The sequence below is a fragment of the Heterodontus francisci genome, unplaced genomic scaffold (assembly GCF_036365525.1).
Source record: "Heterodontus francisci isolate sHetFra1 unplaced genomic scaffold, sHetFra1.hap1 HAP1_SCAFFOLD_359, whole genome shotgun sequence".
Classification (NCBI taxonomy): domain Eukaryota; kingdom Metazoa; phylum Chordata; class Chondrichthyes; order Heterodontiformes; family Heterodontidae; genus Heterodontus; species Heterodontus francisci.
The window spans coordinates 1,460,660-1,532,748 of record NW_027141611.1 but is presented as its reverse complement, the minus strand read 5'-3'; positions in this window follow the sequence as shown (position 1 = coordinate 1,532,748).

The window sequence follows — 72,089 nt, the reverse complement described above, 5'->3', positions numbered from 1 at the left end:
CTGATCCTCTGTCCATTCTAATTATCTATGTCCTGTTTCAGTCAATTACTATCATCCTGATCCTCTGTCCATTCTAATTATCTATGTCCTGTTTCAGTCAATTACTATCATCCTGATCCTCTGTCTATTCTAATTATCTGTGTCCTGTTTCAGTCAATTACTATCATCCTGACTCTCTGTCTATTCTAATTTTCTATGTCCTGTTTCAGTCAATTACTATCATCCTGACTCTCTATCTATTCTAATTATCTATGTCCTGTTTCAGTCAATTACTATCATCCTGATCCTCTGTCTATTCTAATTATCTATGTCCTGTTTCAGTCAATTACTATCATCCTGATCCTCTGTCCATTCTAATTCTCCATGTCCTGTTTCAGTCAATTACTATCATCCTGATCCTCTGTCTATTCTAATTATCTATGTCCTGTTTCAGTCAATTACTATCATCCTGATCCTCTGTCCATTCTAATTATCTATGTCCTGTTTCAGTCAATTACTATCATCCTGATCCTCTGTCTATTGTAATTATCTATGTCCTGTTTCAGTCAATTACTATCATCCTGATCCTCTGTCCATTCTAATGATCTATGTCCTGATTCAGTCAATTACTATCATCCTGATCCTCTGTCTATTCTAATTATCTGTGTCCTGTTTCAGTCAATTACCATCATCCTGATCCTCTGTCCATTCTAATAATCTATGTCCTGTTTCAGTCAATTACTATCATCCTGATCCTCTGTCTATTCTAATTATCTGTGTCCTTTTTCAGTCAATTACTATCATCCTGATCCTCTGTCCATTCTAATTATCTATGTCCTGTTTCAGTCAATTACTATCATCCTCATCCTCTGTCCATTCTAATTATCTGTGTCCTTTTTCAGTCAATTACTATCATCCTGATCCTCTGTCCATTCTAATTATCTATGTCCTGTTTCAGTCAATTACAATCATCCTGATCCTCTGTCTATTCTAATTATCTGCGTCCTGTTTCAGTCAATTACTATCATCCTGATCCGCTGTCCATTCTAATAATCTATGTCCTGTTTCAGTCAATTACTATCATCCTGATCCTCTGTCCATTCTAATTATCTATGTCCTGTTTCAGTCAATTACTATCATCCTGATCCTCTGTCCATTTTAATTATCTATGTCCTGTTTCAGTCAATTACAATCATCCTGATCCTCTGTCTATTCTAATTATCTGTGTCCTGTTTCAGTCAATTACTATCATCCTGATCCTCTGTCCATTCTAATTATCTGTGTCCTTTTTCAGTCAATTACTATCATCCTGATCCTCTGTCCATTCTAATTATCTGTGTCCTGTTTCAGTCACTTACTATCATCCTGATCCTCTGTCTGTTCTAATTATCTATGTCCTGTTTCAGTTAATTACTATCATCCTGATCCTCTGTCCATTCTAATGATCTATGTCCTGTTTCAGTCAATTACTATCATCCTGATCCTCTGTCTATTCTAATTATCTGTGTCCTGTTTCAGTCAATTACTATCATCCTGATCCTCTGTCCATTCTAATAATCTATGTCCTGTTTCAGTCAATTACTATCATCCTGATCCTCTGTCTATTCTAATTATCTGTGTCCTTTTTCAGTCAATTACTATCATCCTGATCCTCTGTCCATTCTAATTATCTATGTCCTGTTTCAGTCAATTACTATCATCCTCATCCTCTGTCCATTCTAATTATCTGTGTCCTTTTTCAGTCAATTACTATCATCCTGATCCTCTGTCCATTCTAATTATCTATGTCCTGTTTCAGTCAATTACAATCATCCTGATCCTCTGTCTATTCTAATTATCTGTGTCCTGTTTCAGTCAATTACTATCATCCTGATCCTCTGTCCATTCTAATAATCTATGTCCTCTTTCAGTCAATTACTATCATCCTGATCCTCTGTCCATTCTAATTATCTATGTCCTGTTTCAGTCAATTACTATCATCCTGATCCTCTGTCCATTTTAATTATCTATGTCCTGTTTCAGTCAATTACAATCATCCTGATCCTCTGTCCATTCTAATTATCTGTGCCCTGTTTCAGTCAATTACTATCATCCTGATCCTCTGTCCATTCTAATTATCTGTGTCCTTTAACAGTCAATTACTATCATCCTGATCCTCTGTCCATTCTAATTATCTGTGTCCTGTTTCAGTCAATTACTATCATCCTGATCCTCTGTCTATTCTAATTATCTATGTCCTGTTTCAGTCAATTACTATCATCCTGATCCTCTGTCCATTCTAATTATCTGTGTCCTGTTTCAGTCAATTAATATCATCCTGATCCTCTGTCCATTCTAATTATCTATGTCCTGTTTCAGTCAATTACTGTCATCCTGATCCTCCGTCCATTCTAATTATCTATGTCCTGTTTCAGTCAATTACTATCATCCTGATCCTCTGTCTATTCTAATTATCTATGTCCTGTTTCAGTCAATTACTATCATCCTGATCCTCTGTCCATTCTAATTATCTGTGTCCTGTTTCAGTCAATTACTATCATCCTGATCCTCTGTCCATTCTAATTATCTATGTCCTGTTTCAGTCAATTACTGTCATCCTGATCCTCTGTCTACTTTAATTATCTATGTCCTGTTTCAGTCAATTACTATCATCCTGATCCTCTGTCCATTCTAATTATCTATGTCCTGTTTCAGTCAATTACTATCATCCTGATCCTCTGTCCATTCTAATTATCTATGTCCTGTTTCAGTCAATTACTATCATCCTGATCCTCTGTCTATTCTAATTATCTGTGTCCTGTTTCAGTCAATTACTATCATCCTGATCCTCTGTCCATTCTAATTATCGATGTCCTGTTTCAGTCAATTACTATCATCCTGATCCTCTGTCCATTCTAATTATCTATGTCCTGTTTCAGTCAATTACTATCATCCTGATCCTCTGTCCATTCTAATTATCTATGTCCTGTTTCAGTCAATTACTATCATCCTGATCCTCTGTCTATTCTAATTATCTATGTCCTGTTTCAGTCAATTACTATCATCCTGATCCTCTGAACATTCTAATTATCTATGTCCTGTTTCAGTCAATTCCTATCATCCTGATCCTCTGTCTATTCTAATTATCTATGTCCTGTTTCAGTCAATAACTATCATACTGAACCTCTGTCCATTCTAATTATCTATGTCCTGTTTCAGTCAATTACTTTCATCCTGATCCTCTGTCCATTCTAATTATCTATGTCGTGTTTCATTCAATTACTGTCATCCTGATCCCCTGTCTATTCTAATTATCTATGTACTGTTTCAGTCAATTACTATCATCCTGATCCTCTGTCCATTCTAATTATCTATGTCGTGTTTCATTCAATTACTGTCATCCTGATCCTCTGTCTATTCTAATTATCTATGTCCTGTTTCAGTCAATTACTATCATCCTGATCCTCTGTCTATTCTAATTATCTATGTCCTGTTTCAGTCAATTACTATCATCCTGATCCTCTGTCCATTCTAATTATCTATGTCGTGTTTCATTCAATTACTATCATCCTGATCCTCTGTACATTCTAATTATCTATGTCCTGTTTCAGTCAATTACAATCATCCTGATCCTCTGTCTATTCTAATTATCTGTGTCCTGTTTCAGTCAATTACTATCATCCTGATCCTCTGTCCATTCTAATAATCTATGTCCTGTTTCAGTCAATTACTATCATCCTGATCCTCTGTCCATTCTAATTATCTATGTCCTGTTTCAGTCAATTACTATCATCCTGATCCTCTGTCCATTTTAATTATCTATGTCCTGTTTCAGTCAATTACAATCATCCTGATCCTCTGTCTATTCTAATTATCTGTGCCTTGTTTCAGTCAATTACTATCATCCTGATCCTCTGTCCTTTCTAATTATCTGTGTCCTTTAACAGTCAATTACTATCATCCTGATCCTCTGTCCATTCAAATTATCTGTGTCCTGTTTCAGTCAATTACTATCATCCTGATCCTCTGTCTATTCTAATTATCTATGTCCTGTTTCAGTCAATTACTATCATCCTGATCCTCTGTCCATTCTAATTATCTGTGTCCTGTTTCAGTCAATTACTATCATCCTGATCCTCTGTCTATTCTAATTCTCTATGTCCTGTTTCAGTCAATTACTGTCATCCTGATCCTCTGTCCATTCTAATTATCTATGTCCTGTTTCAGTCAATTACTATCATCCTGATCCTCTGTCTATTCTAATTATCTATGTCCTGTTTCAGTCAATTACTATCATCCTGATCCTCTGTCCATTCTAATTATCTATGTCCTGTTTCAGTCAATTACTATCATCCTGATCCTCTGTCTATTCTAATTATCTGTGTCCTGTTTCAGTCAATTACTATCATCCTGATCCTCTGTCCATTCTAATTATCGATGTCCTGTTTCAGTCAATTACTATCATCCTGATCCTCTGTCCATTCTAATTATCTATGTCCTGTTTCAGTCAATTGCTATCATCCTGATCCTCTGTCCATTCTAATTATCTATGTCCTGTTTCAGTCAATTACTATCATCCTGATCCTCTGTCTGTTCTAATTATCTATGTCCTGTTTCAGTCAATTACTATCATCCTGATCCTCTGAACATTCTAATTATCTATGTCCTGTTTCAGTCAATTCCTATCATCCTGATCCTCTGTCTATTCTAATTATCTATGTCCTGTTTCAGTCAATAACTATCATCCTGATCCTCTGTCCATTCTAATTATCGATGTCCTGTTTCAGTCAATTACTATCATCCTGATCCTCTGTCCATTCTAATTATCTATGTCCTGTTTCAGTCAATTGCTATCATCCTGATCCTCTGTCCATTCTAATTATCTATGTCCTGTTTCAGTCAATTACTATCATCCTGATCCTCTGTCTGTTCTAATTATCTATGTCCTGTTTCAGTCAATTACTATCATCCTGATCCTCTGTCCATTCTAATTATCTATGTCCTGTTTCAGTCAATTACTATCATCCTGATCCTCTGTCCATTCTAATTATCGATGTCCTGTTTCAGTCAATTACTATCATCCTGATCCTCTGTCCATTCTAATTATCTATGTCCTGTTTCAGTCAATTGCTATCATCCTGAACCTCTGTCCATTCTAATTATCTGTGTCCTGTTTCAGTCAATTACTATCATCCTGATCCTCTGTCCATTCTAATTATCGATGTCCTGTTTCAGTCAATTACTATCATCCTGATCCTCTGTCCATTCTAATTATCTATGTCCTGTTTCAGTCAATTGCTATCATCCTGATCCTCTGTCCATTCTAATTATCTATGTCCTGTTTCAGTCAATTACTATCATCCTGATCCTCTGTCTGTTCTAATTATCTATGTCCTGTTTCAGTCAATTACTATCATCCTGATCCTCTGAACATTCTAATTATCTATGTCCTGTTTCAGTCAATTCCTATCATCCTGATCCTCTGTCTATTCTAATTATCTATGTCCTGTTTCAGTCAATAACTATCATACTGAACCTCTGTCCATTCTAATTATCTATGTCCTGTTTCAGTCAATTACTATCATCCTGATCCTCTGTCCATTCTAATTATCTATGTCGTGTTTCATTCAATTACTGTCATCCTGATCCCCTGTCTATTCTAATTATCTATGTACTGTTTCAGTCAATTACTATCATCCTGATCCTCTGTCCATTCTAATTATCTATGTCGTGTTTCATTCAATTACTGTCATCCTGATCCTCTGTCTATTCTAATTATCTATGTCCTGTTTCAGTCAATTACTATCATCCTGATCCTCTGTCTATTCTAATTATCTATGTCCTGTTTCAGTAAATTACTATCATCCTGAACCTCTGTCCATTCTAATTATCTATGTCCTGTTTCAGTCAATTACTGTCATCCTAATCCTCTGTCTATTCTAATTATCTATGTCCTGTTTCAGTCAATTACTATCATCCTGATCCTCTGTCTATTCTAATTATCTATGTCCTGTTTCAGTCAATTACTATCATCCTGATCCTCTGTCCATTCAAATTATCTATGTCCTGTTTCATTCAATTACTGTCATCCTGATCCTCTGTCTATTCTAATTATCTATGTCCTGCTTCAGTCAGATACTGTCATCCTGATCCTCTGTCTATTATAATTATCTATGTCCTGCTTCAGGCAGTTACTGTCATCCTGATCCTGTGTCCATTCTAATTATCTATGTCCTGTTTCAGTCAATTGCTATCATCCTGATCCTCTGTCTACTTTAATTATCTATGTCCTGTTTCAGTCAATTACTATCATCCTGATCCTCTGTCCATTCTAATTATCTATCTCCTGTTTCAGTCAATTACTGTCATCCTGATCCTCTGTCTACTTTAATTATCTATGTCCTGTTTCAGTCAATTACTATCATCCTGATCCTCTGTCTACTTTAATTATCTATGTCCTGTTTCAGTCAATTGCTATCATCCTGATCCTCTGTCCATTCTAATTATCTATGTCCTATTTCAGTCAATTACTCTCATCCTGATCCTCTTTCCATTCTAATTATCTATGTCCTGTTTCAGTCAATTACTATCATCCTGATCCTCTGTCCATTCTAATTATCTATGTCCTGTTTCAGTCAATTACTCTCATCCTGATCCTCTTTCCATTCTAATTATCTATGTCCTGTTTCAGTCAATTACTATCATCCTGATCGCTGTCCGTTCTAAATATATCTGTCCTGTTTCAGTCAATTACTATCATCCTGATCCTCTCTCTATTCTAATTATCTATGTCCTGTTTCAGTCAATTTCTACCATCCTGTTCCTCTGTACATTCTAATTATCTATGTCCTGTTTCTGTCAATTACTAGCATCCTGATCCTCTGTCCATTCTAATTATCTATGTCCTGTTTCAGTCAATTACTATCATCCTGATCCTCTGTCCATTCTAATTATCTATGTCCTGTTTCAGTCAATTACTATCATCCTGATCCTCTGTCCATTCTAATTATCTATGTCCTGTTTCAGTCAATTACAATCATCCTGATCCTCTGTCTATTCTAATTATCTATGTCCTGTTTCAGTCAATTACTATCATCCTGATCCTCTGTCCATTCTAATTATCTATGTCCTGTTTCAGTCAATTACTATCATCCTGATCCTCTGTCCATTCTAATTATCTATGTCCTGTTTCAGTCAATTACTATCATCCTGATCCTCTGTCTATTCTAATTATCTGTGTCCTGTTTCAGTCAATTAAACTATCATCCTGATCCTCTGTCCATTCTAATTATCGATGTCCTGTTTCAGTCAATTACTATCATCCTGATCCTCTGTCCATTCTAATTATCTATGTCCTGTTTCAGTCAATTACTATCATCCTGATCCTCTGTCCATTCTAATTATCTATGTCCTGTTTCAGTCAATTACTATCATCCTGATCCTCTGTCTATTCTAATTATCTATGTCCTGTTTCAGTCAATTACTATCATCCTGATCCTCTGAACATTCTAATTATCTATGTCCTGTTTCAGTCAATTCCTATCATCCTGATCCTCTGTCTATTCTAATTATCTATGTCCTGTTTCAGTCAATAACTATCATACTGAACCTCTGTCCATTCTAATTATCTATGTCCTGTTTCAGTCAATTACTATCATCCTGATCCTCTGTCCATTCTAATTATCTATGTCGTGTTTCATTCAATTACTGTCATCCTGATCCCCTGTCTATTCTAATTATCTATGTACTGTTTCAGTCAATTACTATCATCCTGATCCTCTGTCCATTCTAATTATCTATGTCGTGTTTCATTCAATTACTGTCATCCTGATCCTCTGTCTATTCTAATTATCTATGTCCTGTTTCATTCAATTACTATCATCCTGATCCTCTGTCTATTCTAATTATCTATGTCCTGTTTCAGTAAATTACTATCATCCTGAACCTCTGTCCATTCTAATTATCTATGTCCTGTTTCAGTCAATTACTGTCATCCTAATCCTCTGTCTATTCTAATTATCTATGTCCTGTTTCAGTCAATTACTATCATCCTGATCCTCTGTCCATTCTAATTATCTGTGTCCTGTTTCAGTCAATTACTCTCATCCTGATCCTCTTTCCATTCTAATTATCTATGTCCTGTTTCAGTCAATTACTATCATCCTGATCGCTGTCCGTTCTAAATATATCTGTCCTGTTTCAGTCAATTACTATCATCCTGATCCTCTCTCTATTCTAATTATCTATGTCCTGTTTCAGTCAATTTCTACCATCCTGTTCCTCTGTACATTCTAATTATCTATGTCCTGTTTCTGTCAATTACTAGCATCCTGATCCTCTGTCCATTCTAATTATCTATGTCCTGTTTCAGTCAATTACTATCATCCTGATCCTCTGTCCATTCTAATTATCTATGTCATGTTTCAGTCAATTACTATCATCCTGATCCTCTGTCCATTCTAATTATCTATGTCCTGTTTCAGTCAATTGCTATCATCCTGATCCTCTGTCCATTCTAATTATCTATGTCCTGTTTCAGTCAATTACTATCATCCTGATCCTCTGTCCATTCTAATTATCTATGTCCTGTTTCAGTCAATTACTATCATCCTGATCCTCTGTCTATTCTAATTATCTATGTCCTGTTTCAGTCAATTACTATCATCCTGATCCTCTGTCCATATTAATTATCTATGTCCTGCTTCAGTCAATTACTATCATCCTGATCCTCTGTCTATTCTCATATTCTATGTCCTGTTTCAGTCAATTACTATCATCCTGATCCTCTGTCCATATTAATTATCTATGTCCTGCTTCAGTCAATTACTATCATCCTGATCCTCTGTCTATTCTCATAATCTATGTCCTGTTTCAGTCAATTACTATCATCCTGATCCTCTGTCTATTCTAATTATCAATGTACTGTTTCAGTCAATTACTATCATCCTGATCCTCTGTCTATTCTAATTATCAATGTCCTGTTTCAGTCAATTACTATCATCCTGATCCTCTGTCCATATTAATTATCTATGTCCTGCTTCAGTCAATTACTATCATCCTGATCCTCTGTCTATTCTCATAATCTATGTCCTGTTTCAGTCAATTACTATCATCCTGATCCTCTGTCCATATTAATTATCTATGTCCTGCTTCAGTCAATTACTATCATCCTGATCCTCTGTCTATTCTCATAATCTATGTCCTGTTTCAGTCAATTACTATCATCCTGATCCTCTGTCTATTCTAATTATCAATGTCCTGTTTCAGTCAATTACTATCATCCTTTTCCTCTGTCCATTCTAATTATCTATGTCCTGTTTCAGTCAATTACTATCATCCTGATCCTCTGTCTATTCTAATTATCTATGTCCTGTTTCAGTCAATCACTATCATCCTGATCCTCTGTCCATTCTAATTATCTATGTCCTGTTTCAGTCAATTACTATCATCCTGATCCACTGTCTATTCTAATTATCTATGTCCTGTTTCAGTCAATTACTATCATCCTGATCCTCTGTCTATTCTAATTATATATGTCCTGTTTCAGTCAATTACTATCATCCTGATCCTCTGTTCATTCTAATTAACTATGTCCTGTTTCAGTCAATTACTATCATCCGGATCCTCTGTCCATTCTAATTATCTATGTCCTGTTTCAGTCAATTACTATCATCCTGATCCTCTGACCATCCTAACCTATCTATGTCCTGTTTCAGTCAATTGCTATCATCCTGACTGTATGTCCATTCTGCTAAACTATCCATGTCCTGTTTCAGTCAATTGCTATCATCCTGCCTGCCTGTCCATTCTGCTAACCTCTCCATGTCCTGTATCAGTCAATTACTATGATCCTGACAGTCTCTCCATTCTTCTGTGTCTATTCTGCTAACCTATCTGTGTCCTGTTTCAGTCAATTACAATAATCTGTGATGTTGGGACTTCAGGAATAGGCCGAGATGGATCATCAACTCGGCGCTTCTGGCTGAAGATTTTTGCAAATGCTTCAGCTTGTTTTTTTGCACTGATGTGCTGGGCTCCCCCATTATTGAGAAAGGGGATATTTGTGGAGCTATCTCCTCCAGTTAGTTGTTTAATTGTCCATCACCATTCACGGCTGGATGTGGCAAGACTGCAGATCTTAGATCAGATCCGTTGGTTTTGGAATCGCTAATCTCTGTCTATCACATGCTGCCTATGCAGTTTGGCACGTAGATACTCCTGCGTTGTGGCTTCACCTGGTCGACACCTCATTTTGAGGTATGCCTGGTGCTACTCCTGGCATGCCCTCCTACACTCTTCATTGAATCCCATGTGCTTTAATTTTGCACGCTAACTTCTTACGTGGGATCTTATCAAAATCCTTCGGAAATCCCAATACATCACATCCACTCGTTATATCTTTTCTATTCTGTGAGTTACATCCTCAAAAAATCCCAGTGGATTTGCCAAGAATTGTTTCCCTTTCAGAAATTCATGTTGACTGTGTCCGATCCTGTCATTGTTTTGCGTGTGCTCTGTTATTACATCTTTTATAATGTTCTCTCACATTTTCCCCACTACTTATGTCAGGCTTACCGGTCAATAATTCCCTGTTGTGTCTCTACCACCGTTTTTAAAAAGTGGTGTTACATTAGCTAACCTGCAATCCATTGGAACTCTTCCAGAGTCTATAGAAATTTGAAGACTGGCCAGCAATGCATCTACTATTTCTAGAGTCACTTCCTTAAGTACTTTGGGATGTAGATTATCAGGCCCTGGGGATTTATCAGCCTTCAATACCATCAATTTACCCAACACCATTTCCCTACTAATACTGATTTCATACCGTCCCTCCTTCTCACTAGACCCTATGTTCCCCAACATTACTGGGAGGTAATTTGTGTCCTCCTTTGTGAAGACAGAACCAAAGTATGTATTTAATTGGTCTACGATTTCTTTGTTCCCCATTACTTCCAATCAGAATTCGATGAAGTGTCATTTAACAGGCTTGTCAATAAAGATAAAGCCCATGGAATAAAAGGGACAAAGTTGTCTACATGAACAGAAGCAGAGAGAGGGGGTGAAAGCTTGTTTTTAGACTGGAGGAAGTTTCCCCAGGGGTCGTTACTGGGACTGCTACTTTTCATGATATATATTAAACACTTGGACTTGAGTGTAAATGGAACAATTTCAAACTTTACACTTGGCACAAAATTTGGAAGTGTACTGCGCAATGAGGATGATAGTAACAGACATCAAGTGGATGTAGACAGGTTGGTGGAATGGACGGACACGTGGCAGATAAACTTTAACAGAAGCGCAAATTGATACATTTTCATTGGACGGAGAGGAGAGGCAATGGAAAATAAAGGGTGTAATTTTAATGGGGATGCAGCAACAGAGTGGATGCATGTGAATAGTTCAATGGCAGGACATATAGATGAGCTTGTTAAAAATGACATGCTGTGTGATTGTTTCAAAGACAAACTATCCCTCCTTATCCTTCACAAACTTACTGCAGTCTGTGACAATGTTTGTAACACCATCTTCCTCCCACACCTCTCCACTGTCGTCCAGCTGGAAGGAAATGCTGTTACCTTTTTATTATTTCATGGGATGTGGGCATCGCTGGCTAAACCAACATTCATTGCCCATCACTAATTGCCTTTGAAAAGGTGGTATTAAGCTGCCTCCTTGATCCGCTGCAGTCCATCTGGTGCCGGTACACCCACAGTACTATTTAGGAAGGGAGTTCCAGGATTTTGACCCAGTGACAGTAAAGGAACAGCGATATCGTTCCAATTCAGGATGGTAAGTGACTTGGAGGGGAACTTGCAGGTGGTGGTGTTCCCATGCATCGCTGCCATTGTCCTTCTAAGTTGTAGAGGTTGTGGGTTTGGAAGGTGCTGTCTAAGAAGCCTTGGTGCGTTGCTACAGTGCATCTTGTAGATGGTACACACTGCTGCCCCTGTGCTGGTGGTGAGGGAGTGCATGACACCCCAATCACAACAATCAAGCGGGCTGTTTTGTCCTGGATGGTGTTGACCTCCTGGAGTGTTGTGGGTGCTGCACTCATCCAGGCAAGTGGACAGTATTTCATAACACTCCTGACTTGTGCCTTGCAAATGGTGTACAGGCTTTGGGGAATCAGGAGGTGAGTTACTCTCCGCAGCATTCCGAGCCTTTGACCTGCTCTTGTAGCTGCAATTCAGCTTCCGTTCAAGGGTAACCCCGAGGATGCTGATTGTGGGAGATTCAGCGATGGTAATGCCGTTGAATGTCAAGGGGAGATGGTTAGATTCTCTCTTATTGGAAATAATTGTGTCCTGGCACTTGTGTGCCATGAATGCTACTTGCCACTTTTCAGTTCAAGCCTGAATGTTGTCCAGGTCTTGCTGCATATGTCTGTCTTCAGTATCTGAGCAGTTGTGAATAGTGATCATCATTGTACAGTCATCAGTGAACTTTCCCACTTCTGACCTTATGATTGAAGAAGGTCATTGATGAAGCAGCTGAAGATGTTTGGGCCTAGGACACTACCCTGAGGAACTCCTGCAGTCATGTCCTGGAACTGAGATGATTGACCTCCAACAACCACAACCATCTTCCTTTATGCTAGGTTAGGAATGACTCCAACCAGTTGATTTCTCCCATTGACTTCTGCTTAGCTAGGTTCCATTCATAGCTAAAAGAACAGAAAATGTTGTGAATACTCAGCTTGTCTGGCAGCATCTGTGGAGAGAGAAGCAGAGTTAATGTTTCATGTTGATGACCTTTCATCAAAACCGACAACGGTCAGAAATTTCAAGGGTTTTGAACAAGTGAAAGGTGGGGAAGAGCAACAAAAAGGAGGGTCTGAATAGGACCGAGGGCAGAGAGATTAAATGACAAAGAACAAGGCATTTGTTCAGAGAGAGTGTTAATGGCTGAATAATGAACTGCTCTGTCTGAAAGCAAAAGCATGAAAAACAAGTTTAAGATCATGTGACGGTGTGACATTGTTGAACTCAGTGTTGATCCAGACGCTCTAAAGTGTCTAATTGGAAGATGAGGTTCTGTTCCTCAAGCTTGAATTGAGCTTCACTGGAACACTGCAGCAGGTGGAGGTCAGAAATGTCAGAGTGGCAGTAGGGCAGTGAATTAAAATGGCAAGTGACCAGAAGCCCGGGGTTCGGCAGACTGAGTGGACAGGCCCCACAAAGCGGTCACTCAATCTTTATTTGGTCTTCCCAATGTTTTATTTTTGTTCCTCGTTCATGGGATGTGTTCATCACTGACTAGAACAGCATTTTTAGGCCATCCTTAATGGAGAGGAGACCGCTTATGAGCAGCGAATACAGTATACTAAATTGAAAGAAGTACTAATAAATTGCTGCTTCACCTGAAAGGAATGTTTAGGGCCTTGGATAGCGAGGAGTGAGGAGGTAAAAGGGCAGATATGACACCTTCTGTGATTGCATGGGAAGGTGCCGTGGGAAGGGGACAAGGTGTTGGGGGTGAGGGAGGAGTGGACCAGGGTGTCACGGAGGGAACAATCCCTTCAGAATGCTGACAGCGGAGGATGGGGGGAAGGAGCTCTTGGCAGTGGTATCACACTGGAGGTGGCAAAAATGGTGGAAAGTGATACTTTGGATGTGGAGGCTGATGGGGTGGAAAGTGAAGACAAGATGAACCCTTTCACAGGTCTGGGAGGGAGGGGAAGGGGTGAGGGTAAAGGTGCGGAAAATGGGTCAGACCCAGTGAAGGCCCTGTCTACCAAAGTGGGGGGGGGGGATCCTCAGTGGAGAAAAAGGAAGACATATCAGAAGTGTTGTCGTGGAAGGTTGCATCATCAGAACAGATGCGATGGAGAAACGGGGAGAATGGAATGGAGTCCTGACAGGAGGCAGGGTGTGCAGAAGTGTAGTCGAGGTCGCTGTGAGACTCACTGGGCTTATAATGGATATTATTGGGCAGCCTATCCCAAGAGATGGAGACAGAAAAGTCGAGGAAGGGAAGTGTTGGAGATGGACAACAAGAAGGTGAAAGAAGGGTGAAAATTGGAAGCAATGTTAATAAAGTTTTCCAGTTCGAGATGGGAGCAGGAAACAGCACCGATACAGTTATCAATGCACCAGAAGAAAGAGCTCAGGGAGGGTACCTGAGTCGGACTGGAACAAGGAATGTTCAAGATATGCGATAATAAGACGGGCATAGTTAAGACACATGCGGGTACCCATAGCAACACCATTTACTTGAAGTTCAGCTATGAAGAGACACTGCGCAGGCTACGGTTGTTTTCCTCAGAGCAGAGAATGCTGAGGGGGAACCTGATTGAGTTGTACAAAATATGAGCGGCATAGATTGGGTAGATGGGAAGAAACCTTTCCCTTAACAGAGGTGTCAATAACCAGGGGGCATAGATTTAAGGTAAGGAGCAGGTGTTTTAGAGGAGATTTGAGGAAAGATGTTGTCACCCAGAGGGTGGTTGGAATCTGGAACCCACTGCCTGAAGGGATGGAAGAGGCAGGAATGCTCACACCATTGAAGAAGTATTTAGATGATCACTTGAAACGCCATAACCTACAAGGCTACGGGCCAAGTGCTGGAAAATGGGATTAGAATAGTTAGGTGCTTGATGGCCAGCATGGACATGATGGGCCGAAGGACCTTTTCTGTGCTGTGTAACTCTATGTCTCTATGAAGTGAGTGGAGTTGAAGGAGAAGTTGTTCAATGTGAGAACAGGTTCAGCCAGGCGGAGGAGGGTGGTGGTGGATGGGAACTGGTTAGGCCTCTGTTCAAGGAAGAAGCGGAGAGCCCTCAAACCGTGCTGGTCGGGGATGGTGGTATAGAGAGATTGGACGTCCATAGTGAAGAGGAGGTTGTTAGGGCCAGGAAACTGGAAATTATCGTAGTCCGTCCGAAGAATAACGTAAGTAGGAGGGAAGAGACTTGTCAAGGGGAGAAAAAATCGAGCCAAGATAGGAAGAAATAAGTTAAGTGGGACAGGAACAGTCTAAAAAGATGGGTCCACTAGGATAGTCATGTATGTGGATTTTAGGAAGGAGGTAGAAGTGGACTGTCTGGGGTTCTGTGACTGAGGGTGGAAGCTGCAGAGGGACAAAGTCTGGAGAAGATGAGGTCAGTGACAGTGTCCAGCAGACAACGTCTTGATGTTCTGTGGTGGGGTCATGATCCAGGGGGAGGTTGGAAGAAGTGTTTGAGAGTTGGCGCTGAGCCTCTGCAAGGTAGAGGTTGGGACGCCAGACAACAACAGCAACACCCTTATCTGCAGGTGTCATCGCCATGTCAGGGTTAGACCTGAGAGAATGGGGTGTGGCAAGTTCAGAGGGAGACAAATTGGAGTCAGGAAAGGGAGCAAAGAAATTGAGATGGCCGATATTTCACCGACAGTTCGCAATGAAAAGATCAAGGGTGGGTAAGAGGCCAGAGGAAAGGGTCCAGGTAGAGGCGAAATATTGCAAGTGGCTGAGTGGGTCCACTGGTCGGGGGAAAAATCCCTGGCCGAAGAAGTGGGCAGGAGGCGATGGAATTGCAAAGAGCTCAACATCATGCTGAGCGTGACATGTATTGAGGTGGGAGTGTAAGGGGATAAAACTGAGTCCTTTGCTAAGTACAGTTCGTTCAGTGAGAGAGGAGAAGGTGCCACTGTTTAAAAATAAGGAATCACCCATTTAATACAGAGATGAGGAGAAGTTGTTTCCTCTCAGAGGCTCGTGAGTCTTTGGAATTCTCTTTCTCAAAAGACAGTGTAACCGGAGTCTTTGAATATTTTTTAACTTAGCGGTAGATAGATTTTTGATAAGCAAGGGGGTGAAATGTTATGGAAGGTAGGTGGAAATGTGGAGTAATCAGTTCAGCCATGAAATCATTGAATGGCAGAGCAGGCTCGAAGGGCCGAGTGGCCTACTCCTGCTCCTACTTCGTATGTTCATATATAAATATATGTTGTTGTTTTTGATGTCTTCGGAACAGCTCTGTATACTTCTCCACAGCCTGAAAAACAATCTATTTTCTGTGCCTTAGTCAATTGGATGTTTACACAACCTCTGCAACTTTGATCAATTGGGTTCAGTTTTCCTAAGAAGTCTATTAAATGGCACTTGATCAAATGCCTTTTCTAAGTTTATATACATAACACCAGCTGTGCCACCCTCATCAATCCCCCCTATTACTATATCAAATTACTCCTTCAAATTTGTTCTGTACAATTTACCTTTAACATGTTCATGGTAGCTGACATTTATAAACCCTTGTATTGAAAATCAGCAGGTAACTTTGTACACACTGATGGTTGTAATTTCCCCACCAGGGACACTCGTCTGACAGGTCAGTAAATACAGGGTTTATTCCATCTCTCCTTTTTTAAATGGGGTGAAACATTTCCAACTCTCCAGTCCTCTGCCACGTCTCCCATATCCAAGGATTGGAAGATTCTGGCGAGTGCATCTGCTATTTCCATCATTCATTACCTCAGCAACCCTCATACATCCCATCCAGACCGGGTAAATGTCATTCATTATAAAGTGTTGGATTGAAAGGCTTTAACTGAACATGTTTGTTCAGTGATTGTAATTAATGTCAGTCTCTATGGACCCTAATTGTGTCACTGGAGGGTTTCCCTCTTCTATTAATAAGGGGCTCTTTTCAATTTGTTATCCCGTAGTGTCAGCGGGAACATCAGCCCCGGCACTAACAGTGATCAGCGGTTCCAGAGAGAGGGAGAGGATAGATCAGAATCTGAGAGCAATAGATTGGAATGTTACAACAATGGGTCAGAATCTGAGAACAATCGACTGGGATGTTACAACAATGGACAGGAGTTTATCCTATTGGTTTGATTATCTTACTGCGGATTATTATTGGATGACATTGGAGGATCGGATCCGTTTTGCACTGATAATAATTCAACACATTTATTATCCCATCCTCGCTATTGTTGGTGTCCCTGGTAAGTCCCTTTATCCAGCTATTAATTCTATAAACCATGATTAAATGTTTTACTGTTCTAACAACAACTACCTCTGAAATACCGTTCTCCGTGTGAGCCCATTTGCTACATAAAATCTTGTCTGTGCCCTTGCCAAATCTACTATTCCAATGCTCTTCTGGTTACCTTCCCTATTGCAAACCGCCATAAGCCACAGTCTACCCAAAACTCTGTTCTCCATATCCTCACTCACACTAAATCACATTCACGCAACATCCATGTGCTCAGTGACATACATTGGTTTTTGTCAGATAGAGAATGTGGAAGAAATAAATGGGGTGTGTAAGAAAGGGACCACAACAACCATGGGTGAGTTTAATCTGCATATAGATTGGACAAATCAGATTGGCAAAGGTAGCCTGGAAAACTTTGAGTGTATTTAGGACAGGTCCTTACGGCAGCACGTTCTAGAGTCAACCGGAGTGCAGGCGATTCCAGAACTGGCAATGAGCAATGAGACAGGATTGATCAAGAACCTCCTGGTAAAGCAGCCTCGAGGCAACAATGACAGGATTTCAATGTTCAGATTGAAGGGAAAACTTTGGGCCTATTCTAGTTTGTTAAACCTAAATAAAGGTAATTATAAGGATATGAAGGTATAGCTAGCAAGAGTGAACTGGGAAACCAGGTTAAAAGTTAAGACAATAGAGATTCAGTGTCCTCTCAGGACAGTTCAGGCAAGGTTTACAAGACTAACACCTGGAATGGGCGGGTTGTCGTATGAGGAGTGGTTGGAGAGGCTAGGCTTGTATCTGCTGGAGTTTAGAGGAATAAGAGGCAACTTGATTGACACATAAAAGATCCTGATGGCATTTAACAGACTCGATGCGGGAAGAATTTTTCCTCTTACGTAGAAACATAGAAAATAGGAGCAGGAGTAGGCCATTCGGCCCTTCAAGCATGCTCCGCCATTCATTATGATCATTGATGATCATCCAACTCAGCAGTCTGTTCCAACTTTTGCTCCATACCCTTTGATCCCTTTAGACCCAAGAGCTATATCTAACTCCTTCTTGAAAACATACAATGTTTTGGCCTCAACTGCTTTCGGTGGTAGCGAATTCCACAGGCTCACCACTCTCTGGGTGATGAAATTGCTCCACATCTCAGTCCTGAAAGGTTTACCCCGTATCCTTAGACAATGGCCCCTAGTTCTGGACTCCCCCACCATCGGAAATATCCTTCCTGCATCTACCCTGTCAAGTCCTGTTAGAATTTTATAGGTTTCTATGAGATCCCCCTCACTCTTCTGAACTCCAGCGATTATAATCCTAACCGACTCAATCTATCCTCACACGTCAGTCCTGCCATCCCAGGAATCAGCCTGGTAAACTTTCACTGCACTCCCTCTGTAGTAAGAACATCCTTCCTCAGATAAGGAGACCAAAACTGCACACAATATTCCAGGTGTGGCCTCACCAAGGCCCTGTATAATTGCAGCAAGACATCCCTGCTTCTGGAATCGAATCCTCTCGCTATGAAGGCCAACATACCATTTGCCTTTTTTACCGCCTGTTGCACCTGCATACTTACCTTCAGCGACTGGTGTACGAGAACACCCAGGTCTCGCTGCATATTCCCCTCTCTCAGTTTATAGCCGTTCAGATAATAATCTGCCTTCCATTTATTGCTACGAAAGTGGATAACCTCACATTTATCCACATTATACTGCATCTGCCATGCAATAGCCCACTCACTCAACTTATCCAAATCTCACTGAAGCCTCTCTGCATCCTCCTCACAACTCACCTCCCACCCAGTTTTGTGTCATCTGCAAATTTGGAGACATTACATTTAGTTCCCTCGTCTAAATCATTAATGCATATTGTGAATAGCTGCTGTCCTAGCACCAATCCCTGCGGTACCCCACTGGTCATGCCTGCCATTCAGAAAAAAGACCCATTTATCCCTACGCTTTGTTTCCTGTCCACCAACCAATTTTCTGTCCCTCGCAATACATTACCCCCAGTACCATGCGTTTTAATTTTACACGCTAATCTCTTATGTGGGACTTTGTCAAAAGCCTTCTGAAAGTCCAAATAAACCACATCCAGCGGCTCCCCCTCATCAACTCTACTCGTTACATCCTCGAAGATTTCTAGTAGATTTATCAAGCATGATTTCCCTTTCGTAAATCCATGCTGACTCTACCCAATTCTCCAAGTGCTCCGCTATAAAATCTTTGATAATGCACTCTAGAATTTTCCCCACTACCGACGTCAGGCTGACTGGTCGATAATTCCCTGCTTTCTCTCTACCTCCCTTTTTAAATAGTGGGGTTACATTAGCTACCCTCCAATCTGTGGGAACTGTTCCAGGGTCTGTAGAAACTTGGACGATGACCACCATCGCATCCACTATTTCCAGGGCCACTTCCTTAAGTACTCTGGGATGTAGACCATCAGGCCCTTGGGATTTATCAACCTTCAATCCCATCAATTTCCCCAGCATCATTTCTCGGCTAATATGGATGTCCTTCAGTACCGCTCTCTCACTGAGCCAACATTTCTGGTATGATATTTGTGTCCTCCTTTGTGAAGACAGAAACACAGTATGCGCTTAGTTGGTCAGCCATTTCTTTATTCCCCATAATAAATTCCCATGTTTCTGACTGTAAAGGACCTACATTTGTCTTCACCAATCTTTTTCTCTTCACATACCTATAGAAACTTTTACCGTCAGTTTTTATGTTCCCTACAAGCTTGCTCTCGTACTCTGTTTTCCCCTTCTTAATCAATCCCTTGGTCCTCCTTTGCTGAATTCCAAACTTCTCCCAATCCTCAGGTCTGTTGTTTTTCATGGCAAATTTATATGCCTCTTCCTTGTATCTAATCTCTAGTCTCTAATTTCCCTTTTAAGCCATGGTTGGGCTACATTTCCCATTTTACTTTGGCGTCAGACAGGTATAAACAAATGTTGCAGTTCATCCATGCGCTATTTAAATGTTTGCCATTGCCTATCCACCGTCATCCCTTTAAGTAACATTTCCCAATGCGTCATGGCCAACTCACGCCTCATACCTTCGTAGTTTCCTTTACTAAGTTTCTGGACCCTGGTCTCAGAATCAACTCCGCCACTCTCCATCTTGATGAAGAATTCTATCATGTTAGAGTGGCTCATCCCCAAGGGGTCTCGCACCACGAGATTGCTAATTATTCCACTCTCATTACAAAATACCCAGTCTAGGATGACCTGTTCTCTAGTTGGTTCCTCAACGTATTGGTCCAGAAAACCATCCCGTATACACTCCAAGAATTCCTGCTCTACAGTATTGTGACTCATTTGATTTGCCCAATCTATATGCAGATTAAGGTCACCCATAATTACATAATTACCCATAATTTATCGCATGCATCTCTAATTTCCTATTTAGTGCCATTTCCAACATCACCACTACAGTTTTGGGGTCTATATACAACCTCCACTAATGTTTTATGCCCCTTAGTGTTTCTCAGCTCTACCCATGCAGATAACACATCGTCAGAGCTAATATCTTTCCTCACTATTGCGTTAATTTACACTTTAACCGGCAATGCAACTCCACCGCCTTTTGCTTTTTATCTGTCCTTCCTAAATATTGACTATCCCTGGATGTTCATTTCCTATCCCTGGTCACTATGTCTCTATAATCCCGACTATATCATACCCGTTTACGTCTATTTGCATGATTAATTAATCCACTTTATTTTGAATGCTCCGTATATTAAGGCACTAAGATTTAAGGCTTACATTTTTAACATTACTTTTCCTCTTCCCAATATTTTCCACTGTGTACCTGTTTGATTCTGGCCCTTGATTTCTCTGCCTATCACTATTCTTATTCCCCTTAATGTCGTTTGCTCTTTTCTTTGATCTCCTTCCTCTGGCTCCTTGCAAAGGTTCTCATCCCCCAGCCATTTTAGTTTAAACTCTCCTCAAGCACTCCCGCAAATACTCCCCCGAGGACATCAGTCCTGGTCCTACACAGGTGTAGCCTACACAGTTTGTACTGGTCCCACCTCCCCCAGAACCGGTCCCAATGTCCCAGGAATCTAAACCCCTCCCCCTCACTCCATTTCTTCATCCACGTATTCATCCGATATATCCTGCCATTTCTACTCTGACTTGCACGTGGCACTAGCAGTAATCCTGAGATCACTATCTTTGAGGTCCTACATTTCAACTTACTTCCAAGCTCCCTATATTCTGCTTTTAGGATCTCGTCCTTTTTATTACCTATGTCGTTTATACCAATGTGTACCACGACCACTGGCTGTTCACCCTCCCCCTTCAGAATGTCCTGGAACCAGTCTGAGACATCCTTGACCCGAGCACCAGAGAGGTAACATACCATCCTGGAGTCTCTTTTGCGGCCACGGAAACGCCTATCTATTCCTGTTACTATTGAATCCCCTGAAACTATTGCCTTCCCAGATGTTTTACTCCTCCCCTGTGCAGCGGAGCCAACCATGGTGCAACGAAATGGGCTGTTGCTGCTTTCCCCTTAGAGGCCATTCCCCCCAACAGTATCCAAAACAGTATACCTGTTTCGCAGGGGAATCGCCACAGGGGATTCCTGCACTACCTGCCTAGTCCTCTTGCTCTGCCTGGTGATCACCCACTCCCCTCCTGCCTGTGGAGTCTGAGCCTACGATGTGACCTCCTCTCTATACATGCTATCTACGATACTCTCCACCTCGTGGATGCCCCACGGTATTCCTAGCTGACGCTCCAGCTCCGAAACCAAGGCTTCCAGGAGCTGCAGTTGGACACACTTCCGACACACATGCTGGTCCCAGGCATTGGAATTGTTCCCGGCTTCCGACATGGAGCACGAGGAGCACACTACGGCTTTGAGCTCTCCTGCCATGACTTAACCCTTTCAATTAAAATAAATCTTCTGGAAGATCTTAAAGTCCAATAATATCAATTACTCTAGATCCCTTTTTCTCTGGTCCTCGGTACTACAGAACTCCCTTTAAAAAAATAACTACTTACTTTCATTGAAATAAACTTTAAACTTTTGAACTTTTTTTTGCCTTAGATACTTACCCAGCTGTTTAGAGGCATTCCCTAACAGCAGTAAATCAACTTTCAGCTCTCTTGTGATGTCACTGTTGTTGTTTTCTTTTATTTTCAAAACTCCGGCAGCTGAAAGAGCTCCTCTCCACTCCCAGAAGGTAAGAGACTGGAACTTGATCCTTGGGCTCGGGTTATAGGCTCCGCTCTCGGCGTTCTCCCTACAGGTCCACTCCACTCCCGGAAGATAAGATTTTCTCTTGTGGGAGAATCTAGAACTCCGGGTCACTATTTAAAAATAAGGTGCCGCCCATTTTAGACAGGGTTGTGAGTCTTTAGAACACTTTTCCTCAGAAGGTGGTGGAAGCAGAGTCTTTGAATATTTTTAAAGCAGAGGTAGATAGATTCTTGATAAGCAAGGGGTGGAAGATTATTGTGGTAGGCGAGAATGTGGATTTGGGGTTACAATCAGATCAGCCATGATCTTATTGAATGGTGGAGCTGGCTCGAGGGGCCGAGTGGCCTACTCCACCTCCTACTACGTATGTTCGGATAACAAGTCCCCAGGACCAGATGGCCTGCATCCGAGGTCTTTAAAGTCAGTGGCTGCAGTGACAGTAGAGGCATTGGTTATAATCTTCCAAAATTACTTAGTTTGTGAAAGAGTTCCAGCGGATTGGAAAATAAAAATTGTAACTCATTTCTCCAAGAAAGGAGGAAGACAGGAAACTCTAGGTGAGTTAGCCTAAAATCTGGCATAGGGAAATTCCGATAATCCATTAATAAGGAGCTTGTAGCAGCATACCTCGAAAATCATCATGGGATCAGACAGAATCAACATGGTTTTTTAAAAGGGAAATAATATGTAACTAATTTATTAGAGATCTTTGAGGAAGTGGCAAGCAAGGTGGAAAAAGGGGCACCTGTAGATGTGGTGTACTTGGATTTCCAAAAGGCATTATACAGGGGGTAACATATTTGTATGGATAAAGGACGGGTTATCTAACAGGAAACAGTGACTGGGATAAATTGATCTTTTTGTGTTTACAAGCAGTAACTAGTGGAGTGCCACAGGGACCAGTACTGGGACCTCAGCTATTTACAATGCATATCAATGACTTGGATGAAGTGACAGAATGGGAAGGAAAGTACTTTGTCAAGAGGAGGTAAAGGGTTTACAAAGGGATGTAATTAGGTTAAGTGAGGTCGGAAAACTTTGGCAGATGGAGCAGAATGTGGGAAGATGTGAACTTGTCCAATTTGGCAGGAAGAATAGAAAAGCAGTATACTATTTAAATACAGATTGAAGAACTCGGTGGTACAGAGAGATCTGGGTATCCTGGTACATGAATCAGAACGAGTTAGTATGCAGGGACAACAAGTAATTAGGAAGGAAAATGGAATGTCAGTGTTTATTGAAAAGGGAATCGAGCATCAAAGTGGAGAAGATTTACTGCAGCTGTGCAGGGCCTTGGTAAGGCCAAATCTGGAGTATTGTGTACAGTTTGGTCTCCTTATTTGACAAAAATGATATAATTGCATAAGAAGCAGGTCAACGAAAGTGAACTTGACTCATTTTCTGAATGAAGGGCTTATTTTATGAAGAAGGTTTGAACAGGTTGGAGTTTAGAAGAATGAGAGGTGTCTTATTGAAACCTATTAGATCCTGAGCGGATTTGATAGAGTGGATACTGGAGGATGTTTCCTCTTGTGGGGGAGACTGGAACAAGGGGATAAAGTTAAAAATAGGAGATAAGACATATTCTTATCGAATGGTGGATTAGGCTCAATGGGCCGAATAGCCTACTCCTGAGTTCTATGTTCCTGTATCCAGTAAAACCTCAATTTTAATATTCTCACTCGTGTGATCACATCACTTCATGGCCTCACCCCTCTGATTATCCCAATCCCCTGTCCATTTCCAATATTCCTGAAACTTGTTCATCTTCAAGTCTTTTTCCAATTCCCTTTTTAAAGTGAGTTTATTTCACCTCTCGATGTGATTATTCCAACTCACTCCTGGCTGATCTCCCACATTCTACTCTCTGTAAACTTGAGGTTCATCCAAAACTCTGCTGCCCGTGCCCTAATTCCCTGTTCACCTATCACTGACCTACTTTTACTCCTGATTCAGCAATGCCTTTATTTTAAATTTCTCCACCTTGTTTGTCCTCCATGACATCGCCCCCAGCCTATATCTGTAATATCTTCCAGCCCCACAACCCTTAAAGATATCTGCACTCCTCTGCTTCAGCCCTCTTGTGTGTCCCTGATTTTAATTACTTCACCATTGGAAGCTGCACCTTCGGCTGCCTAGGCCCCAAGCTCTGGAATAATCTCCCTACAGATCTCTGCCGCTCCGCCTCTCCAATCACTTTCCTTCCTTAAGACACTCCTTAAAACCTACCTCTTTAACCAAGCTGTTGGTCATCTGACCCAATATCTTTATAAATGGTTCCGAGTCATACATTGTTTCATAATGCTCCTGTGAAGCATTTTCGGATGTCTTATGACAAAGGCACTATATAAAATGAGTTGCTGTTGTTCATGTTTGCTAGACTTTTTTCTTTTTTGCATTCGCATATCCGTGCTGCTAGCCTGTTATTATCCCATGTTTTTACGTGCAATGAATACTTTTCTCCTGCTTGTGACCGCCAGAAATTTCCCCACCAGCGAGGTTAGACTGATTGGTCAGTAATTACAGTGTTTACTCCATCTGTCCCTTTTTAAACAGGGAGTAACAATTACAACCCTCCAATCCCTTCTCATAACTCCCATAGCCAAGGAGGATTGAAAGGTTCTGGCCAGTGCATCTGCTATTTCCACCTTTCCGTCCCTCAGCAACCCTCACACGTCCAATCCAGACCAGGTAAATGTTCTCCTTCATTGTGGTGCAAAAAGTGTTGGATTGAAAGTGGTTAACTGAACCTATTTGTTCAGTGACTGTAATTAATGCCTGTCTCCATCGATGATACTTGTGTCACTGGAGGGTTTCCCCCTTCTATCAATAGAGGGACTTCTTTCAATGTGTCACCCCACAATATCAGCGGGAGTATCATCCGGGGCACTAACAGTGATCAGTGGCTACAGAGAGAGGGAGGGAATAGATCAGAATCTGAGAACAATAGATTGCAATGTTACAACAATGGATCATAATCTGAACAATAGATTGGAATGTAACAACAATGGATCATAATCTGAACAATAGATTGGAATGTTACAACAATGGGTCAGAATCTGAGAACAATAGATTGGAATGTTACAACAATGGATCATAATCTGAACAATAGATTGGAATGTAACAACAATGGATCATAATCTGAGAACAATAGATTGGAATGTTACAACAATGGGTCAGAATCTGAGAACAATAGATTGGAATGTTACAACAATGGATCATAATCTGAGAACAATAGATTGGAATGTTACAACAATGGGTCAGAATCTGAGAACAATAGATTGGAATGTTACAACAATGGGTCAGAATCTGAGAACAATAGATTGGAATGTTACAACAATGGGTCAGAATCTGAGAACAATAGATTGGAATGTTACAACAATGGGTCAGAATCTGAGAACAATAGATTGGAATGTTACAACAATGGGTCAGAATCTGAGAACAATAGATTGGAATGTTACAACAATGGATCATAATCTGAGAACAATAGATTGGAATGTTACAACAATGGGTCAGAATCTGAGAACAATAGATTGGAATGTTACAACAATGGGTCAGAATCTGAGAACAATAGATTGGAATGTTACAACAATGGGTCAGAATCTGAGAACAATAGATTGGAATGTTACAACAATGGGTCAGAATCTGAGAACAATAGATTGGAATGTTACAACAATGGGTCAGAATCTGAGAACAATAGATTGGAATGTTACAACAATGGGTCAGAATCTGAGAACAATACATTGGAATGTTACAACAATGAACAAAGAACAGTGTTAGCGGGAATGAATCACTCGACACTCAGGTCTGCTCCAATGTCAAACAGTTTATTTAGTTACGCCAGTGGGGAGCAGGTTACTGGGCTGTCCAGATGCCTCTCTACTGAACAAAGGAAAATCATCCATACTTATACATTTTCAAACAGTTACTCAGCCCATCCCGGCCGGACATGGTCCAATCACAACGATTATCGATTATATACATTGATTATTAGAGCCAATAGAAGCGGTTACTAGGCATAGAGGGGCTGCATGAACGGGCCATACACAGATAGGGGATTACTCATGATGTTTTCCATACCCCCTTATCTTCACCTCATTACCGGCCCACACACAGATAGGGGATTACTCATGATGTTTTCCATACCCCCTTATCTTCACCTCATTACCGGCCCAGACACAGATCGGGGATTACTCATGATGTTTTCACCTCGTTACAGGCTAGCTACTTTGTCAGCATTCCACAAAGGTTTCTGCTTTTCATTTTAATTAGCCTTTTGTTTGAGATTGGATTACTCAGCTCCTGTGGATTGTGGTCAGGTTAACTGAGCCCCATGGTGCTTTGAAACTTCCTTACTGTTCACTAATATTATATGTTACTGGTTACTCAAATAATATTTAAACATTATGATATTTCTGGCAGGTGCCTCTGCGCTTGGGAATACCCTACAACGAACAGGAACAGACAATTCGGCCCTCCAAGCCTGCGCCGATCTTGATGCCTGCCTAAACTAACACCTTCTACACTTCCGGGGCCCATATCCCTCTATTCCCTTCCTATTCATATATTTGTCAAGATGTCTCTTAAACGTCGCTATCGTATCTGCTTCCACCACCTCCCCTGGCAGCAAGTTCCAGGCACTCACCACCCTCTGTGTAAAAAACGTGCCTCGCACATCCCCTCTAAACTTTGCCCCTCGCACCTTAAACCTATGTCGCCTAGTAACTGACTCTTCCACCCTGGGAAAAAGCTTCTGACTATCCACTCTGTCCATGCCGCTCATAACTTTGTAAACCTCTATCATGTCGCCCCTCCACCTCCGTCGTTCCAGTGAAAACAATCCGAGTTTTTCCAACCTCTCCTCATAGCTAATGCCCTCCAGACCAGGCAACATCCTGGAAAACCTCATCTGTCCCCTCTCCAAAGCCTCCACATCCTTCTAGCAGTGTGGCGACCAGAATTGCACGCAATATTCAAAGTGTGGCCTAACTAAGGTTCTGTACAGCTGCAACATGACTTGCCAATTTTTATACTCTATGGCCCGAACGATAAAGGCAAGCATGCCGTATGCCTTCTTGACTACGTTATCCACCTGCGTTGCCACTTTCAGTCACCTGTGGATCTGTACGCTCAGATATTTTTGCCTGTCAATACTCCTAAGGGTTCTGCCATTTACTGTATACCTCCCACCTCCATTAGACCTTCCAAAATGCATTACCTCACATTTGTCCGGAGTAAAATCCATCTGCCATTTTTCTGCCCAAGTCTCCAAACGATCTATATCCTGCTGTATCCTCTGACAATCATCATCATTATGGATGGAGAAAGTGAAGGCACATGGGGTCCAAGGTGGAACAGCTAGATGGATGAAGAACTGGCTTGGTAACAGGAGACAGAGAGTAGCAGTGGAAGGGAGTTTCTCAAAATGGAGACGTGTTACCAGTGCTGTTCCACAGGGATCCGTGCTGGGACCACTGTTGTTTGTGATAAACATAAATGATTTGGAGGAAAGTACAGGTGGTCTGATTAGCAAGTTTGCAGACGACACTAAGATTGGTGAAGTAGCAGATAGTGAAGGGGACTGTCAGAGAATACAGCAGAATATAGATAGACTGGAGAGTTGGGCAGAGAAATGGCAGATGGAGTTCAATCAGGGCAAATGCGAGGTGATGCATTTTGGAAGATCTAATTCAAGAGTGAACGATACAGTAAATGGAAATGTCCTGGGGAAAATTGATGTACAGAGATATTTGGGTGTTCAGGTCCATTGTTCCCTCAAAGTGGCAACGCAGGTCAATAGAGTGGTCAAGAAGGCATACGGCATGCTTTCCTTCATCGTACGGGGTATTGAGTACAAGGGTTGGCAGGTCATGTTACAGTTGAATAGGACTTTGGTTCGGCCACATTTGGAATACTGCGTGCAGTTCTGGTCGCCACATTACCAAAAGGATGTAGATGCTTTGGAGAGGGTGCAGAGGAGGTTCACCAGGATGTTGCCTGGTATGGAGGGCGCTAGCTATGAAGAGAGGTTGAGCAGATTAGGATTATTTTCATTAGAAAGACGGAGGTTGAGGGGGGACCTGATTGAGGTGTACAAAATCATGAGAGGTATAGACAGGGTGGATAGCAAGAAGCTTTTTCCCAGAGTGGGGGATTCAATTACAAGGGGACACGATTTAAAAGTGAGAGGGGAAAGGTTTAGGGGGGGATATGCGTAAAAGTTCTTTATGCAGAGGGTGGTGGGTGCATGGAACGCATTGCCAGCGGAGGTGGTAGACTCGGGCACGATAGCGTCTTTTAAGATGTATCTAGACAGATACATAAATGGGCAGGAAGTAAAGAGATACAGACCCTTAGAATATAGGCGACAGGTTTAGATAGATAATTTGGATCGGCGTAGGCTTGGAGGGCCGAAGGGCCTGTTCCTGTGCTGTAATTTTCTTTGTTCTTTGTTCTCTTTGTTCTATTATCCGCAACTCCACCAACCTTTGTGTCGTCCGCAAACTTACTAATCAGACCAGCTACATTTTCCTCCAAATCATTTATATATACTACAAACATCAAAGGTCCCAGCACTGATCCCTGTGGAACACCACTAGTCACATCCCTCCATTCAGAAAAACACCCATCCACTGTTACCCTCTGTCTTCTGTGACTGCGCCAGTTCTGTATCCATCTTGCCAACTCACCTCTGATCCAGTGTGACTTCACCTTTTGCACCAGTTTGCCATGCGGGACCATATAGACAACATCCACCGCCCTTCCCTCATCAATCATCTTCGTCACTTCTTCAAAAAACTCAATCAAATTAGTAAGACACGACCTCCACTTCACAGAACCATGCTATCTCTCGCTAATAAGTTCGTTTGTTTCCAAATGGGAGTAAATCCTGTCCCGAAGAATCCTCTCTAATAGTTTCCCTACCACTGACGTAAGGCTCACCGGCTTATTTTTTCCTGGATTATCCTTGCCACCCTTCTTAAACAAAGGAACAACATTGGCTATTCTCCAGTCCTCTGGGACCTCACCTGTAGCCAATGATGATGCAAAGATTTCTGTCAAGGCCCCAACAATTTCTTCCCTTGGCTCCCTCTGTATTCTAGGGTAGATCCCATCAGGCCCTGGGGACTTATCTACCTTAATGCTTTGCAAGATACCCAACACCTCCTCCTTTTTGATAATGAGATGACTGAGACTATCTGCACTCCCTTCCCTCGGCTTATCATCCACCAAGTCCTTCTCCTTGGTGAATACTGATGCAAAGTACTCATTTAGCACCTCACCCATTTCCTCTGGCTCCACGCATAGATTCCCATCTCTGTCCTCGAGTGGGCCAACCCTTTCCCTGGTTACCCTCTTGCTCTTTATATATGAATAAAAAGCCTTGGGATTTTCCTTAATGAGTCAGATACTGAACGTTATATTGGAATGTTAAAACAATGGTTCTGAGTCAGAGAACAATGGATTGGAATGTTCCAACAATGGGTCAGAATCTGAGAACAATAGATTGGAATGTTACAACAATGGGTCAGAATCTGAGAACGTTAGATTGGAATGTTCCAACAATGGGTCAGAATCTGAGAACGTTAGATTGGAATGGTAGAACAGTGGACAGGAGTTTTTCCTTCAGATCTTTTCATTATTTCTATGTATGATTGACTATCTTTGGCCTCTCGGATATATTGGGCACTGACTGTTATTCAATAAATTTACTATCCCATCCTGGCTATTATTGGTGTCTCTGGTAAGTCTCTCTACCTCGCCTTTAATTCTATCAACCATGTTTAACTGTATTACTGTTCTTGGCATTTACTCTGTCCTACTTTTTCCTGTTATCCCTGGTGAATATCTCCAGCTATTAGCTCTCTAAACCATTGCTAACTATATTGCAGGTCTTGTAATTTACTCTCTCATCTTTGCTGCTGTCGCTGTCTGTATTTCCAGCTATAAGATCTGTAAACGTTGGTTCACTCAAATACAGTTCTTGCAATTTGAATTATGGGAAGACCAAAACCAATGTCATTGGTCTCTATTGTAAATTCCGTCCCCTATCCCAGATCCACTTAGCCTGCCCTGGGCAATGTCTGAGGTTCAACCAGACAGTTTACATCCTCTGAGTTCATCTCCTATTCTCTCCATCACCAACCCTGCCTACTACCATCTCTGTAATATCACCCAGCTCCTCCTCAGTCCATCTGCTGCAAAATCCCTCATTTGTTGTTAAAACACAGTTGATTATTCCAATTCTATCCTGGTTACTCTCCCAGTTATAGACCTCCATAAACCAGACCCTACTCAGAATTCTGCTGCCTGTATCCTAACTCACACCAAATCGAGATCACCCATCACCCCTGTGTTCACTGATCTACATTGGCTTCCAGTCTGACAGCACCTTAATTTTAATAATCTCGTTCTTGTGTTTGAATCCCTCCATTGCCGCACCCCTCCAATTAGTCCCATTACTTCATCTTTCGCCATTAACACGTTTTTTTTTTCAATTTTCCTTTTAAAGTGAATTCTTTCCCTCTGTATCTACCCCTGACCACGATTTTCATCTCTACAAGGCCACTGGGCGAAATGCCACAGAAGCTTGGATCCATAGAATGATACAATCTGAGCTCCTGTCCACTTCCAGCATGGCCTGTACAGCGCCGCATTCTGAGCAGGGCTCCAGCCTGGATGTACCATGTAGCAGGAAGTGGCATCAATGCACCATTCCTTCAGCTTTGATATATGCCTTTGTTGGTGTGTGAGCATGCCCAGGACATAATGTTGGTGAATGTCCACTATCTTGACAGTAGCCCCGATACCCTCATTCTGAAGCAGTCAGCTGTTCCCACCATCTTCAGTTCTCCATGCAAAACCAGAAGGTGGCTCCTCGGAGATAAAGTAAAACCCCTTCTAGAGACAGCTCATGTTTCTGCATCCCAAACCACCTCCCGTCGCCAACCAACCTCACGCGATTTACATGTGTATAACGTGAGCAATGGAGTCACCAGGAACATGGTGGAATAGACCATTCGTTTGATGAAGCAATGCTTCCAATGCCTGAACCGCTCGGGGGGCGGGTGGGGGGGGGGGGTGTGGGGTGCCCTCCAGTACACACTGGAGCGGTGCCCAAGTTCATGGTGTTCTGCTGCACCCTTCATATCATCACCCTGATGAGGACACAGGCATTGGCACCAGGAATCCGGAGGCCACCTCAGGAGGAGGAGGCAGGGAGGGTATTTCCTGGATGCCTTCCACAGAGACTTGCTGACTGCTCCTATACAGTGCTACCCCAGTGGCTGTAGCATTTTATATTCATTCATGGAATGTGGGTATCGCTAACTCGGCCAGAATTTATTTTCCATCGTTAGTTGCCCTTGAGAAGGTGATAGTGAGCTGCCTTCTTGGACCACTGCAGTCCATGTAGGGTAGGCGCACCCACAGTGCTGTTAGGGAGGAAGTTCCAGGATTTTGCCACAGCGACAGTGAAGGGACGGTGATATATTTCCAAGTCAGGATGGTGTGTGACTTGGAGGGAAATGCGCAGGTGGTGGTGTTCCCATGTATCTGCTGCCGCTGTCCTTCCAGGTTGTGGAGGTCGCGGATTTGGAAGGTGCTGTCTAAGGAGGCTTGGTGAGTTGCTGCAGGTCATCTTGTAGATGTTACACACTGATGTCACTGTGACTGGTGCTGGAGTCATGGAGTCATTTATGGTACAGATTGAGACCATGCTGGCTCTCTGCAGAGTAATCCAGTCAGGCCCATTCCCCTACTCAATCCCTGTGTTCCTGCAAGTTTCTTTCCTTCAACTGTCCATCCAGTTTCTTCGGGAAATCATTGATCATCTCTACCTCCACCACCATTGTGGGTAGTCAGTTCCAGCTCATTACAAATCACTGCGTAAAACAAAAAACAAGTTCTTGTTCAGATTCCCCCTGCATTTCTTGTCAAATCCTTCAATCTGTGTCTCTAGTCCTTGTACTATTCGTTAAAACGGACAGTTTACCTTTTCTAATTTATCAAAGCCTGTCATAATCTAGTGCACCTCGATTAAATCACCCTTCAATCTCCTTTGTTCCCCTTCGAACAAAGGCACATTTTCCAATCTTACCTTGTAACTAATCCTCCTCCCCCTTCCCTAGATCCATTCTGGTAAACCTCCTCTGTACCCTCCCAAGGACACTCACACACTTCCCAAAGTGTGCTGACCAGAACTGGACTCTATATTACATTTGGAGCCTAACCACTGTTCTATAAATGTTCAGCATAACTTCCCTGCTTTCGTACTCAATGCCTCTGTTTTAAACCCAAATCCCATTGGCTTTGCTGTCAATTGTCAAAATGTCCTGTTATCTTCACAGATTAATCCACCCGCAGGTTTCTCTGTTTCTCAACACTCTTTAGAACTGTGACATTAGTCAATATAGCTATTCTATTCCGACTGACAAAATGCATCACCTCACACTCCTCTCTATTAAATGCCATCTGTCAGTTGTCTGCCTATCAGTGTCCTGTTGAAGGTGGTTCATATCATCCTCACTCTTTGCTCTTCCTCCAAATTTGGTGTCATTGGAACATTTTGAGATTGTACTCATGGGACAATGGCCGCCCTGCGATCCATCCCACCCCAATCCCTCAACCCAAACCTTTTGATTGTTTTTATTCTTTCATGGATTTGTGTCTCACTGTCAAGACTAGCATGTTCTGCCCATCCCGATTTGCCTTTGAACTGAGTGGCTTGCCAGGCCTTTTCAGAGTGTAGTTAAGAGTCAACCACATTGCTGTGGGTCTGGAGTCGCATGTAGTCCAGACCAGGTAAGGACAGCAGATTTCCTTCCCTAAAGGACATTCATGAAGCAGATGGTTTTATACTTTCCAATGATAACCCAAAACTGCCAGCTTCCCAGTCACAGCAGCTCCAGGAGACTGAGAGAGAGCAGCAGCACAGCACTGAAGGTGAAGTCCCATCACTTGGTCTGATACTCACAGTCACCAGCTCAAATATTAACACTGCGTGTACCTTCGAGGCTGGTGTAGAACCAGAATCTGCACGTGGTGAGTCATAGTATCATAGGATTGTTAGAGCACAGAAGGAGGCCATTCGTCCCTTTGTGTCCGTGCTGGATCTCTGTGAAAATCACGCAGCTCCTCCCACTGCCCCTGCCTTTTCCCAAAGTCCTGCATTTTTTTAATCTTCAGATAATTATCCAATTACCTTTTGAAAATTACGTTTGAATTTGCCTCCACCGCACTCTCAGGCAGGTCATTCCAGATTCTAACCACTCACTGTGTTTATCCTCATGTCACCTTTAGTTCTTCTACCAATCACCTTAAATCAGTGTCCTCTGGTCTTGATCCATCCGCCAATGGGAACAGTTTCTCCCTATTCACCCTGTCCAAACCCCACATCATTTAAAACTCTTCTGTCAAATCTCATCTTCACCTTTTCTTCAAGCAGAACAGCCCCAGCTTCCCCAATCTATCTGTATAACGGAATTCCTCATCCATGGAACCATTCCCGTAAATCTTTGCTGCACCCTCTCTAATTCCTTTATAACCTTCCTGAACTGAGGTGTCTAGGCCTGGACACAATACTCCAGTTGAGACTGAGGCTGTGTTTTATAACGTTTCATCATAACATCCTTGCTATTGTACTCTCTGTCTCTATTTATTAAACCCAGGATTCTGCATGCCTTACTAACTGCTTTCTCAACCTGCCTGCCACCTCCAACAATAGGATCACGTATACCCCTCAGGTCTCTCTGCTCCTGCATACCCATTAGAATTTGATCCTTTATTTTCTCTTGCTTCTTCACGGTCTTGCTACCAAAATGAATTACTTCACATGTCTCCACATTAAATTTCATCTGCAATGTGTCCTCCCATTCTACCTGCCTGCCTCTGTCCTCTTGAAGTCTATCACTATCCTCCTCTCTGTTCACAATAATGCCGAGTCTTCTGTCAGCTGCAAATTTTGAAATTGTTCCCTCTAGACTGAAATACAGGTCATTAATGTAGATCAAGAACAACAGTGGCCCTATCCTGACCCCTGAGGAACACCAATATAAACCTTCCTTCAATCTGAGAAATAACTGTTCACCATTACTCTCCATTTAGCATGTCTCCAATTTCAGCATTCACAGCCAGCAGCAGCAGCCTACTGTGATTCAGTGCAGCTTCCCTTTTAAGAGGGACAGACTGCCTTAAAGAGCTGAAATCTGGCTGAAAAATGAGCCATCCGCACACATAGTTAGGCCCCTGTTAAGCGTGCAGACAGACGGCAGCGTGGGTCACCCTGGGCGGCACGTAGATTTCATGGAAATGTTGAGGCCGCAGGAAGTTTGTGTGTCACCTGCCTCAACAAGAACGGGCACGGGAAGATCATGAACCATCTGCCCCAAAAAAGATGCAAATCTGATTTTATCACTCTTTCTAGTTCCCTTTCACTATTTCACCTTCTCTCTCTCTCTCTCTCTCTCTCTTTCACTCTCTCTCTCTCTCTCTCTCTCTCTCTCTCTCTCTCCATCTCTCTTCACTCTCTGTGACTCTTGCTCATAAAATCAGAGATTGCTGCAGCACAGAAGGAGGATATTCGGCCCATTGTGTCAGTGCTGTCTCTTTGAAAGAGTTATCCAATTAGTCCCTCTCCCCTCCTGTTTCCCCAGACTCCTGCTTTGTTTCCCTTTCAAGTATTTGTTAAATTCCCTTTTGAAATATATTATTGAATCTGCTTCCACCATGTTTTCAGGCAGTGAATTCCAAATCCCAACAACTCGCTGTGTAAGAAAATTCTCCTCATTTCACCTCTGGTTCTTCAATCTGTGTCTTCTTGATACTGAAATTTCTGACACTGGAAACAGTTTCACATTAATTACCCAGTCAAAACCGATCTATATCCTGCTGTATCCTCTGACAATCTTCATCACTATCCGCAACTCCGCCAACCTTTGTGTCATCTGCAAACTTACTAATCAGACCAGCTACATTTTCCTCCAAATCATTTATATATATATATATATATATACTACAAATAGCAAAGGTCCCAGCACTGATCCCTGTGGAACACCACTAGTCACATTCCTCCATTCAGAAAAACACCCATCCACTGATACCCTCAGTCTTCTATGACTGAGCCAGTTCTGTATACATCTTGCCAGCTCACCTCTGATCCCATATGACTTCACCTTTTGTATCAGTCTGCCATGAGGGACCTTGTCAAAGGCTTTACTGAGGTCCATGTAGACAACATCCACTGCCCTTCCTCCATCAATCATCTTCGTCAATTCCTCAAAAAACTCAATCAAGTTCGTGAGACACGACCTCCCCTTCACAAAACCATGCTGTCTCTCGCTAATAAGTCCATTTGTTTCCAAATGGGAGTAAATCCTGTCCCGAAGAATCCTCTCCAATAATTTCCCTACCACTGACGTACGGCTCACCGGCCTGTAATTTCTTGGATTATCCTGGCTACCCTTCTTAAACAAAGGAACAAGATTGGCTATTCTCCAGTCCTCTGGGACCTCACCTGTAGCCAATGAGGGTACAAATATTTCTGTCAACGCCCCAAAAATGTCCTCCCTTGCCTCCTTCAGTATTCTGGGGTAGATTCCTTCAGGCCCTGGGGACTTATCTACGTTAATGTTTTCCAAGACGCCCAACACCTCCTCCTTTAAGATATCGACATGACCCAGTCTATCTACACTCCCTTCCCTATACTCATCATCCACCAAGTCCTTCTCTTGGGTGAATACTGAGGCAAAGTATTCATTTAGTACCTCACCCATTTCCTGTGGCTCCACGCATAGATTCCCTCCTCTGTCCTTGAGTGGGCCAACCCTTTCCCTGGTTACCCTCTTGTTCTTTATATACGTATAAAAAGCCTTGGGATTCTCCTTAATCCTGTTTGCCAATGACTTTTCATGACCGCTTTTAGCTCTCCTGACTCCTTGCTTAAGTTCCTTCCTACTTTCTTTATATTCCTCAAGGGCTTCGTCTGTTCCTAGCCTTCCAGCCCTTACGAATGCTTCCTTTTTGCTTTTTGACTAGGCTCACAATATCCCTCGTTCCTGAAAGTTGCCAAACTTATCCTTCATCCTCACAGGAACATGCCGGTCCTGGATTCTAATCAGCTGACGTTTGAAAGACTTCCACATGTCAGATGTTGATTTACCCTCAAACAGCCGACACCAATCTAAATTCTTCACTTCCCGCCTAGTATTGTTATAATTAGCCTTCCCCCAATTTAGCACCTTCACCCGAGGACTACTCTTATCCTTATGCACAAGTACCTTAAAACTTATGGAATTATGATCACTGTTCCCGAAATTCTCCCCGATGGTGACTTCGACCACCTGGCCAGGCTCTTTTCCCAATACCAGGTCCAGTACGACCCCATCCCTAGTTGGACTATCTCCATATTGTTTCAAGCAGCCCTCCTGGATGCCCCTTACAAATTCTGCCCCATCCAAGCCCCTAGCACTGAGTGAGTCCCAGTCAATATAGGGAAAGTTAAAATCACCCATCACAACAACCCTGTTACCTTTACATCTTTACAAAATCTGTCTACCTATCTGCTCCTCTATCGCCTGCTGGCTGTTGGGAGGCCTGTAGTAAACCCCCAACATCTTGAATGCACCCTTCCTATTCCTGAGCTGTAACCATATTGTCTCGCTGCATGACCCCTCCGAGGTGTCTTCCCGCAGTACAGTTGTGATATTCTCTTTAACCAGTAATGCAACTCCCCCACCCCTTTTACTTCCCCTCTATCCCGCCTGAAGCTTCTAAATCCCGGAAAATGTAGCTGCCAATCCTGTCCTTCCCTCAACCAAATCTCTGGAACAGCAACAACATCATAGATCCAAGTACTAATCCAAGATCTACGTAATTTGCCTTACCTGTTATACTTCTTGCATTGAAACAAATGCACTTCAGACCACCAGTCCCGCTGTGCTCAGCAACATCTCCCTGCCTGCTCTTCCTCTCAGTCTTACTGGCCTTACTCACTAGTTCCCCTCAGTTATTTCACTTGCTGACCCACAGCTCTGGTTCCCACCCCCCGCCGCATTAGTTTAAACCCTACCGAGTAACGCAGATTTGTTCCTCCACATCCTTCCCACTAGCTGGTGACCTACAGACAACACGGGGCAATGTAACTGCAACTTTTTTGCTCCTTCGCGCCAGCCATTTAGATTCTGTCCTTGATCCCCTGCCACCGCCACCCCCGCCCGGGACATTCTCTCTCTCCAGCACTATAATATTCTCCTTAATCAATACCACCATCAATACCACCAATACTATTGCTATTCTTCCTTCTATCTTTCCAGAATACCTTGTATTCAGGAATATTTAACACCCAGTCCTGCCTTTCTTTGGGCCAGGTCTCTGTTATAGCCACAACACTATATTTCCACATGGCAATCTGCACTTGTTATAGAACATAGAACAGTACAGCACAGTACAGGCCCTTCGGCCCACGATGTTGTGCTGAACCTTTAACCTACTCTCAGATCAAACTAACTACCTACCTTTCATTCTACTATCATCCATGTACCTATCCAGGATTCGCTTAAATGCCCCTAATGTATCTGCTTCTACTACCACCGCTGGCAGTGCATTCCACACACCCACCACTCTCTGTGTAAAGAACCTACCTCTGACATCTCCCTGAAACCTTCCTCCAATCACCTTAAAATTATACCCCCTAGTGATGGCCCTTTCCACCCTGGGAAAAAAGTCTCTGACTATCCACTCTGTCTATGCCTCTCATCATCTTGTACCCCTCTATTAAGTCACCTCTCATCCTTCTTCGCTCCAATGAGAAAATACCTTGCTCCCTCAATCTTTCTTCGTAGGACATGCCCTCCAGTCCAGGCAGCATCCTGGTAAATCTCCTCTGCACCTCTCTAAAGCTTCCACATCCTTCCTATAATGAGGCGAACAGAACTGAACACAATATTCCAAGTGTGGTCGAACCAGGGCCTTATAGAGCTGCAGCATAACCTCGCGGCTCTTAAACTCAATCCCCCTGTTAATGAAAGCCAACACACCATACACCTTCTTAACAATCCTATCAACTTGGATGGCAACTTTGAGCGATCTATGGACATGGAGACCAAGATCCCTCTGTTCCTCCACACTACCAAGCATCCTGTCTTTAAGCCTGTATTCCGCATTCAAATTCGACCTTCCAAAATGAAGTCTTATTCACCACACTCCATGCTTTCACATCCATGCACATTAACCTTCACGTAAATGTTATTACTTTCTCCCATTCTCTGATCCCACCTAATACATTTCTGAACCCTGCTATGGTGCTATCCAACTCTTCCCGTATTCTGTGCACCTTGGAATTCCTCTCTGATGTTTACTCCTGGTTCCCATACCCTGCCAATTTAGTTTAAACCCTCTCCAATATCACTAACAAATCGCCCCTCAAGGGAATTAGCCCCAGCTCTGTTCAGGTGTAAATCGACAAGCCTGTACAGATCCCACATTCTGCATACCAGCTCACAGTGTCCAGGAATCTAAACCTCCCCGCTTCTGCAGCATTCATCCAGCCACACATCCATCTGTACTCTACATCTATATCTGTACTCAATCGCATGGGGTACTGAGAGTAATCCTGCTTGCTAACTTTCCCAAAACCCTGAATTCTGAGTACAAGACAACCTCTCTCTTTCTGTCTCTGTCGTTGCTTCTGATGTGGACCACGACTGCTGGCTGTTCACCCTCCACCTTCAGGATGCTCTGTAGCTGCTGGAGTGATATCCTTGACCCTGACACCAGGGAGGGAACACACCATCCTGGATACACATCTGCGGTTTCAGAAAACATTGTCTATCGAATTTCCTATCACTATCAACTTTCCAGTCTTCCCTGTAACCCCACCCCCCCCCCCCCCCCCCCCGGCACCAGTACAGCTGAGACAGTCCTGGTACCATGGCCTTGCCTGTGGCTGCAGTCCTCAGCTGAACCATCACTTTTCTCAGTATTGAATACTGGTTGGAGAATGAGATGCACTCAGGGGTCTCCTGTGCTACCTGCTGATTCATCTTGACGTGCTCTCTTCAAATTACTCTACCTCACATATACACTACAGTGACATCAATGGTCCCACAATCTGCAGCTTGTACATCATCCCAGACAGCAGGATGAAGAGGAGATGGGAGTTAAGAAGGGACATAAGGCAGGAACATAACATCATCCCGAATACTCTCGGTGTTGCCTGATGCTACGAACTCTGTCACAGCCTGTCCCATGATGTGGAGAACCATCTCCTCCCTCAGGCTCAGTGGATGAAGGTATGCCTGGATCCTGCTGGTTCACTGCTGCTCCCTGTGATTAAGGGCCACCTTGCCCTGTACGAGGGAGGGCAAAATGTCAGTGATTGTGTTGCACTGTGTTTGTGCGATGTGCCTGCCATAGCTGAATAGCTGGAGGTATGTGGAGGCAGTGAGGGGTGGGTGTCAAGCTGGTATCAGTGGAAGGTGTGAGGGTGAGGTGGAGTATGTGAATGTTAGGTGTGAGTCCTGAGTGTTACGGACTGCTGATGAGTGAGTGATGAGGGTGTGGTACATTGAGCAGTGTGAGAGGTTGGTGATGTTGGGGGTAGGAGATGCCATGTGGAGATGAATTCACTGACATTGACCACCCGAGAGAGGTTATTAAACTTCTTCTGGCTCTGCTGCCAGGTCCTCGGGGCCAGACTTCTTGCATTGACCTCCCTGACCACTTGAAAATACTTTTCAACTATTTGTTAAATTCTCTTTTGAAAGATATTATTGAATCTGCTTCCTTCATGTTTTCAGGCAGTGAATTCCAGATCCCAACAACTTGCTGTGTGAGAAAATTCTCCTCATTTCACCTCTGGTTCTTTGTCAATTACCTTCAATCGGTGTCTTATTAACACTGAACTTCCTGACACTGGAAACAGTTTCACATTAAATACTCTATCAAAACCCTTCATGATTTTGAATTCTATATGAAATCTCCTCTTACCCTTCACTGCTCTAAAGAGAACAATCCCCACTTTTCCAATCTCTCCATGTAACTGAATTCCCAGATCCTTGCTACCATTCTAGTAAATCAGCTCTGCATCTTCACTAAATCCTTGACATCCTTACCAAGGTGTGGGGATCAGAATTGGACACAATTCTCCAGCTGGGACCTAACCAATGATGTATAAAAATCAGCATTTCCTCCTGAATTTTATTACTCTGATTCTCTCTCTCTCGAATGCCAAGAACACTACATGTTAACTTCAATGATCTGTGTGTGTACACCCCAGTTCTCTCTAACCCTGCACCTACTTTATAATGGTACCATTTAGTTTATATTGTTCCTCCACATACTTCCTACCCAAATGTCTCACTTCACACTTCACTGAGTTAAATTACATCTGCCATGTTCCTGTCCATTTCACCAGTCAGTCTCTGTCTTCCTGAAGTCTGTTACTATCCTTCTCACTGTTTATTAACATTTCTGAGTTTCCTGCCATCTGAAAACTTTGACATTATCCCCGCTGTACACAAGCCTATTGCTTTAACATACAGCAACAGTGATCCCAACAGTGACCCTGGGGAACCCCACTGTGTACTTCCCTCCAGAATGAACAACAACCATTCTCTACTACTCCCTGCTTTCTGTCACATAGCTAATTTCCTGCAGGCTGCCATTGTAAATGTTTTAAAAACTTCCATTTATGTAGCGCCTTCATGACCACTGCATGTCCCAAAGCGATTTACAATCAATGAGTGCTTATTAAACCCTAGTCACTATTGTAATGTAGGAAAGATGGCAGAAGATTTCCGCACAGCAAGATCCCACAAGCAGCAATGTGATAATGATCAGATCTTTAACATCCACCTGGGAGGGCAGATGTTGGTTTAATGTTTCATTCGACAGACGGCACATCTCACAGTGCAATACTCCCACAGTAATGTCACTGCAGTGTCAGCCTTGATTCTTGTGAACAAGTACTGCAGTGACACTTGATCCTAGAAGCTTGTGACTGAAAGGGGAGAGAGCGACAAACTGAGCCACTGCTGACATTGGTCCTTTAATCCTATGTGTTTCTAATTTGGTAACACGGCTGTTATGTGGTACTTTATCAAATGCCTGTTTAAAGGATAGGAATATTAGGAAAGTAGAGGCAAGAACAATCATAGAAACATAGAATAGCATTGCACTGAAGATGGCCATTCGGTCCAACATGTCAGTGCTGGCCCTTTTGAAGATCTTCCAGTTAGTCCCACACCCTGGCTCTTTTTTTAATTCATTCATGGGATTTGGGCGTCACTGGCTTGGCCAGCATTTATTGCCCTTGTTTCCCTTGAGAAGGTGGTGGTGAGCTGCCTTCTTCAACCGCTACAGTCCATTTGGAGTAGGTAGACCCACAGTGCTGTTAGGAAGGGATTTTGACCCAGCGACAGTGAAGGAAGGGCGATATAGTTCCAAGTCAGGATGCTGTGTGACTTGAAAGGGAACTTGAAGATGGTGGTGTTCCCATGTATTTGCTGCCCTTGTCCTTCTAGTTGGTACAGGTCGCGGGTCTGGAATGTGCTGTCTAAGGACCCTTGGTGCATTGCTGCAGTGCATCTTGTAGATGGTACACACTGCTGCTACTGTGCGTCTGTAGTGAAGGGAGTGAATGTTTGTAGATGGGGTGGCAATCAAGCGGGCTGCTTTGTCCTGGATGGTGTCGAGCTCCTTGAGTGTTGTTGGAGCTGCACCCATTCAGGCGAGTGGAGAGTATTCCATCACACTCCTGACTTGTGCCTTGTAGATGGTGGACATGCTTTGGAGAATCAGGAGGTGAGTTACTCACCTCAGGATTCCGAGCCTCTGACATGCTCTTGTAGCCACGGTATTTATATGGCTACTCCAGTTCAGTTTCTGGTCAATGGTAGCCCCTAGGATGTTGATAGTGGGGCATTCAGCGATGGTAATGCCACTGAATATCAAGGGGAGATGGTTAGATTCTCTCTCGTTGGAGATGGTCATTGCCTGGTACTTGTGTGGCACGAATGTTACTTGCCACTTATCAGCCCAAACCTGGATATTGTCCAGGTCTTGCTTGCATTTCTGCACGGACTGCTTCAGTAGCTGAGGAGTCAGGAATGGTGCTGAACATTGTGAAATCATCAGCGAACATCCCCACTTCTGACCTTATTATTGAAGGTAGGTCATTGATGAAGCAGCAGAAGATGATTGGGTCTAGGACACTACCCTGAGGAACTCCTGCAGTGATGTCCTGGAGCTCAGATGATTGACCTCCAACAACCACAACCATCTTCCTTTTGCACTAGGTATGACACCAGCCAGCGGAGGGTTTGAAATAATGAGGTAATGAGATCAGGAGCTGAGTGGCTGTAGCGGAACCTAAACTGAGCGTCACTGAGCAGGTTATTGCTAAGCAAGTGCTGTTTGATAGCACTGTCGGTGACACCTTCCATCACTTTACTGATGATTGACAGTAGGCTGATGGGGCGGTAATTGGCCGGGTTGGACTTGTCCTGCTTTTTATCTACAGGACATACCTGGGCAATTTTCCACATTGCCAGGTTGATGCCAGTGTTGTAGCTGTACTGGAACAGCTTGGGTAGGGGCGCGGCAAGTTCTGGAGCACAGGTCTTCAGTACTATTTCCGGAATATTGGCAGGGCCCATAGCCTATGCAGTATCCAGTGCCTTCAATCGTTTCTTGATATCACGCAGAGTGAATCGTACCCTGAGAAACAGCACTGTATACTCCCCTCCACTTCCAGTCTGAACAATGACTGTTCACCACTTCTCTCTGCTTTCTGTCCCTGAGTCACTGTCATATCCACGCCATCACTGTCACATTAATCCATGTCTTCCATTTTTCATAACAAGTCTATGAAATGTTATTTGTTCACAGGTCTTTTGAAATTCTATGTAAATAATTGAATATACACGAGTAGGGGAGGAACATGTTGGTATGGTTCTTCATGAATACTTTGTATCTTTCTTCACAAAAGGGGCGCACGATGCAGATATTGTGGTTAAGGAGGAGGAGCGCGAATTATTGGATGCGATATACATAGGGAGGGAGGAAGTATTAAAGGGATTAGCATCCTTGAAAGTTGATCCATCACCACGGCCGGTTGAAATGTAACCTAGGCTGTCAAACGAGGTGAGAGTGGAAATTGCAGAGGGTCTGACCATCATTTTCCAGTCATCACTGGATACAGGTGTAGTGCCAGAGGATTGGTGAACTGTTAACATTGTACCTCTTTAAAAAAGGAGCAAGGGATAGACCGAATAATTGCAGGCCAGTCAGTCTAACCTCAGTAGTGGGCACATTATTGGAATCTATTCTGAAATACAGGATAAAGTGTCAAGTAGAACAGCACAGGTTAATCACGGATAGTGAGCTTGGTTTTGATAAGTGAAGATATTGTTTGACCAAATTGATTGAATTTTTCGAAGAAGTAGCAAGGATGATAGATGAGGGTAGTGCAGTTGATATGGTCCACATGGATTTTGACAAGGCTTTTGTCAAGGTCCCATGTGGCGTACTAGTTAAAAAAATAAAATCTAATGGAATCCAGGGAAATTCAGCAAGTTGGATGCAAAATTGGCTCAGTGACAGGAAACAAAGGGTGATTGTTGATGGGTGGTTCACTGACTTGAGGCCTGTTTCCAGTATCATTCCACAGGGCTCAGTAGTGGGTCGCCTGCTTTTTTGTAGCATATATTAACGATTTGAACGTAAATGTAGGGGGCATGATCAAGATTTGTGCAGATGGTACACAGATTGGTCGTGCGGTCGACAGCAAGGAGGATAGCTGAAGGCTGCAGGAAGATATTGATGGCAGAAAAGTGACAAATGGAAATCAACCTGGATAAGTGTAAGGTGATGCAATTGAGGAGGTCAAACAAGGCAAAGGGATAGACGATTAATCGGAAAAAACTGAGAAGTGTAGAGGAAGTGAGGGACCTTGGAGTCAATGTCCACTGATCCCTGAGATAGCAGGACAGGTCGATAAGGTGGTTAAGAAGGCATATGGAATCCTTTCCTTTATTAGCTGAGGTATAGAATACAAGAGCAGGGAGGTGATGCTGGAACTGTATAAATCATTGGTTAGGTCACAACCTGAGTACTGTGTGCAGTTTTGGTCACCTCATTCACAAAGGATGTAATTTCACTAGAGAGGGTATGAGGAGATTTACAAGGATGTTGCCTGGACTGGAAAATTGCAGCTATGAAGAAAGATTAGATAGGCTGGGGTTGTTCTACTTGGAACAGAGGAGGTGAGGGGAGATCTGATTGAAATGGGCATAATTTTGTGGGGTCTGGATAGAGTGGAGGTGAAGTAGTCTATTCACCTTAGCAGAGAGATCAGTGACTAGGGGGCAGTGACTTAAAGTGCTTGGTAGAAGGATTAGCGGGGAGTTGAGGAAAAACTTGTTCACCCAAAAATACAAAGTTGGCTCCGTGGCAGGAAACAAAGGGTAATTGTTATAATAAAAGCAAAATACTGCAGATGCTGGAAATCTGAAGTAAAAACAAGAAATGCTGGAAATATTTAGCAGGTCTGGCAGCATATGTGGAGGGAGAAGCAAAGATAATGTTTCAGGTCAGTGAAGGAGGGTCAGTGACCTGTAACGCTAACTCTGCTTCTCTGTCCACAGATGCTGCCAGAGCTGCTGAGTATTTCCAGCCTTCCTTGTTTTTATGAAAGTGTAATTGTTGAGGGGTATTTTAGTGACTGGAGGACTGCTTCCATTGGCATTCCACAGGGTTCAGTCCTGGGTCCCCTGTTTTTAGTGAGGGTCTAGAACTTACTACCTGTAAGGATATTTGAGGCAGAATACCTGCACTCATTCAAAAGGAGTCTGGATGTTCAACTCAAGTGCCATAATCTTCAGGGCTATGGATCAAATGCTGGAAGGTGGGATTAGAATAGGTGGATCATTTATCGGCTGGCACAGACACAATGGGCCAAGTGGCCTCTTTCTGTGTCTTAAACTTTTTATGATTATATTACATGAAACACGCTATCCTCAGTAACACTCACAGTTATGTCCTTAACGAACTCAATCAAGATTATCAGAAATGATTTTCCATTAACCTATCCATGCTACCTGTCATTTATTAACCCATGTTTTTACAAGCAAGATATATGTTTGTGCTGGGTTATGACCTCTAGAATTTTCCTACCACCAACGTGAGACTGATAGTTACAGGGTTTATCCACCCTCTACTTTTTTAAACAGTGTAACATTTACAACCCTGCAGTCCTCTGGCATCACTCCCATATCCAAGGAGGATTGAAAGATTCTGTCCAGTGCCTCTGTTATTTCCACCATTCCTTCCCTCAGTAACTATCATACATCCCATCCAGACTGGATAAATGTTCTACTTTACTGCGATACAAAATATGTTGGATTGAAAGGTGTTAACTGAACCTGTTTGTTCAGTGACTGTAATTAATGTCAGTCTCCATGGACCTTAATGGTGTCACTGGAGGGTTTCCGTCTTCTATTAATACAGGACTTCTTTCAATGTGTTTTCCGATAGTATTAGCGGGAGCATCAGCTGCCGAACTAACAGGGATCAGCGGCTGCCGAGAGCGGGAGAGGATAGATCAGAATCTGAACAATAGATTGGAATGTTACAACAACGGGTCAGAATCTGAACAATAGATTGGAATGTTACAACAATGGGTCAGAATCTGAAAACAATAGATTGGAATGTTACAACAATGGACAGGAGTTTATCCGATTGGTTTGACCTGGTTACTGCAGATTTTTATTGGATAACATTAGAATTGCGGATCTTTTATGCTCTGAAGGTGATTCAATTTATTTACTATCCCATCCTCGCTATTATTGTGTCCCTGGTAAGTCTCTGTATCCAACTATTAGATTCATAAACCATGTTTCACTGCTTTAGTGTTCTTGTCATTTAAATCGTAAGAAGACTGAAAGCATTATCTTCAGTTTCTGTCACAAATTCCATTCCCTGTCCATAATCTGCATCCCCCTTGCTGGCCGTTGTCGGAGGCTGATGCAGGAACTTTACAACCTCTGGTATCTATTTAATGCTGAGCTGAGTTCATCCCCATATTCTCTCCATCCCCAACCCTGCCTATTGTTATGGCCAGGGGAGGAGGGGTCAAAGTCGCTCGTCTTTATTTGACCACAACAGTGTTTGTCCTTTATAAACAGTGAATATGCTTAATGTCTCAGTGAGTGTTTTACATTTTACCTTTGGTGTGATGGTGAAGGAACCGATTAGACTGTTTCTCTTGAGTTTAAACATGAAAGAGGTGAGTTTATTATACTGAACAATATAAACCCGATCTAAATACAATCATTAAAATAAATAGAACACATTTATGCACACACACACACGAGAATCACACAGAAATAGATTACAGAGTGAGAAGTAAATTTGTGGTTGGATTGGAGTCCAGAATAAATATTTTTTTAAAAACTCATTCTGTGAGGTTTGACCATTCCGTGGTCTTCCTGCTGAAGTTGTATCCTTGAAGTCTGTTTCTGGTCAAAGTGCAGTTTGTCACATGGTCCACATGGCTCAGGGATTTCTTTGAGGCAGACTTGTAGGTGGCTTTCTTCCCCTGGTTACTCTGTCTGTAGCAATCTGTAGGCTTGGAAGGCCCACAGTCGCATGAGGTTTTCAAATTTGTGATGTTATCTGGAGAGAGAGACGGAGAGAAAGGGAAGGGTGTGGGGGGAACACAGCCCTTCTGATTCAGTGCATTTTGAATCATTGACTTGTCTGTTTTTGTCCAGGGGAAGCTCTCAGCTTTCACAGAGATAGACAGTCTCCTGACTGCCTCAGTGCATTCGCTGGACCCTTACAATGAGATTCAAGGTTCGGAACTTTTATCTCTCCAGGGCTCAGAATACCAGTATTTACTCTTGGAGGAGTTTGCTCTTTCAAAGTCAATGTGTCAGGATGACCTTGTATGCCGTGTTAATGAATGTAATCTTAGGTAATTCAATCACTGGAGCAAGCCAATGATTTGGGTCCAGGCTCATCAGACATGTGTCTCCTATTGTAGGCATTCGAATGTGAAAAGGTGTTTCAGATGCCAATTGCGGTGGCCATCTTGGCTGCCAGTTTTTTCAAGGTTAACTGCAAGGTTGTTTTTCGATTAAAAGTTTACTGTAAGTTTCCAAACGATGAATTAAATTTCATAATTTGGCATATTGTGTTATATTGACACCGCCACAGCACACGGGGAAAAAATGTGATAACAGGAACATTTCATTGCAGAATTGTGCACAGTGGGGCGGTACAGTGGCGCAGTGGTTAGCACTACAGCCTCACAGCTCCAGCGACCCGGGTTCAATTCTGGGTACTGCCTGTGTGGAGTTTGCATGGTTTCCCTGTGTCTGCGTGGGCTTCCTCCGGGTGATTCGGTTTCCTCCCACAAGACAAAGACTTGCTGGTTGATAGGTTAATTGGCCATTATAAATTGGCCCTAGTATAGGTCGGTGGTAGGGAAATATAGGAACAGGTGGGGATGTGTTAGGAATATGGAATTAGTGTAGGATTAGTATCAATGGGTGTTTGATGGTCGGCACAGACTCGGTGGGCTGAAGGGCCTGTTTCAGTGTTGTATCTCTGTAACTGTTACTGAAGCACACATTCATTCTCAATAATAACTTCCCAAACTGACATATTAATTTTAGAATTACTGCAGCTGACATTGTCTGTTACAGTTGTACTGATCTAATGTTTTGGTGTTTGAAGCTTTTACCATTCCGGTTCCTGCAGCTTGATAATCTTTCTCCCTAAACCGACAGTGTGTAATAAATTGTTATTTTAGACCCTGTGAGGTGTCTGAGGTTTCCTCTGGGCCTTTGTTCTTGCTGATTTCCGCTTTGAAATTGTTGGGTTTGATTAGCTTTGTGTCTGGCACCTGATCATTGTGTTCTTCAGTGGGTAGATCCACACTGACCTTACTTTTAGCTTTCTGGTGAGGTACACAAGTGCTGTTTACTTTAGGGTATTTTCCCTTCCCTTTTCCCTGTACTATGGGGAGCATCATTTTGCTAACTGGCCCCATGTCCTCTGGGATTTTATGGCTCGCAGGTGGCTGTCCATCTTTCACTGCACTCTCCTCCGGCACCTCGACTCGGTGAGGCATCTCCCTCACTATTGGCTTGCCTTTTTGCGAACTTTCCTTTGTCATTGCATGTTTCAGTGAATGCTGTTTGCTGACTTTTTAGGTTGCCTCATTGACCTGCATTTAAGAAGGACAGTGTGTGGTCTAATCTAACTAACATTTCAGAGTTGGCTAATCGGAGAGTAGGGGATTCCAGTTGTGAATCCTCCTGGCCCTCCTCTAACCTCTCCTCACTGCCCTTTTCAATCCTTCCCTCCTGACAGTCTGCCAGATCTGTACTTTTATGTTCCCTCCACAGCCTTTGCTTTTTCCCTTTGGTCTGGGGTGTCAATTAAATAATTTACCTGACTATTCATTTTGCCACTCGATATGGACCATTGAACCGGAATTTCAGGGGTTCACCCTGCATTGGGAATAGTAACAATACATGGTCTCTGTCCTGAAATGTTTTGGCCTTGGCATTTTTGCCTGCTTACCTTTTCATAACTGCCTGGGAGATCTTTAGGTGTTCTTGAGCAATTGCACAGGCTGTCGTGAGCCACTCCCGGAGCATGGAAATATAGTCTGACATGGAAGACTCATCCCTGTGTCCCAAAAACTTCTCCTTGATTAGTTTAAGAGGACCTCTCACCTCGTGTCCATAAACTAATTCAAAGAGACTAAAGCCAGTGGACTCAATGGATATTTTCCTGGTAACCAACAGGTGAAATCCCATCCCTTTGTCCCAGTCATGGGGTTACTCATAGCAGTATGGCCTGATCATTGTCTTTAGGGTCTGGTGGTACTGCTCCAAAGCTCCTTGTGACTGGGTGGTAGACTTTAGCTGGGTTATGTCTAGAATACCCATGACCTTTTCAGAAATACTGGACGTAAAATGTGTGCCCTGATCCATCTGAATCTCAGCAGGCAGTCCATAACGGGATAGCCCCTCCACCACTACCTTGGCAGAGATAGTTCTTCGGGGGAGTGGCCTCTGGGAATCGGGTCACCACATTCATAATGTCCCGTTTTGTTTTCAGCAGGTGTCCCACATAATCTACCAGCATTCTGCTGAAGGGTTCCACAAATTCTGGTATGGGTATTAGGGTGAAGGTATTATTGCAGGTTGGGGCTTCCCCACAACATGGCAGGTGTGACCAGTTTTACAGAACTCCACCACATCTTTGTGGAGTTGTGGCCATGTCAAAATGTTGCCTTATGTGGGCTTTAAATTTTCATACATCAACATGTACTGTCATTGGAAGTGTGTGGGCCATTAATATTTCTTTAAGGGTCCTCAGCGGCACCACTATCTGGTGAAGCACTGTCCACTCTTCATCCGCAGGTCTGTGAGGAGGTCTCAACTTCCTCACTAGCACCTCAATCTTTAAATAGTGGCACTCTGCAAATCCCTCTGCTTCAGTTTTGGTTTGGACAGTCTGTGCTATATTTTAACACTGGGTCGAGTTGTTGAGCCTAAACTACGTAAGATCTGTTTAACACATCCTTTGTGCTCTCTACCTTCCCAAAGAAGGTTTCAGACAACCAGACAGTAGGGACATCCATCTCCAGTGTCAGTTCAGCCACCTCTGATGGGGATTGTTTAGTCATGGACCGAGTCACCACAGAATCAGGGAGAATGCCGGGGAACTTCCCCTGTAACTGCTCTGTGTCCCTGATCTCTTGTGGTCTCTCCAGAACCTTTGCGGAAGCTGCCACCTTTTCCCTGCCAGATCAATACCCAGGAGCAGGTCCCCATGGCTACTGGTCCTGAAAAAAGGTCGCACTGCACGTGCACCCAATATAAAGGTATGGACATATACTGCCTTCCAATACCATTCGCTAACACTCCTGCATTCACTGCACCCTCGGAGAAAGGTCATACCTATTCCCAGCAGAAGGGATTGGGTGGCACCTTTATCATTGAGTATGACCAGGGCTTGCTAACCTCAATGAAGGGGTATAGGGTCACTTTCCCCTGGGATTCAAAATTCTAGTAACGCTCAAGGATTTTGTTAAGTTTTCCCCCACTCTCTGTGGTATTGTTACTGTGTCTGACTGTTACAGTTAAAGGCACAGCCTGACTGCTGTGCTTTCCATCAGCGCCCGTTTTCCTGCACTGATCTGGTGGACCCTGAGTAATCCTGCAGGTTTTTCCCATCACTTCCAGCATTCAACTCGATGATGACCTGCCTTACTGCAGTGGAAACACACAGATCATTGGTCTTTACTCCTGCTCTCAGTACCGTCCTATTTGGCCTGAGCGTGGGCCCCTGGGTGTCCAGATTTTCCTCCTTGCCCGTGGCTGCTCAGGCTCTTATCACCCTCCCACCTTTTATTCCCGGGTCTTTGGGGTGACTCGGGAATTCATTCCCTTTGGGGTTAAGGCCTTGTGTACACGGAAAAAAATCATCATCCAGAATTGCAAAATTCCTGGCTCTTAGAACCTTTTTTTCCTCTGTGTGGGTTTTAATGGGAGCGGGAGCGAGTTTTTGATCACCTCGAGAAGGATCACCACTCTGAGGTTTACATATGTGGGCTGTATCCCGATTTTCCGTATCTACTAGTCAGAGGCAAACATAAAAGCGGACTGCAAAATCTTCTATAGTTACGTAAAAAGGGAACATTTGGGTAAGACATGTATGTGTCCATGACAGGCAGAGTCAGGGGAATTTATCATGGGGAATCGAGAAATTGCAGAGAAGCTGAATGATCACTTTGTGTCTGTCTTCACTGAGAAAGATGCAAGAAATATCCCAGAATTAGAGATCCAAGGGATTAGGGGGAATGAGGAAGTGAAGCAAATTAATATTAGTAAGAAGTTTGTGTTGGAGAAATTAATGGGGTTGAAGGTTGATAAGTCCCCAGGACCTGATATTCTAAATTCCAGAGTGTTGGCAGAGGTAGCTATGGAGACTGTGGGTGCATGGGTGATCACCTTCTGGAACGGTTCCAGCACATTGGAAGGTCGCAAATGTCATCCCACGATTTAAGAAGGGAGGGAGAGAGAAAATGGTAGAATCTATCATTAAGGATGTGATAAATGGATAATTGGATAATAATGATCTGATTGGACATAGTCAACATGGATTTATGAATGGGAAATCATGTTTGATGGACCTGTTGCAGTTTTTTGAGGATATTACTAACAGAATTGATAAAGTCGAGTCGGTGGATGTAGTCTATTTGGATTTTCAGATGAATTTTTGATAAGGTCCCCCACAGGAGGTTGGTTAGTAAAATTAAAGCACATGGGATAGGACGTAATATACTGGCATGGATTAAGGATTGGTTAACAAGCATAAAACAGAGAGTAGGAATAAATGGGTTATTCTCACTTTGGCAGGCTGTGACCAGTGGGGTAAGTAAAAAGGAAACATTTGGGTAAGTACTTGGGCCCCATCTGTTCACAATATGTATCATTGATTTGGATGTGGGGACCGGAGTAATATTCCCAAGTTTGCAGATGATACAAAAAGATGTGGGAATGTATGTGTTGTGAGGAAGGTGCAAAGCGGCTTCAAGGGAATTTGGACAGACTTCGTGGGAGGGCAAGAACGTGGCAGATGGATTATAATGTGGAAAATATGAGGTTATCCACATTGGAAGGAGGAATAGATGTGCAGGGTATTGCTTGAATGATGACAAATTAGAAAGTGTAGATGTACAAAGGGATCTGGGTGTCCTTGTCAATAAGTCACTGAAAGCTGACATGCAGGGACAGCAAGCACTTAATTTCAGCGTAAGTTTAAAAGTGAATTCCCTTTTGTTTTCGGAGGACCAGGGGACTGCTGGGTAAGGAAAAGGGTATATATTTGTGTGGTTTAGAATCTCTTTCTTTTAGTTTCGGTGACTGCAGCTTTGATAGCAACGGAGGTGCGTGAACGGGCTTACAGCTGAGAAGTCAATTTCAGCGTAAGTTTAAAAGTGAATTCCCTTTTGTTTTCGGAGGACCAGGGGACTGCTGGGTAAGGAAAAGGGTATATATTTGTGTGGTGGCTGTACCCGAGACACTACACGTGTAGTGTCTCCCACCCACCCTCCTCCTCTAACCAAAAAAAAAGGACTCTGGTGTGTTGATAAGGTAAACTTTTTATTTGGGAAGTTCTGTCCGTTGGATTGCTAACCTAACAAGTTTTGACTTTTTGTTTTTTTGGTTCTTCAGTAGATTTGTTGGGAATTTGGAATAGTGGGAATGGAGATTAAGGCAGTTGCATGTTCCTCCTGCAGAATGTGGGAGGTAAGGGTCGCCAAGAGTGTCCCTGCTGACTGCATCTGTGGGAAGTGCACCCAACTCCAGCTCCTCGAGAACCGCGTTAGGGAACTGGAGCTGGAGCTGGATGAACTTCGGATCATTCGGGAGGCGGAGGAGGTTATTGAGAGGAGTTATGGGGAGGTAGTCACACCTCAGGTAAAAGAAGTAGGTAGATGGGTTACCGTCAGGGGAAGGGGAGGGAACCAGCAGGCAGTGCAGGGATCCCCTGTGGCTGTTTCCCTCAACAACAGGTATACCGTTTTGGATACTGTTGCGGGGGACGACTTACCAGGGGTAAGCAATGGGGTACAGATATCTGGCACAGAGTCTGTCCCTGTTGCTCAGAAGGGAAGGGGGAAGAGGAGCAGAATATTAGTCATTGGGGACTCCATAGTTAGGGGAACAGATAGGAGGTTCTGTGGGAACGAGAGAGACTCACGGTTGGTATGTTGCCTCCCAGGTGCCAGGGTTCGTGATGTCTCGGATCGTGTTTTTGGGATCCTTAATGGGGAGGGGGAGCAGCCCCAAGTCGTGGTCCACATAGGCACCAACGACATAGGTAGGAAGAGAGATGGGGATTTAAGACAGAAATTTAGGGAGCTAGGGTGGAAGCTTAGAGCAAGAACAAACAGAATTGTTATCTCTGGGTTGTTGCCCGTGCCACGTGATAGCGAAGCGAGGAATAGGGAGAGAGAGGAGTTGAACACGTGGCTGCAGGGATGGTGCAGGAGGGAGGGATTTGGTTTCCTGGATAATTGGGGCTCTTTCTGGGGTAGGTGGGACCTCTACAAACAGGATGGTCTTCACCTGAACCAGAGGGGTACCAATATCCTGGGGGGGAGGTTTGCTAGTGCTCTTCGGGGGGGTTTAAACTAATTCAGCAGGGAATTGGGAACCCAAATTGTAGTGCCAGTGTACAGGATGTTGAGAGTAGTGAGGTCAGGGATATGGTTACAAGGAAGCAAGAGGGCACTGGCAAGCAAGAACCTGGTTTAAAGTGTGTCTATTTCAATGCCAGGAGCATCCGGAATAAGGTGGGTGAGCTTGCAGCATGGGTTGGTACCTGGGATCTCGATGTAGTGGCCATTTCGGAGACATGGGTAGAGCACGGGCAGGAATGGATGTTGCAGATTCCGGGATTTAGATGTTTCAGTAAGAACAGAGAAGATGGTAAAAGAGGGGGGGGGTGTGGCATTGTTAATCAAGGAGAGTATTACAGCGACAGAAAGGACGTTTGAGGACTCGTCTACTGAGGTAGTATGGGCTGAGGTTAGAAACAGGAGAGGTGAGGTTACCCTGTTGGGAGTCTTTTATAGACCTCCGAATAGTTCCAGAGATGTAGAGGAAAGGATAGCGAAGATGATTCTCGACAGGGGTGAGAGTAACAGGGTAGTTGTTATGGGGGACTTTAACTTTCCAAATATCGACTGGAAATACTATAGTTCGAGTACTTTAGATGGGCCAGTTTTTGTCCAGTGTGTGCAGGAGGGTTTTCTGACACAGTATGTAGACAGGCCAACCAGGGGCGATCGCACATTGGATTTGGTACTGGGAAATGAACCCGGCCAGGTGTTAGATTTAGATGTAGGTGAGCACTTTGGTGACTGTGATCACAATTCGGTTAGGTTTACCTTAGCGATGGGCAGGGACAGGTATATACCGCAGGGCAAGAATTATAACTGGGGGAAAGGAAATTATGATGCGATTAGGCAAGATTTAGGATGCGTAGGATGGGGAAGGAAACTGCAGGGGATGGGAACAATCGAAATGTGGAGCTTATTCAAGGAGCAGCTACTGCGTGTCCTTGATACGTATGTACCTGTGAGGCAGGGAGGAAGTTGTCATGCGAGGGAGCCGTGGTTTACTAAAGAAGTTGAAGCGCTTGTCAAGAGGAAGAAGAAGGCTTATGTTAGGATGAGACGTGAAGGCTCAGTTAGGGCGCTTGAGAGCTACAAGCTAGCCAGGAAGGATCTAAAGGGAGAGCTAAGAAGAGCAAGGAGAGGACACGAGAAGTCATTGGTGGATCGGATCAGGGAAAACCCTAAGGCTTTCTATAGGTATATCAGGAATAAAAGAATGACTAGAGTTAGATTAGGGCCAATCAAGGATAGTAGTGGGAAGTTGTGTGTGGAATCAGAGGAGATAGGGGAAGTGTTAAATGAATATTTTGCGTCAGTATTTAGAGTAGAGAAAGAAAATGTTGTTGAGAATATTGAGATTCAGGCTACGAGGCTAGATGGGATTGAGGTTCACAAGGAGGAGGTGTTAGCAATTTTGGAAAGTGTGAAAATAGATAAGTCCCCTGGGCCAGATGGGATTTATCCTAGGATTCTCTGGGAAGCTAGGGAGGAGATTGCAGAGCCTTTGTCCTTGATCTTTATGTCGTCATTGTCGACAGGAATAGTGCCGGAAGACTGGAGGATTGCAAATGTTGTCCCCTTGTTCAAGAAGGGGAGTAGAGACAGCCCTGGTAATTATAGACCTGTGAGCCTCACTTCGGTTGTGGGTAAAATGTTGGAAAAGGTTATAAGAGACAGGATTTATAATCATCTTGAAAAGAATAAGTACACTAGAGATAGTCAGCACGGTTTTGTGACGGGTAGGTCGTGCCTCACAAACCTTATTGAGTTTTTCGAGAAGGTGACCAAACAGGTGGATGAGGGTAAAGCAGTGGATGTGGTGTATATGGATTTCAGTAAGGCGTTTGATAAGGTTCCCCACGGTAGGCTATTGCAGAAAATACGGAAGTATGGGGTTGAAGGTGATTTAGAGCTTTGGATCAGAAATTGGCTAGCTGAAAGAAGACAGAGGGTGGTGGTTGATGGCAAATGTTCATCCTGGAGTTTAGTTACTAGTGGTGGACCGCAAGGATCTGTTTTGGGGCCATTGCTGTTTGTCATTTTTATAAATGACCTGGATGAGGGTGTAGAAGGGTGGGTTAGTAAATTTGCAGATGACACTAAGGTCGGTGGAGTTGTGGATAGTGCCGAATGATGTTGTAGGGTACAGAGAGACATAGATAGGCTGCAGAGCTGGGCTGAGAGATGGCAAATGGAGTTTAATGCGGAAAAGTGTGAGGTGATTCACTTTGGAAGGAGTAACAGGAATGCAGAGTACTGGGCTAATGGGAAGATTCTTGTTAGTGTAGATGAGCAGAGAGATCTTGGTGTCCAGGTGCATAAATCCCTGAAGGTTGCTAACCAGGTTAATAGGGCTGTCAAGAAGGCATATGGTGTGTTAGCTTTTATTAGTAGGGGGGTCGAGTTTCGGAGCCACGAGGTCATGCTGCAGCTGTACAAGACTCTGGTGAGACCGCACCTGGAGTACTGCGTGCAGTTCTGGTCACCGCATTATAGAAAGGATGTGGAAGCTATGGAAAGGGTGCAGAGGAGATTTACTAGGATGTTGCCTGGTATGGAGGGAAGGTCTTACGAGGAAAGGCTGAGGGACTTGAGGTTGTTTTCGTTGGAGAGAAGGAGGAGGAGAGGTGACTTAATACAGACATATAAGATAATCAGAGGGTTAGATAGGGTGGATAGTGAGCGTCTTTTTCCTCGGATGGTGATGGCAAACACGAGGGGACATAGCTTCAAGTTGAGGGGTGATAGATATAGGACAGATGTGAGAGGTAGTTTCTTTACTCAGAGAGTAGTAAGGGCGTGGAATGCCCTGCCTGCAGCAGTAGTAGATTCGCCAACTTTAAGGGCATTTAAGTGGACATTGGATAGACACATGGATGAAAATGGAATAGTGTAGGTCAGATGGTTTCACAGCTCGGCGCAACATCGAGGGCCGAAGGGCCTGTACTGCGCTGTAATATTCTAATTCTAATTCTAAAAAAAAAAAAGTATGTTAGCCTTTATCACAAGAGAATTTGAGTACAGGAGTAGTGACGTCTTGCTTCAATTGTTTGGAACCTTGTGAGAACACACCTGGAATCCTGTGTGCAGCTTTGCCTCCCTTACTTTTGGAAGTATATTATTGCCATAGGGGGAGTGTAACAAAGATTCACTAGACTTGTTCCTGGGATGGAAGGACGGTCCTATGAAGAGATTCGGAAAACTGGGCCTGGATTCTCCAGAATTTCGAAGAATGAGAGGTGATCTCTTTGAAACCTACAACAGAATTAAATGGATAGACGGGTTGATGCAGCTAAGATGTTTCCCCTGGCTGGGGAGTCTAGAACCAGCAGAGACAAATTTAAAATAAGGAGGAAGTCACTTAGGACAGAGATGAGGCGAAATTTCTTTACTTACGGGGTTGTGAATCTTTGGAATTCTGTACCCAAGAGGGCTGTGGAAGCTCAGTCATTGAGTATGTTTGAAGCAGAGATTGACAGATTTCTAAATACAAATGACTTAAAGGGATATGGGGATAGTGTGGTAAAAAGGAATTGAAATAGAAGATAACCCATAATCGTATTGAATGGCGGGGCAGACTAGATGGGCTGAATGGCCTACTCCTGCTCCTATGTTCCGAAGCTGCTTAACTCTTTCAAACTGGAGGTAAGTTCACTCTGGCTACTTTCGTCGTGTTCCAAATTTTTGGTGGTACGCTTCTGATACTATCTCATATGCGCCCTGGATAGCGTTTTTAGTCATCTCAGAATCTGATGAACTTTAATCTGGCAACAGTGAATAAACCTCATGAGCTTTTCCTGTTACTTTGCTTTATAAAAACAGTGTCCAGTTCTCTGCCGGCCATTTCAGCTGCTTTGCAAGCTTTTCAAAAGTGACAAAAAATTCTGCCACATCCTCCTCTTTGAACTTTAGAATGAACTGGGATAACTGTAAGAGCTCAGCACATGGTCCTGAGCTATGGGCAGCTCCCTCACTAGCTGTGCCTTCACTGGGTGTACTGGGTCTTCCTCTAGTTGTTTGAGCCGTCTTAACTCTCTTTCCTCCTTCTCCTTCTGGAACACTCTTAATTTTTCCCTTTCTTGACACTCACTCTGTTCTTTCTCGATCTCTCTGGAATTCTAATTCTTGTCTCTTCTGTTCTAGTTTTAACTTAGCTAACATTACTCTATCTGTTAGTGATTCTAACTCTGCTTGAGTCTTCAGCTTCAAGTGAAAAATGATTGGCCACAGGTCTTAGAATTTTGGGTTTCCTAGCTTTTGGGCGGAGAGTAATCCCTAACTGTCCAGCTACATTACTCAACTTTTCAACAGAGAGGGATTCTAAGCTGTACCGAGTTACTTCTCTCTGTATGTAACTCCTTTTATGCCAATGTAACTCCTTTATTCAAAAAGGGAGGGAGACAGAAGGCAGGAAAAATTATGAGGCCCATAGATAGGGTAGAGAAGAAGAAACTTTTCCCTTAGCAGAGGTGTCAATAACCGGGGGGCATTGATTAAGGTAAGGGGCAAGTGGTTTCGAGGAGATTTGAGGGAAAAAATATTGCTCTCAGATGGTGGCTGGAATCTGGAACACACTACCTGTAAAGATGGTGGAGGCAAGAACCCTGACAACATTTAAGAAGTATTTAGATGAGCACTTGAAATGCCATAGCATACAAGGTTACAGGCCAAGTGCTGGAAAAGGGGATTAAAATGGACAGGCTTGATGGCCGGCACAGACAGAGTGGGGTGAAGGGACTGTTTCTGTGCTGTAAAACTCTGTGCATCTGTGACACATCCAATTTCTCATTTGTTGTTGCGATTTGATCACTAGAACCTCCAGGTTTCTGTTAAAGCCAGGTGAGGAGGGGTCCCAGGCTCTCCTCTTGTCCTATCTTTTATTTCAGTGCAGCGGGGCGTATTCCTTTTTAGCAGTGGACATGCTGACCATCTCAGTGAGCATTTTACCTTTCACCTTTGTTGTGATCGTGAAAGAACCAATCAGACAGGTTTTCTTGAGTTTAAACAAGAGGTGAGTTTATTATACTTAACAATCTAAACTGAATCTAAATAAAATAATAAACATACACACATTGATGCACACAAACACAGACCTGCAAATCACACAGAAATAAATTATAGAGTGAGAACTAAATTTCTATTCAGATTAGAGTCCAGAATAAATTAAAAATAAACCAAAATCTGTGAGATTGGGTAATTCTGTGGTCTGCGCCTTTGTCTCCTTTATTTATAAGTGTCATGTCATCTGCAAGGGTTTAAATTATGTTGTTTTACATATAAGTTTATGTCACTTGTATATTTATCTATATGTCAGGAAGAGCACTGGTTTTAATACTGACCCCTGAGAAACAGCACTGTATTCTCCCCCTCCCCCAGTCTGAACAATGTCTGTTCACCACTTCTCTCTGCTTTCTGTCCTTGAGTCAGTGTCATATCCACTCTATCACTCTCACATTAATCCATGTGTTTCATTTTTCATAACAAGTCTATGAAATGTCATTTGATCACAGGCCTTTTGATAGTCCAGATACATAACAGGAAACACAATATCCTCATCAACACTCACAGTTAGGTCATCAACTAACTTGATCAAGATTATCAGACATGATTTTCCATGAACCTATCCGTACTGTTTATCATTTAATATCACATGTTTTTCCAAGAATGATATATTTTTGTACTGGGTCACGGCCTCTAGAAATTTCCAACCGCCGACATTAGACTGACTGGTCAGTAGTTATCGGGTTTATCTAATGTCTCCTTATTTAAACAGCTTGTAACAGCTTTGTCATCACTCCCAGATCCAAAGAGGATTGAAAGCTTTTGGCCAGTGCCTCTGCTATTTCCACATTCCTTCCCTCAACAAACCTCATATATCCCATCTGGACTGTGTAAATCTTCGAAACTATTGTGGTCTAAAAAGTGTTGGATTGAAAGGTGTTAACTGAACCTGTTTGGTCATTGACTGTAATTAACGTCAGTCTCCAAGGACCCTATTTGTGTCACTGGAGGGTTTCCCTCTTCTATTAATAACGGACTCCTTCCAATGTGCTGGCTCATCGTGTCAGTGGGAGCATCAACCCTGGCACTAACAGAAATCAGCGGCTCCAGAGAGCGAGAGAGGAGAGATCAGAATCTGAGAACAATAGATTGGAATATTACAATAACGGGTCAGAATCTGAGAACAATAGATTGGAATGTTACAACAATGGATCAGAATCTGAGGACAATAGATTGGAATGTTACAACAATGGATCAGAATCTGAGAACTAAAGATTGGAATGTTAAAACAATGGTTCAGAATCTGAGAACAATAGATTGGAATGTTATAACAATGGACAGCAGGAGTTTCTCCTATTGGTTTAGCCTCGTTACTGCAGATTATTTTTGGATAACATTAGATTTGCGGATCTATTATGCTCTGAAGATGATTCAAACGATTTACTATCGAATACTCGCTATTATGGGTGTCCCTGGCAAGTCTCTGTATCCAACTATAAGATCTATAAATCATATTTCACTGATTCAGTGTTCTTGTCATGTAAATCTTGGGAAGACTGAAGCCACAGTCTTCAGTCTCTATCTCACATTCCACTCTGCATCCACTATCTGCATTCCCCTCCCTACCCAATGTCTGAGCCTGTAACAGACTGCTTGGAACCTCTTTGTTATATTTCTATCTGAGCTGAGTTAATTGCCATATTCCGCCTATCACCATACCTACCTGCTACTACCTCTGGAATATCACCTGTCATCACCTCTGCCCTTCTGCTAATAAACCCTCATCTGTGCCGCTGTTAAATCCACACTTAACTATTCCAATTCTATCCTGGTCACCCTCCCAGTTATCAACCTGCATAAACAACAGCCCATCCAGAACGCTGCTGCCTATAGCCTAACTCTCACCAAATCCCGATCACCCATTACTTCTGTATCTGATCGACATTGGTTAAAGGCCTGGCAGCACCTAAATTTTAATATTCTCATTCTTGTGTTTGAATCCCTCCATGGCCTCACCCCTCCAATTAGTTCCATTTCCCTTCCATTTCACATATTCTTGTAAATCTTATGCCTTCAAGTCTTTTTCCAATTCTCTTTTAGATGTGAGCTGTTTTCACTCTATTTCTTCCCTGCTGTGATTTTCACTCTATGACGTTTCACTCTATGACGGCACTGGTTCCAACGCTATGGAAACCTGGATCTATAAAATGATGTCAACCACACAGCCGGCCACTTCTAGTGTGGCCAGCACAGTGCCCTGTGCTGGGCAGGGAACAAGCCTAGTTATACTGTGCATGTGCTGTTATGCCATTCAGACAGCTTTGATGTACGTCTTTGAATCTTGATCTGTGCATGTCAACTGACCGCCTGTGTTAGTCACTCTCAGCTGAACATACATTCAGCAGCACTAAGGGCCCCCACTGGTGTTATTTAAAAGGACCAGGAATCCAACGTACAGGTGAGGGGCTTGTGACTTACTTTTGCTGTTGTAAAGTTAGTGTAGCTGCTGTGGATGGTTTCCTGGAGGTTGTGTTGTGAGCTGCTGCAGACATTCAGGGAGGAGAGAGGATTTGGTGAACCAACTCTGGACGAGGTATGGGGACTGTAGTTACATTGTTTCTGGGTCTGTAAAATGACCAACAAATGGAGCAGAGACTGCAGAGAGGGGAAGCTCTGTAAAGAGGGAGAAGGAGGGGGCTCTGCCTTACCCACCCCGGTTTTGCAAGAGCACGTTTCCTACCTACACCTAACCCAGTAGCAGTGTGTGAGGTGACTCTGATTCAATAAGGAGGTGGTCGCAGAGCTGTGTAACCTCCTGCAACACGACCTGGAGCCTCACACCAGGGTGAGGACGGAGCTGTCAGTGGCTGTTAAGGTCACAGTTTCATTGAACGTCTATGTATCTGGATTTTTAGAGGCAGGAGCATGAGACAAATCTAACGTAGGGATGTAGAAATCGATGTAGACATAAAATAATTTCCGACAGAAATGTAGGCCATTTTACCCCACCATGCCAGCTCAATCTGGAACAATCCAGTCATTCCCACTCCCCCTCTCCATCCCCCTATCCCTGCAAGTTCATTTCCTTCAGGTGCCCATCCAGTTTCCTTTTGAAATCATTGATTGTCTTATCTTCCACCACCCTCACGGGCAGTGAGTTCCATCTCATTACCATCCACTGTGTAAAAAAAGTTCTTCCTCATATTCCCCCTGTATCTCTTACCCAAAACCTTCCATCTGTGTCCCCTTGTCCGTGTTTCATCAGTAAATGTGAATAGTTTTTCCTTGTCTATCTTATCTACTTCTGTCATAATCTTGTAAACCTCTATCAAATCTCTCTCAATCAGCTTTACTCCAGGGAGAAGAACTCCAGCTTATCCAAACTAACCTTGTAACATCGATAGCACACATAGATGGACATTTGCTCTGTTTGTAAACCAGTGCCATTCCTGCACTGTATGTGTTTGATGGGGACAGTGTAGAGGGAGATTTACTCTATATCTAACCCTGTTTATTTTTCTTCCCCTTTTATATATCCCATATTGAGGGGCCCTTTATTCCTCAGGCCCGCTTTATATACATATTTAAATTTTTTAAATAACTTTATTAAAAACAGATAAATAAACCAAAAACTCAAATTAAAGTGCCATTCGCGGCGTCGATGATGCACTGCAGTCCCTGTGGTGTCCTCCGGTCACAGAAGGCCTCAAGCGTACTGGCGGAAACTGCCTACTCTTTCTCCAGGGACACCCGGGCGCGAGCGTAACCGCAGAAGATGGGCTGGCAATCGGGGAGGACGGACCCCCCGACGGCCTGCAGCCTGGACCTGTGAATTGCCACCTTTGCCAGGCCCAGGAGCAGACCGACGAGGAGATCCTCCTCCCGGCTTATGCCCCTCCACACCGGGTGTCGAAAGATCAGGAGCGTGGGACTGAAGTGCAGCCAGAACATGTGGTGCAGCCCATTCAAATACTCAAAGAGGGGCTGCAACCTCGCACACTCCGTATATATGTGAAACACGGACTCGTCCAGGACGCAGAAAGTATAGGCGGCCTGGGTGTCCGTGAACCTATGTAAAAGTCTGCTGTACGGGACCGCCCTGTGCAACACCCTCCACCCCAGTTTCCCGAGGTAAAGGGGTAAGACACCCGCGTAAAGAGACCTCCATCGGGGTTTCCCCTCGCCTCCAGATGGCAAGGCAGACGACCAGGGCGTATCCGGCCGGCTGACGAAGGCGAGGAAGTGGAGAGTGTGCAGGAGCAGCCCGCACAGGAAACCCCTCTACGCTGATTGGAATGGCACAGAGGGCATTTTCTGAGAGGCAGCTTGGGCTGTGTGGGACTGGCTCCGGAGGAGGGTTTCGGGGCCTGGGTCCGATCTCCCCAGCCCAATCACCACCCACAGAGAGGGGCAACCCAGGTGCTTCGGCTACTCCTCTGCCTACTGGTCCGACCCTGGAGTATGCTGCCCGGACAGCCGAGGCACTCTCCTCAGCTGGCGAGGGAGCACCCTGACTGGAGGCGACCATGTTCCAGACTCGGAATAGATCCCGATAAAAGACAGGCAACTCCCTCAGAGAGGCACGGCTAACGGACTCCACTGGGAGCTGCGTGTCGTCTTGAAGGCAGTGACACTGGTGGAAAAAATACGTCGCCAGCGCACACCATCTGGGAGGACGATCGATGTCCAGGTATCTCTGCAGGTATCTCTGCAGGGTCCGAACGTGGAGAGTCGCAGCCTGGGTGCGGAGGCACACCAGCGACTGGCCGCCCTCCTCCATCAGGAGACTCAGGACCACGGCAGAGACCCTGTGTTTCCTCTTGCCCCAGAAGAAATCGACGAATTTCTTCTGGTTCTTGGTGTCTAATGCAGGGGGCGGGGCCAAAGTGACCAACCGGTACCACAGCATGGAGGCCACTAGTTGGTTTATGACCAGCGCCCTGCCCCTGTAGGAAAGCACTCGGAGCAGTCCTGCCCGGCGCCCCAGCCGAGTGGTGACTTTCGCCTCCAACTCCTGCCAGTTTGCCGGCCAGGCTTCCTCAGGAGGGCTAAGGTGGACTCCCAGATAGAGGAGGTATGTGGTGCTCCACACAAATGGTGTCAGCTCTGTCGGCAGGGAGTCCACCCGTCACTGACCAACAGGGGTCTGGAACATTTCTCCCAATTGATCCTCGCGGAGGACGCAGCAGAAAAGGTCTGCTGGCAGCTGTGCATCCTCCACAGGTCAATGGGATCTGTGAACGTGAGGAGCACGTCGTCGGCATAAGCCGAGAGGACAACCCGCGTGGCCCGCTCGCGCAGAGCCAATCCCGCCAACCTCCTGCGAAGCAGGCACAGGAAGGGCTCCACGCAGATAGTTTGCAATTCGTCGGACATGGGGCATCCCTGACGCACTCCTCTCCCAAAGTGAAGGGGCGCAATCAAGGACCCGTTAACTTTGACTAGACACTCTGCGGTGGCGTATAAAAGTCGGACCCGGGCCACAAAATGCGGCCCGAGTCTGAAAGCACGCAGAGTCCCGAAAAGGTATTCGTGATCCACCCTGTCGAACACCTTCTTCTGATTGACGGGAGACAAAGGCGGCCGACTGACCAGTCCTCTGGGAAAGATGGATCAAATCCTGGACCAGGTGGATGTTGGCCTGGATGGACCGGCCTGGGGTGGTGGTAGATCATGATTGCCAGCACGGAGCCCAGGCAAGTTGACATAACGCGGGCAAAAATCTTTTAATCCATGCTGAGGAGGGAGACTGGACCCCAGTTTTTAAGCAGGCAGAGATCGCCCCACTTCGGCAGCCGGACGATGACTCAGTCGCCAGGCTTTCCCCCAGTACCTGCGTGTAATCGTCCCCCAGGACGTCCCAGAACGCCCTGAGGAACTCAATGGTCAGCCCGTTCAGCCTCCGGGATTTGCCTGTCGAGCGCACCTGGAGGGCGCTGGTCAACATGAGTGGAGCCTCCAATCCTTCGACGCCCTCCGGGCTGCCCTGCAGAAAGTCTTCACACAAAACCCTGCGCGAATCCTCGCTGGACGGATCCGGAGAGAACAACGCACTGTAATAACTACGGACCAGGAGGCCCATTTCCTCCAAATGTGTGACGGAGGATCCGCCGTCGGCCAGCAGCTCGATGAGCTGCTTACGGACCCCCTGCCATTTTTGCAGAGAGTAGAAGAAGGATGCGGCGCGGTCTAAATCTTCCAGGATCTGGATACGTGACCTCACATCCACGCCTCGGGACCCTTTGTGCTGCAGGTCCCTCAGCGCACCCTTCTTGCCCTTATATGTCTGCCACAGAGCCGGGTCCACCACGGCATGACCGAGGCATGACTCCAATTCAAGCACCTCCCTCTCCAGGCGCCCGATCTCGGCTTCCCACCTCATGGTCGACCCCTTTCGCGTGCTCCTGACAGAAGACGCGGATGTTGTCTTCCCACATCCTACCATAGCATCAAGGAGGGGAAGCCCCCCGTGCTTCCTTCTCCAGACGGCCCAGAATCTACGGAACGAGTCCCAGAATCGTTCGTCCTCCAGCAGCCAGTTGTTAAAGTACCAGGACCCTGACCCTGCCCGATTTCAAACGGAGTGAACTCCACCCACACCAGGTGGTGGTCCGAGCACGGCACCAGCCGCATGGAGGCCGCCAAGAAGCGGGAGACGTATGCCTGCAAAAAGTAGAGGTGGTCGATTCGTGACCCTTCTCCTCCAGACCTCCACGTGAAGGTGCTGGAGTCGGGATGGAGATTCCACCAGACGTCTACCAAGTTGAGGGAGCTGATCAGTTCCCTCAACTTCTCCACCGACGCTTGGTCGCACGGGGGACCGGAGCGATCCCCCAACTCGAGGGTGCAGGTAAAATCCACCCCCACACGCCCCCCCAGGATGATGCGCTCGCCGCTATCGATGGAGCTCAAGAGAGCGGACACTTCTTCAAAGAAGCGAGCTTGCAACGCGCCGGGCCTGGGCACGTACACGTTCACAAAGTGGAGCGGCACGCTACCCAGGCGAACGGTGATGTGGAGTAAGCAGCCCGGCAATAGGTCGTTGACACCCAAAATCTCCGGCTGAAAAGTCGGGGCCCACAAGATACCCCACTAGAAGTAGGGGTGTGGTGACTCATGTAGACCCCACCCTGCCACTCCAGGAGCCAGGTGGCTTCGTCTCCCGGAACGGTGTGGGTTTTCTGCAGAAAGCTCACCCGTATCTCCCTTCCCTAAGGACTGAGTGATTGTGAAATCTGCGGTGAGACCCCCTGCTGCACTTGATGTTGATGTTGTCGATGGTTATCTTCATGTCAAAGGTACTCAAAAGCCGTCTCCAACACCTCACTGTGAGGAGGGAGTGGAAGTGCACCTGGCCTTCCATTCACCAACAACCCATTGAGGAATGCATTAAAACGCTGCCTCAGAACCAGTTTCACGCTTGCACACTTTCCCGCTTTCTTGAGGGCGGCACGGATGGACTGGATGATCAGTGCCAGACTTGACCAATGGCCGAGGGCCAGCTGAGCCTTATTGCAGCAACCACTGCTAGCCTTGAGGAATTCCCTGAGTTCCACCATGGGGATGACAGGAGACTCGTTGGGAGGCACGAGGGACTCCACCACCTCACTGGTGATGGAATCAAGGTCATCCTCCGTGCCCCACACCGAGTCTCCATCCTCCTCCTGGTCATCACCCACCACAGACTGTGGGGCGGACGCCCCGGCCTCGCCAGCTGCTCCCATCTCTGTCACGATCCCACCTCCAGGATCGATGGCAGAGAAGTCTTCTCTGGGTTCTACTGTGAAACTGGAGCATGTGGGCACCAGAGGTTCAGGAACCCTCTTCACCTCCGTCCCCAGGCCAATGTGTGGTCCAGGGGATATTGGAGTTCCCGACTCTGGAAATCCAGCCAGAGCCGAGAACAGAGGCGGAGAGAGGAGGCCATCTCCCGCTCCGCCAGCACCCACAGGTCCAGCAGATGGGGCAGCATTTTCGGTTATAACCGGGTGTGGTGTCTTCTGGTAGTGAGTGGATTCTGGCTGGGAGGGCCGACCCATTGGGGCCTTGCCCACCTCTCCACTCAGGGCACCCGACCCAATGGCAAAATGGGATGCGTCCCCAGGCTCCCCCACCAAAAGTAGAGCTCCACTTGTTCCCACAGGAGGGGCTGCATTTAGAGGGGCCTCCCCCTCCCCTCCATCCTGAGGAATAGGGAGCTCCTGCCCAAACTTTGCAGCCTTCATGTTGGTGATGGTGTCAGGAGGAACCTGGGAGCGGACCTTGGGCTGAGCTCAGGCTCGGGTTGTGTCATGGTGTCTAGGGGACGAGCCTCTCGGTGTTTACTTTTCCTCCACGCCTTTCTTCCACCCGGACGGGCATTTCCCTCCCCGCTGGAGGCTGCGAAAACCATAGCCTCCGGAACTGACTGGGCAGTGTCTGTAGGATGTGTGTTGGAATTGGAGGTGGTGCAGTGGCGCCACACTGGGCCGCCGAGGTGGAAATGGTGGACGAACATGCCCCACCCCCTTGCAGATGTGGCACCGCGTCCGGTCCGAGGTCCAGAAGATGCGGTAGGCCGTCCCCTGGAACTCTACATCGAAATCGCCCTCCAAGACCTCCTCCCACGCCAGCTGAATAAATAGCTGGCGGCGGAAGGAGTAGACATGCCGGAGGCTGTGCTCCCAAAGATCTAGCGGGACTGGCGGGAGCCCCGACCTTACCTCCCCCAGATGGTGCAGGTGGGGGAGGAGGAGCTCACCGGGAAGGAAGGGCGGGACATTTGATAGTATTATCCGCTGCGCAGTGGACCCAAGAGGGACCACCGGCAGGAAATTCCCACCCACAGTGAGCCCTTTATTCAGGGTCAGGGACATGGTCTGCTCAGTCTTCAGGAAGAACACAGCCTTTCCCTACATTTTTGAGGCTGCCACAATGGTCGAGGGGCCGACAACCTTGGCCATTGCCTTCACACAGGCCTCTATAGACATATTGGGATGGGTGTAACTCTTCACCCCATGCTTCGATGTCAATATTTTAAATGGTGACAGGGCCACAGGAGCAGCTGCTGCAGCATAGGAAGGCCCCGCCACTGGACAGGACTGTAAAGCCATGGGGTAGACCCAGCGTTGAGAGAAAAAATAAAAATAGAAATCGAGAGAAAGGAATAACAAATAATGAGTTATCCCAAAAAGCATCGACTGGAGGGTATGGCTAGGGTGAGAGGCTGAATGAGAGGAGGGTCCGGAGGAACCAATCTATTTGCTGGTGTTAATTCAGGATGTCCTTGTGCTGGTCTTCCAGTTGGTGGTGGGAGGGGTGCGATGTCTTCAACTGGGAAAGCTGTAGTTGCCCCGGCACACTCTGCTTCTGATGTGGTTTACACAGTTAAGAGAAAGTCTCTTCACTGGGCAGCTCCAGCTATCCCAGGCTAGATCTTTGGAGTGGGGAAAGAGCTCCTATTCAATGCTTTTAAACACAGGAGCTCCCTGTTCAAACAAGCAACCCCACCCAAGGTTTTATGATCTCTTCCTTTCCCCCTCCCCACAACAATCAATGAAAGGATTACAAAACACAAACTCACATGAGTTGTCAGTTCTTCTGACCTCCTGCTTTCTTCTTTCAAAAAGACAGATGTAAACCCTTTGTTTCAATCTCAGTCTCTCCCTCTTGCAGCAGTCTTCCAGCCTCCAACCTTCAGCATCTGCACACAGCTGCATCTCGTTGATGCACTCAGCACCTCCAATTAGCCAGGAGTCACCCCACCGGGAGCTGCATGTCGTCTTGAAGGCAGTGACACTGGCGGAAAAAATACGTCGCCAGCGCACACCATCTGGGAGGACGCTCGACGTACAGGTATCTCTGCAGGGTCCAAAGGCGGAGAGTCGCAGCCTGGGTGCGGATGCACACCAGCGACTGACCGCCCTCCTCGATCAGGAGACTCAGGACCGCGGCAGAGACCCAGTGTTTCCTCTTGCCCCAGAAGAAATCGACGAGTTTCTTCTGGATCTTGGTGGCAAATACAGGGGGCGGGGCCAAAGTGACCAACCGGGACCACAACATGGAGGCCACCAGTTGGTTTATGACCAACGCTCGGCCCCTGTAGGAAAGCACTCGGAGCAGTCCTGTCCAGCGCCCCAGCCGAGCGGTGACTTTCGCCTCCAACTCCTGCCAGTTTGCCGCCAGGCTTCCTCAGCGGGGCTAAGGTGGACTCCCAGATAGAGGAGGTGCGTGGTGCTCCACGCAAAAGGTGTCATCTCCTCCGGCAGGGAGTCCACCCGCCACTGACCAACCAGGAGTCCGGAACATTTCTCCCAATTGATCCTCGCGGAGGACGCGGCAGAAAAGGTCTGCTGGCAGTCGCGCATCCTCCGCAAGTCAACGGGATCTGTGATTGCGAGGAGCACGTCGTCGGCGTAAGCCGAGAGGACGACCCGCATGGCCGGCTCGCGCAGAGCCAATCCCGTCAACCTCCTGCGAAGCAGGCACAGGAAGGGCTCCACGCGGATGGTATACAATTGGCCGGACATGGGGCACCCCTGACGCACTCCTCTCCCAAATCGAAGGGGTGCCGTCAAGGACCCGTTAACTTTGACTAGACACTCTGCGGCGGCGTATAAAAGTCGGACCCGGGCCACAAAATGCGGCCCGAGTCCGAAAGCGCGCAGAGTCCCGAAAAGGTAATCGTGATCCACCCTGTCGAACGCCTTCTCCTGATCGAGGGAGAGAAAGGCGACCGACTGACCAGTCCTCTGGGAAAGATGGATCAGGTCCCGGACCAGGTGGATGTTGTCCTGGATGAACCGGCCCGGGACCGTGTAGGACTGGTCGGGGTGGATCATGTGGGCCAGCACGGAGCCCAGGCGGGTAGACATAGCCCGGGCAAAGATCTTATAATCCGTGCTGAGGAGGGAGACCGGACGCCAGTTTTTAAGCAGGCGGAGATCGCCCCTCTTCGGCAGCAGGACGATGACCGCCCTGCGCCACGAGAGGGGCATCTCCCCGGTCGCCAGGCTTTCCCCCAGGACCCGCGCGTAATCGTCCCCCAGGACGTCCCAGAACGCCCTGAGGAACTCCACGGACAACCCATCCAGCCCTGGGGATTTGCCCCTGGAGAGCTGGTGGAGGGCGCCAGTCAGCTCCGCCAACGTGAGCGGAGCCTCCAATCCTTCGGCGCCCTCCGGGCTGACCTGCGGCAGGTCCTCCCACAAAACTCTGCGCGCATCCTCGCTGGACGGATCCGGAGAGAACAACGCACTGGAATACGTCCGGACCAGGAGGCCCATTCCCTCCAGATCCGTGATGGAGGATCCGTCGTTGGCCAGCAGCTCGACGAGCTGCTTACGGACCCCCCGCCATTTTCCCAGCGAGTAGAAGAAGGGTGAGGCGCGGTCCAAATCTTCCAGGATCTGGATCCGCGACCTCACGTACGCGCCTCGGGACCCTATGAGCTGCAGGTTCCTCAGCGCGCCCTTCTGCTCTTTGTACGCCTGCCACAGGGCCGGGTCCACGACGGCATGACCGAGGCGGGATTCCAAGTCGAGCACCTCCCTCTCAAGGCGCCCGATTTCGGCTTCCCGCCTCTTGTGCGACCCCTTCGCGTACTCCTGACAGAAGACGCGGATGTGAGTCTTGCCCACATCCCACCACAGCCTCAAGGAGGGGAAGCCCCCCTGCTTCCTTCTCCAGTCGGCCCAGAATCGACAGAAGGAGTCCCGAAATCGCACGTCCTCCAGCAGCCGGTTGTTAAAGTGCCAGTACGCGGACCCCGCCCGCGTGCGGAGCGGAGTGAACTCCGCCCACACCAGGCGGTGGTCCGAGCACGGCACCAGCCGCATGGAGGCCGCCGAAACGCGGGAGACGTACGCCTGCGAAATGTAGAGGCGCTCGATTCGCGACCCCCCTCCTCCAGACCTCCACGTGAAGGCGCTGGAGTCGGGATGGAGATTCCGCCAGACGTCCACCAAGTTAAGGGAGCTGATCAGTCCCCTCAACTTCTCCACCGACGCTTGGCCGCGCTGGGGACCGTAGCGATCCCCCACTTCGAGGGTGCAGTTAAAATCCCCCCCAAGGATGATGCACTCGCCGCTATCGATGGAGCTCAAGAGAGCGGACACTTCTTCAAAGAAGTGCGGTTGCAACGCGCCGGGCCTGGGCGCGTACACGTTCACAAAGTGGAGAGGCACGCTACCCAGGCGAACGGCGAGGTGGAGCAAGCGGCCCGGCACTAGCTCCTTGACCCCCAAGATCTCCGGCTGAAAAGTCGGGGCCAACAAGATAGCCACCCCACTAGAAATAGGGGTGAGGTGACTCATGTAGACCCCACCGTGCCACTCCAGGAGCCACGTGGCTTCGTCTCCCGGAACGGTGTGGGTTTCCTGCAGAAAGCTCACCGCGTATCTCCCTTCCCTGAGGACTGAGAGATTGTGAAATCTGCGGTGAGCCCCTCTGCTGCCGTTGATGTTGAGGCTGGCTATGGTTATCTTCATGTCAAAGGTAATTAAAACCCGTCACAAACACCTCACTGTGAGGAGGGAGTGGAAGTGCACCTGGCCCTCCACTCCCCCAGCAACCCATTGAGGAACACATTAAAACGGCGCCTCTCAACCAGTTTCACGTCCGCGCGCTTGCCCGCTACCTTAAGGGCTGCAAAGACGGACTGTATGATCAGCGCCAGATTCGACCAACGGTCGAGGGCCAGCTGAACTTTATTGCGGCAACCCCTGCAAGCCGCGAGGAAATCCCGGAGTTCCGCCGTGGGGATGAGAGGAGATTCGGTGGGAGGCACGAGAGACTCCACCACCTCACTGGCGATGGAATCAAGATCATCCTCCGTGCCCCGCACCGAATCCCCATCCTCCTCAGGGTCATCACCGCCACTGGCCGACACACCCACCACACACTGTGGGGCGGACGTCCCGGCAGCGCCAGCTGATCCCGCTTCCATCAGGATCCCACCCCCAGGATCGATGGCGGAGGAGTCCTCTCTTTGTTCTATTGTGAAACTGGAGCCTGTGGGCGCCAGCAGTTCAGTAACCCCCCTCACCTCCATCCCCAGGCCAATGAGTGGTCCAGGGGAGACAGGCGTTCCCGACTCCAGAAATACAGCCGGAGCCGAGACCTGAGGAGGCGGAGGGAGGAGGCCATCTCCCCCTCCGCCAGCACCCACAGGCCCAGCAGATGGGGCAGCGTTCTCGGTTACAACCGGGTCGGGTGTATCCTGGTTGGTGGTGGACTCCAGCTGGGAGGGCTGACACTTTGAGGCCCCGCCCTCCCCTTTACTCAGGGCACCCGACCCAGTGGCAGTGGCAGAATGGGTGGCGTCCCCAGGCTCCTCCATCACAAGCACGGCTCCACTGGCTTCCCCTGGAGGGGTCACATGTACAGGTGTCTCCCCCTCCACTCCATCCTGAGGAATAGTGATCTCCTGCCCAGACTTTGTGGCCTTGGTGGTGGCGTTACGGGAAACCTGGGGACCCGAAACCGGAGGCAGCTCACCTTCAACAGATGGGCCCTGCGACTCAGGGCCCCTTGTCACCTCTGTGGAAGGCTGCCTTCTCCTCTTTTTCCCAGTTCGGTGCGGAGGCTCAGAGACCTCCATATTATCAGAGGCCTCCACCTCAGCACTCACCTTTTTTTTATTCACCCTGGGCCTGAGCCCAGCCCTGGGGCAAGTTGACTCCCCGATATCGGGCTTTGTACTGAGCTCAGACTCGGGTAGTGTCTCTGTGTCCAGGGGACGCGCCTCTCGATGTTGATTTCTCCTCCGCGCCTTCCTTCCACTTGGACGGTCACCCCC